Source organism: Mizuhopecten yessoensis, unplaced genomic scaffold (genome assembly GCF_002113885.1).
Source record: "Mizuhopecten yessoensis strain PY_sf001 unplaced genomic scaffold, ASM211388v2 scaffold10979, whole genome shotgun sequence".
Classification (NCBI taxonomy): Eukaryota; Metazoa; Mollusca; class Bivalvia; order Pectinida; family Pectinidae; genus Mizuhopecten; species Mizuhopecten yessoensis.
Window position 1 is genome coordinate 117,811 of NW_018408817.1, and position 72,089 is coordinate 189,899.

At 34.2% G+C, this 72,089-nt stretch overlaps 2 protein-coding genes across 2 annotated transcripts in view; one reads left to right on the plus strand and one right to left on the minus strand.

Annotated features, from left to right (window-relative positions):
* The first annotated feature begins 33,156 nt into the window (after positions 1-33,156).
* LOC110464273 (DNA-directed RNA polymerases I, II, and III subunit RPABC3-like) lies at positions 33,157-53,172 on the plus strand. Its single transcript, XM_021519387.1, has 4 exons — positions 33,157-33,446; positions 36,411-36,494; positions 40,665-40,839; positions 52,603-53,172. The coding sequence occupies exons 1-4, from the start codon at positions 33,374-33,376 to the stop codon at positions 52,718-52,720; spliced, it is 450 nt and encodes a 149-aa protein (XP_021375062.1). The 5' UTR covers positions 33,157-33,373; the 3' UTR covers positions 52,721-53,172.
* A 15,597-nt stretch (positions 53,173-68,769) lies between these two features.
* LOC110464281 (conserved oligomeric Golgi complex subunit 8-like) overlaps positions 68,770-72,089 on the minus strand; it is a 17,384-nt gene continuing 14,064 nt past the window's right edge. Inside the window, exons 12-13 of the mRNA XM_021519413.1 lie at positions 72,026-72,089; positions 68,770-70,943 (exon numbers count right to left, since the gene is read on the minus strand). The exon at positions 72,026-72,089 is cut by the window's right edge and continues 105 nt beyond it. Coding sequence (XP_021375088.1) covers positions 70,347-70,943; positions 72,026-72,089 — 661 coding nt within the window. The 3' untranslated portion in view covers positions 68,770-70,346. The remainder of the gene's footprint in view (positions 70,944-72,025) is intronic.

Here is a 72,089-nt window from a genome sequence, read left to right on the forward strand (position 1 = left end):
GCTTGTAATCCTTATCAATGTCATACGAATTGGTTTGTATTTAGAATAGTGCTCTTTCCTTTACTACTGATCTGTGTAATATTTAACGAGCACTTCTATTTAAGAGTCTAAACTCTTCAAAAACAATAAAATGCAAATATATTACGCATCTTTTAGGAATACCTCTTGTAATGATAATAACTTGCCAATTTGTCTATGTTGACATTCAATATTTCAATCATGTATTGTCTTTTAACGACAATTAAAATTGTATTCACCAAGTCGATAAATGTATATCCATTTGAACTTCTGATCAGAGACTATTGTCTTCTCCATCTTTGCCGCCGGCCTTTTTGAAGCGAACTTCATGTCAATCTATCATTTCCCTATTTCATCGATTTTGATAATGAATATATTTTTTTGTTCACACATTAGTAATCTCTTATTGTTATTTTTCTATAAAGATTGATAAATGCAATACACATGCTCAAAGGGCGTTTTAAAAGCTGTCTTCAATGTCAAATATATGACAGCAGTTTTCTACCTGAGACCAATCAAACAGCTATCTTCGTGCCTTAAATTTGGAAATGGGGCTTGGAATGTTACCGATATCCCTTGAAATTAGTGTGTCCGCGAGCCGATCATATCCCGTGCGCATGTCTCTACTTCAGACGTCGCGCTGAAACAATCTGTTATCCTATACCGCACCTGTTACATTAACTATCACAATTGTCAGTGCGTTAAACCAGAGCCTACCAACACAATATGTGCGCCTGAAGAAGAACGTTTTGTCAGTACTTCTAAAGACTATGCGAATTGTATAACAATCTTATCATTCAAAGGTTAGTATAGACTTCTTTTTTCAATTGGCATATCCATTATTTTTATAATATCATTTGGATATAGTTTGCGGGAAATTTCATGAAGATTTTAAACATTAATATTTAGAGAAAGTTCGATATTGCAGCAGACATTTCAACAAAAAATCTGGTGGTAAAACACAATTCCGTGCCTAACAGATCAATATTATCATAAACTGGTCACAGTGTAAATAATTTACATACAAAAACATATATGCGAAGTCACTAATAATTAGAGTTAATTTGGTCAATTATAGCCATGATAACTAGTGGGACTAATCCATAATGAGTCACGATTGAATAGAATATTAAACGTATACCCTGTCTTTCAATATAGTATCTGGATACAAAATTCCTCCTATCAAGTACAACTTGACGGTCGTTATAATTCAACAAAAAATAAAATTCATCTTCATCAATAAAATTAATCAGTTTGGATTTTTTTTATTAGATTTTAACTTTAACAATGTACGTATTAAATGTGTCGCAACGTTTCATGACCGACTCAAGCTATGACTGAGTGAGCAATTTGTATTGTGTACCTGTGCAACGATTTGACGATATTGTATGTGTTTATGTCACTCGATCCTGGACGTTTCGCCCTTCGACAGAGAGCGTTTAAATATATAAATACCGAATAGGTTAGTGGTTTGGTAGCTTCTTTGATTCGTCTCGTTTTTTTAATGTTGTTCCCTTTCACTATTTTTGCATTGTTCCAATCGACGATGTGATTTAGGGTGTTAGCGTGATCTGTTAATACCGTTTTATTGCACTGGGTACCGGATCGAGACGCAAAATTATACAATTTTGTCAAATCTTTTTTTTATGGAATATTTTCCCGTTGTTCAAGACGGTTTTATTCAGCATGTTAGTGTTTTTCTACTCTTTATCTACCAGGAACATTTTGATTAATAAACAAACATGATATTGATATTTGTACACAATTCCGTCTCATTATAAAATGTCTTTTAGTATTTTAGAAACAAAAAAGAAGAGGTTAAAGCAAAATACAATTACATGGCATTGTCACTAGGAAGCCTACTTGAAAGCTGTGTCGTTGATGAGACATTAAATGACATCCACCACGAGACACAATTCTCAGCCGATCAGCACGCGACAATACACTGTTACAGTTATTGAACAAATTTGTGCAGAGTTTCGGTAAAGCGGGAATTTTAAGTTTTAGATATAATTTGTAAGCAAAAAATATCCTGAAATGCGGAGAAAATGTAAATATAAGCATTGAATTGTTTCTGTATGACATTTATGATATATTTTAATGACACACCATCTCCATAAGGATTGTCACGAACTTTAACGAGTATCAGTCAACAGCAAGCAGGAATCCCGTTTCCGATAAAATGTAGTTGTTTTAGCTTTCTTAGCCCAGCATTCTAAAATCATTCCAGAATTATTTGAGGTTTTGTCAACTAATGTTTCGGCCATTAATTTTTATCACACTTTCCTGCTATGCCTAGTGTTGTATTGTCATCTGGCTTCTAATTATGCTTCGCTTTGAACATTTATGTCCCCGTCATTACAAGAAATAGTGATAGCATTGCAAAGTTCGTATATCATATTTGAAACTGGTCTTGTATTAGTAATGTCATGATATATATTTTGGACTTGTGAAATGGTTTACACCCATCGTGTATGCTGGCGTATATATAAAATAAAGATGCAATTAACAACTAAATTATGTCGGTTTTCATGTTATGTTCCTTTTTAAGTTACACGTAGAAATGACATCATGGCACTATCTTTACCCTAAGCCATTAAACCTACTGCAAAACTATCTTAAAACTAACAATACAATAATAAACTATCGCAACCACGTTAACCTTTTCAATAAATAGTGGTATAAAGAAAATCGGGGACATTAAGTATATTGAGTTTGACACAGGGTCGATACGATTAGCAATTATTCATCATTTCTTGGTATTGACTATCATCTTGAGCCATCTAGCATTAGACAGTGGCATGCTAGCACATTCATGGACGTAATGATGTTTTTCAACACAATTTAATTAAAATCGAAAGCAAGGCGAAACTTTCAAAAATACAAAAAAATGCTAGCAGAATGAATTAATAATATCTTTGTCATTTATCTAAATCTCCCTCTTCCCTCTGCATTCGATATTTAACAGCTGTGTTACTCAAACTATATAGTTTACCGTTGTCGTTCAGGGGAGATGGATTTGTTGTTCATAAGATAGAGATAAAGCTACCCTATATTAGTAATACGTCGGTGCCATCGTACCAATAGGTTATATACACAAGTGTATACACATGTGTACCCAATGGTATTGCGTTGCATTTCGCACGCCATATCTACTATACGACTCTCACAAAAAAAACTATCAAACTACAATACTGTTCTATAAAAGAATAATCCTTATACACAGTGTCTAACCACAACCCTACGTTTACATAACCTATGAATAGTGGTAGTATAATATACTATACCAATATTCTTGAATAGGCTCTTGCAGTGTCTACAAAGAATAATGAGCTACGCCCTTACCATATGCAATAATGATTACTCTCTAAAAATAGCATGTTGTCTGGAAGTATGACTGGCTGTTAGTATTTTCTTACTAGGTGTAGCAGAAAGTCCTATCCGAAGAGAAGGACAATTCTAAAATTCTCTCTCCTCAACATAAAAATATATCATTTAAAAACTTTTACGCGACAGCAAATCATCCAGATTTACGTTAAATGCACACAAAATATATAGGACTTGTCACTTGTACCGGCTTACTATACATTTATAACCAGACAGTTGCAACGAGTTAACTTTACCGACATAGACATTTGGTGTTCTCAGTTAATCATGTCTTGTTTCCAAAAGTAATCTTTAAGGTAAACTCTGTTGCTGACAAATATCTCAATGGATTCCCCTGCTTACACTATCTAACCTCGTAACAGCCTACATACAATTGACAAATTTCACGTTAAGCTTTAATAGGTTCACTATTAAATGCGTGTCATTAGTTCCATTTGATATTTTTTATCGATTTTTCCTTATAGGTCACATATTCCTGAAGAGACATCTTAGGATATGCCTGCTTGTGTTCATAAACGAATATGTCACAGCAAAGTTTGATTCACAATCCTATGACCTTACAATGTTATCACACATGAGTACTTGCCCCAGTTTAATAAAACCTTCACACAATTTTCCTTCGAAATATGGAAGTTAAACATCAATCCAGTTGTAACGTAAGCAGGTCAGTTTTATGTTTTATCTTCCCGTATAACTCATACATAAAATGAATAATACCTACAGTGGTGTAAATACCGATCCTGTTTTACAAACCTAATATGGCTGACTGAAGTATGACACAGGTTGCACTACGTCGCACATACGTGACATCAGATAGATATATGCTGTACTGTATACATTGGTATTACTTTTGGGACACGGAAACCAGTCATGTCTAATAGAAAATAATGTTATAAATAACAAACAGTAACAGATATATAGACACACATACTTGAGTATGTTTAAATATTATTTTATATAAAACCATAATATATATTGATATACGAAAACAAACATATGCAATTTTAATCCTGCTTTTTATTATCATTGCTGTACGGTTTTTGACTGCGTGATTCCATGGTGTTGACGCCGTGGTTGATGTTTATGTCTATTTTACTTTTAAATTGATCAACCTTATGATCTCGGACCACATAATCTTGTTTACACATTTTACATAGGTATATTCATGAATTGAAGAATATATAGACATATTCATATTCTTAAAGTTGGCTAAAGCACTAATCCCAAAAGAAAATGAAATAAAATTCGTCTTTAATTGAAATCGTCCCTTGCCACATTATTTAACTCTTTTAATGATAATCTTAAACAATGCATTGCAAAGCCTATAATGAATATTACCTATATAAACGTGTTGACCTGTTTTCTGTAGGTAACATGTTACCGGTACAGGTGAATGGACAGCCGGGCCCATATCAAGACCTGCGACAAAGGATCCCCTCAGACCTGTTTAAATGGCTTCAGCAAGACACAGGTATATGTGTAACACACTACCATAAAGACGCATAACTACCAGTTATCAAAACCTTACAAAAACGTCAGGCATTCAACACCTCCTGTGCATCAATTTATCGACATGAATTGATGCAAAACATGAAGATATTAAAACTCCATTATTGATTTTGTGAATATCATAATTCATTGATATACCTAGTTATTAGAAAACACATGTGAAGAATGGAGTTACACAAAACATGGTTAGGTAACTACCTGATTGATGTCATAACGCGTACATTGTAACTGAAATCACCGGATTTATATATCATAGTATTTTGACAAGTTGTGTAATGTATATTAGTACGGTCTGCTGGTAACAATTTATATGTCCGGCTAGTTTTATTGTAACATTTCGTTCTAACATACTCGTAAAGCTATTTTGTTTTATATTTATTGCTCGTAAGGATTCGACTCATATCTTATACTCAGTACGCTTTCGTTACAAATATATATAATTATTGGTAATGTAAATATAGAACTTTATCAAAACCTAACTAGTTGGAATAAAAATCAATCTATGCATATTTCAACAAGGTAACACAATTTGATAAAATGAATTTAAAAAAAACTTATCCATCACAATTATGATCAACTAAAAGAAATATTCACTTTAGTAGGACTAAGTCATACATTTTAACAAACTTGGTAGCCCTTCATGCGAGCATGTTTCTGGCCAAGTATCATCACCATTGACCTTTTGAGTTATTCAGAAGAAGTTGTTTAAATTTTCGTTCCACACAATTGACCCCTGTGACCTTGAACATGATTAAAAGTCATTTATTTGAACAAACTTGGTAGCATTCCATCCCAACATTCTAATGACCAAATACAATCATCCTGGTCCATTTTATTGTTCAAAAGAAGTTGTGTGAAGTTTTTAACGTATTTAACCTCTGTGACCTGGAATATAACTAAAGGTCATTCATCTATCAAAATTTAGAGTCCTTCATCCTAGCATACTACTGGCCATATAACATCATCCTGGTCCTTTTTGTTATTCAAAAGAAGTCGTTTAAATATTTTAACATATTTGACCCAATGACCGTTGATATGAGCGAAGGTAATTTATTTTAACAAACCTGGTAGCCCTTTCTCCCAGCATGGTACTGATCAAATATCAGCATCCTTGTCCTTTTGGTTATTCAGAACAAGTTGTTGAAAGGGTTTTAGTACATTTGACCTCTGTGACCTTGGATATGATTGAAGGTCATTCATTTGAAAACAATTGGTAGCCCTTTATTTCAGCATGCTACTTGGCAAATATCATAACCCTGGACATATTTATTATGAAGCAGAAGTTGTTTAAAATTTTTAACACATTGACCCATGTGTCCTTGAATATGGGTGAAGGTAATTTATTTGAACAAATTTGGTAGTTCTTCATTCTAGTTTGTTTATGGTCAAATATCATCACCCTAGACCTTTTGGTTATTAAGAAGAAGTTGTTTAAAGTCAAATCTTGATGCCAGACGACGGACGGACGGCGGACGCCGCGCCATGACATAAGCTCACCTGGCCCAAATGATATTTACCAATAATATTTCATTATTTAATACCCCCACCTGTCCCTTCAATAAAATCTATCGGGAAGATACATTTCATTATCTCATTCCTTGAAATATGTTACCAAATCAGATTCAAAAATATCTACCCTATATCCCTTTCCTATCTTGTTCTAACAGGTGAGATATCACGATGACACCTAATACAACCAGACTATACCAAATTACCGACCACTATCTGGTGTCGGAAATAGGGTATACATGGTAGTATCCGCTGGTGTGTTGTTTTCTCACCAGGTAGAACCAGGTAGTGGAAGGGAATATGGTATATACATAGAATGGATGACTAATGTTTTGAATGGGTATAATGTATGCATTCGGATGTATGAGCATTGTTCATTCTGATGTGGACGACCATGTGGGTATCCTGTAAATATGCACAGGTCTTTTCTGACAATATACACTGGTTAATTTTCATACTTGATAAGCCCGCAGGCGATCGGATGCCCGAAAGAATATATAAGTGTCGGTATGCTACGATGCTTTTATTTATAATGGATTATAGATTATTGATTGGCTAAAGGTAACAAAATCTTTTGATTTCTTATAAACAATTCAGATTTGATAAAATAACAATTTATATTCACCTTCATAATTGCTTGTTTATCATGAAATATTTGCTTAAAATAGTTGGCTTTGGTTTTATATCGGTTTTATGCTAAAAAAAAATGTATTCAGACTTATTTCATCTTCTTTATTATTTCAAGTCTGGTTCGATTATTCAATCATCAATAATTATTTATATTTGGAAATATTTATTTCATAACTGTTAACACATACTTATATTTTGCAGATGTATATCTTATAAAATAAGAAAATATTTGTTCATTGTTTGTTTACGATCCTTTCTATTTCAGTTATAGTAAAAATATACTCTAATTCTACCTAAATCATACCCATTCTCTTATGCTACCAACTATGTTGGGGGAATAGAGACCCAATTTGTAAGACGTTAACTCCCTGATTTATATGTCAGTAAGTTGGTGGCGGTATGAATTAACTTATTATTTTTACCCATTAATTAAATCATACTTTTTTGTTGTTGAAATAGTCCTATAATATCTAGTAAACGTCAGATACAACTTTCAAAATTGAAACTTGCCTAAAATCCAGACAGGGAATTCCCCTTTTAAAAATGTTTTGAATAGGTATAAACGCATGCGCATAGTACATTCGGATATGGACGACCAAGTGAGTGTTCTGTGAATATACACTGATTTTCATGGTTGATAAGCCCGCAGGCGCTCGGATGCCCGAAAGTATACATCAGTGTCGGTATGCTACGATGCTTTTATTTATAATGGATTATAGATTATTGATTGGCTAAAGGTAACAAAATCTTTTGATTTCTTATAAACAATTCAGATTTGATAAAATAACAATTTATATTCACCTTCATAATTGCTTGCTCATCATGAAATATTTGCTTAAAACAGTTGGCTTTGGGTTTTTTATCCGAGTTATGCTAAATAATTTCTTTTCAGACATATTTCATCTTCTTTATTATTTCAAGTCTGGTTCGATTATCTAATCATCAATAATTATTTGAATTTGGAAATATTTATTTCAGAATTGTTAACACATACTTTTATTTTGCAGATGTATATCTTATAAAATAAGAAAATATTTGTTCATGTTTTGTTTACGATCTTTTCTATTTCAGTTATAGTAAAAATATACTCTAATTCAACCTAAATCATACCCATTTTCTTACGCTACCAACAATGTTGGCGGAATAGAAATCCAATTTGTAAAACGTTAACTCCCTGGTCTATATGTCAGTAAGTTGGTGGATCTAGTAAACGTCAGATTTGACTTCCAAAATTGAAAACTTGATAAAAATCATGTCAGAGAGTGCCCCTTTTACTAATGTTATCAATAGGTATAAGCGCATGCGCATGGTGCATTCTGATGTCGACGACCAAGTGAGTTTTCTGACAATATACACTGGTTAATTTTCATACTTGATAAGCCCGCAGGCGCTCGGATGCCCGAAAGAATATATTAGTGTCGGTATGCTACGATGCTTTTATTTATAATGGATTATAGATTATTGATTGACTAAATGTAACAAAATCTTTTGATTTCTTATAAACAATTCAGATTTGATAAAATAAGAATTTGTATTCACCTTCATAATTGCTTGCTTATCATGAAATATTTGCTTAAAACAGTTGGCTTTGGTTTTTTATCCGAGTTATGCTAAATAATTTCTATTCAGACATATTTCATCTTCTTTATTATTTCAAGTCTGGTTCGATTATTTAATTATCAATAATTATTTATATTTGGAAATATTTATTTCAGAATTGTTAACACATTGTTTTATTTTGTAGATGTGTATAAAATAAGAAATGCACTGTGTTAGAATATTTTTTATGTTTTGTTAACGATCCTTTCTATTTCAGTTATAGTAAAAATATACTCTAATTCTACCTAAATTATGCCCATTCTCTTACGATATTTAAAATTTATCTTTAATCTGGACATTTTAAACATATATTTCACCTTCTACAACTTTATACATGATATTAGCGATACAATAATCTTTACCTTATTATAACGATATCCTTGCCAGATGATTAACTACTCTGCTCAAACTCTATGTGTACTATTGCAATAACTAGTGGTTTAATATTTGGCAAGTCCTATAACCATTTTGCTTTTTGCTTTTTTCTTGAACCTGTTGAACTGCCATTTTTCTGCATTCATGTCTCTAATTTTCCCTCTCATCCAAAATTAGACATAATACTGTAAGAGTTGTGTATAATTCAAGAGCCCTTGCATATAAATAGCGTGTTAACGTATACACAGATAACACGGATACACATATTATATGTAAATTGTACAGTGTACCTACCCTTGCGTAATGAGTCCTTCACACTATTTTACATCGAAACAGAGAGATAAAACTTCAATCCATTTGTCACGTAATCTGGTCAATTATACTACTTTGTACGTTTTACATCCTCCGACAGATGAACAAAATCATAAATATCACCTGGAGTGGTTACACTTCCTGAGTTCAACTTTGCAAACGTAAAATGGCTGATCGTCCACAACGAGTGTTGGCAATAGACGTAATACGTCATCAACACGTGACATCGGATTGATATTTCATTATCTCACTCCTTCAGTGAATAAGGTTAAGGTTCCGACGTCTTTACTTGTATTTTAGAATAAACAACAGCTTAATAAATTCCATGTTTTATCGCTGAAAGTAGCTATAACAAGCTAAAAAAAGGTTTATACTTCCTGATTGCTTGAATATCATAAAAAAATTGCTTAAAAATTTCGAAGAAAGTTCTAATTCCTCTATACGAGTCGTCTTTAATCAAGCGCTTTGCAAAATAATCTGTATTTGTTCATAATTGTTCTGGTTTTAGCGATTTCGGTAATATGATTTTGATCACATATCAGTATTGTCTGCTTGCTTTAAAGGGGCATCACGCTAAAGTAACTTTTTTTTGTGTCTTTTTTTCAAATACTACATAGACATATCAAGTGAGACACCTTATGGAAAATAACGATCGGATTTGGCTGAAATAGATTCATAAAAATGATTAAATCTAAGATATTCATCGGTATTTCTACCTGTCTGACCAACGTTTTGTTCAGGGATTTCCCTCTACTAGCGCATGCGCATAGCACACCATTTCTTTGTAAACAAAATGACTGGCCGTGTGAAGTAAGCGAAAGAAAAGTGTTGTACCGTGTCAGCTACGAAACGAAAAGTTGCCAAATGGTCAAAAGATAGCGCAAGGAGTACGTTACGGAATCATTATTGCAGGTGGGCAGTATTCAAAGGAGAAAATAACTGCCGTAGCAGTTAGTACGGTGCATGTATTCTTCCGGATAGCCGGTTAAGCTGAAATGGAATCGACAGAAATGCTAGCGCTGTTTATGTTATGAATAAATATCTAAAACTATTAAGCTCGCTAGTATCTTTGTCTGAGTTTGAACACAGATGAACTTAGTTTAATATGTTAATGGGCATGTATTGGAGAGAGTTTACTTTGTGTTTCTATAATTATACAGTGGTTTATGCGAAAGGAAGGGATAAGTGACTGGTTAGTTTGATTTTTCCATGAGGCCCTCCAAGGGATAACTGTTGTGATGGCCCACGGCGTATTTTCTGGGTCACCGAGATACGTGTTATCGAAGTCCGTGGATTTACATAATTTATAATATTACCGGGTTCAATAAAATGGTATGATTTAATTATATTGCTGAATTAAACGATTATTTTTGTTTTTACATGCAAGATTTAAATTAGTACTAATATGAATACCCGGCCTCCTCTGCCCCGGCAACATATAAAAAAAATCAGAAAGGTTTGTCCCTTGGTGTAGGGAAGGTGTTTAGACACGTACCATCTGTACCGGCCACATTCCGGTACTAAATTCAATATATATTTAAATATATCTACTTTATGTTTATGCCTATTATCATTGTTGACATTTAATTGTAAATGTATGACGGGAGAAGGCTGTGATAAATTGTAAAAACTTGTGCCCCATCCCTTGTTTAATTTTATTGGCAACAAATTTATGTTTAAAGCTAAATAAATTTAAATTCTGAATATTGGCAAGTGTGCAATTAACTTCTGATGATGAATAATTACTGTTCAATAAGTTTGAATACGGACTTAGAAATCATATAACTTGGTTTCATAGTGCGGCAAGAAGTTGCAGTTGCTTGACGGCCCCTCTCTGAGGGCCCCTTTGGAAACCGTTTCATCTCGCTCGCACCACTTCTGTTTACTGCCTAGTCAGGTGACGTTATCGGCGCTATTTTTAGCAGGGCTTTCCCGAACAATTCAAGTGGTCAAACTGGATATTTGGAACGGACTATGAATATGGGGATAGCGTGGTAACATAAGTGGAAGTGCATACAATACATACATTCATTAAAAAAAAAGCCTTTTCACGTGATGTCCCTTTAAGTTATTTAATAATTAAAACAACAATACTAGAAGTTAATTTATTCTACGAATGTCCTGAACTTTTTATGGTCACCATATAAACATCCAAAGCAAATTTATTTTGTACAATATTATCCAATGATTAAAAATAACAAATTTAAAAGCATTCTTGTACTTTTGCAAGGGTCTCTATGTAAATCTTTCTTTAGTTCATAATTTGCCCATGTATTATCGATTTTGAGTTCGAATAACGATTTGTTGAATTCTCTCGCTAGTTATTGTATTTTCTTTTACATTTTGCATTACAACCCGGTCTATGTTAGGCAACGCATGTGTGTCAATAAGTGTTCCATGTAACCAAGCGAAATATTGAATTTCAATTTTAGAGTTGTTTATTATTAACACTTGTCAGTCAAGTAAACAGCTTCATTTTCATGTCAACATGATTCCGTTCATGAATGGTCGTTGTGGTGATTCGATTTCGAAAACGATGACTGAATGTATCTGTCCTCTCTTGATGACGTTTAACACATTAAAAAGGATTCACCCTTTACCCAATATAACATAAAATCAGAGGGAAAAAAAATATAAAATAAAATAAAATTGTTTTTGTTTTTCATCTGTATACTTGTTTTGTAAGTCACTTGTGACAAACAGTATGATAAAATTGCCACGAAAATAACGGGTATTGAATTATATACATACACTTGTTTAATATTGAGATACGCCAAATGTCATCGAATCGGGTACTGCAGAGATCAGTATAGTACACACTACATACCATAGACCAAACAAAACAAAACTGTTTATCCCTGTTTATCGTAGTCCCTCGCTTATCAGTCTATTGCAAATTCATTTGCATCAAAGCTATTACTTATTCTTACAAAATCCTTGGTTCTTTTCGCAGATTTGTAAAACGTTCTTTGTGGAGTAAAAAGTACAGATTACACTGTCAATTGCAGAGCAATTAATCAACATGGCTGAAGGTAATTATGCTGCAATTTCACATAGTCACCTTTTTTTCTTGTTATTTGAAATACATATTTTTTGCATTTCGCTTAATATTTTCATTACATTAGTCTACCTAAACCGCGATTACGAAGTCTTTGCTTTAGTGAATCGAGAACGGAATTTACTGTGAAACGCTCGGAAATGACATCGACTATTGTCTATATATACTGAATGATCCCCATAACCCTAACTAATTTCAATGTTTTTTAAGTACAATAGACACAAAATGTCTACATGCAAAACGTTTTGATGGATTAATGTTGTCTGTTATAATATTGGTAAGGGTTTTTAGATTAATGGGAGAACATTTAAACACAACAATGAAAACACTAATGTAAGCCTATTGAAATGGTCATTCTGACGGGAAAAATTAATTCCCATTGCATAGTCCTCCCATATCTTTTTGGCGTATATACGCAAACTGCATTTTGTAAATACATGTAATTATGGAATAACAAGACCAAAAGGATTTGAAGATAATAATGAAATACGACAACTTTTATAATAATCATAATGAATTGATAATATCATTATGCATTGATTTAGACAAAAAATATATCATGCAGTATATTTATGAAAACGCTTTCCATGTAATTAGTTATACAAGCAATAATGATTTTTTGTACACGTTTATATATAATTACCTTGTTTTATACTCGATCAAGGAACCAGACCGCCTATACAGGAAACCAATGTCCCTGACCCGTTCCAACATATTCGCCATTTTCCACCTGACCTAGTGGAGGAATGGATTCAAATCCGCACTGGTACTTCATTAAGTTCCGTATATTACTGTTTCTTCTTATTGGTCCTGTTTCGTCGTCAACCTTATTTTATTGGCCAAACTTTCTCATGTGTTTGCTTTTGCTGTCATAACACATTCGGTAAAGTTAATTCATTATATTTCACATGTATATCATATGCATTTATCTAATTTAAGATGCATTGGCTATAAGATGGTTATTGTTCTAAGGGAGATAATCAAAGTAATTTGATCATATAAGTGGTCCAGCTGGTGTATTGTAATGGTCATAAGAAGATTTTACCTGTATAATCTTCCTCGGCATTTTTTGTAGGTAACATATTACCAATACAAGTGAGTGGACACCCGTGCCCTTATCAAGACTTGCGACAGAGAGTCCCAGCACATCTGATGTATGGCTGGCTTCAGCGGGAAAGAGGTATATATGTAATCCACTACCATAATGACGTATAATACCAGTAAACTAAAGCACTTGTCAACTGCATCAATTATACACCATGAATTGATGCAAAACATGATGACATTACAACTCCAATATTGATACTTTACACTAATGTTATTCAATATCATAATATATTGATACATCGAGGTATAAGAAAATAAGTAGGTAACTACCTAATGGATATTACAACATGCACTTTGTAACTTAAATATCACCGATATTATATCTTAGTAACTTTATAGGTTGTGTAAAGTACCTTATTACCGACTACTCGTAACAATCTATTTGTCCGGCTAGTTTCATTGTTAAATTACCTGCTAAAATACTCGTATTGCGTGGTTTGCTCAAATGTTATAGTCAGTTCGCTTTCATTACAAATTTATAATATATGATAATCATTGGTCGCAAAAATATTTGCCTTTATCTTACAACTATTTGGAATAAACATTTGTGGTTGTCATTTTGAAACAAGTCATCACATTTTGACAGAATTAATTAAAAAAAAAGCATCTATCATACATGTATGATCAACTGAAATAAATATTTATGTTTTTAGGAGCTGATGAATTTGTTCGCCTGAGCAGAACAGTGACTCCTGAATAGGAAGAAGAAAGTACTAGGATCTCATCTAAATATAGGACATGGTTTTCTTGCTACAAAAATAGCCCAGTGTTCGTACTGTTCCGTCCTATCACGGAAGTTAAAATTGTGAACTATTTCGTCGCACATATGATCGTCCGATAGTTACTCACCAACAACCTAGAATTTTTAAAACATTTCATTCCTCAGTATTTAACAGAATATCTCGAGCGCTAAGCCATTCGTCTACATTGTGTTACAAGTATACACATTTGAAAGTGATCAGCCCAGACAAATACACACCATGAACGCTAGTAAAGTATTGAAACACATGAGCTCAGCTACACAGAAAGGCGTGTGTAGATATATCCAAACATTGTAAGTATACCACTCACACTTGTTTATACACTGTGTCTATTACAGAAACCATTGTGTGGTATGTATTTGATAATAATCGCGGTTTACGTGTGTCGACAACGTTTTTCTAAATAATATAGACGTTTCCTGACAAGGTAAAACAGTAACGAACAGGATTATATCTTCCATTGCTTCCTTTTGGCATTAAATTTGATTGATATAAAAAAAGTCACTGTCTTAAGGAAAGGATTTCTCCAAAAGATGGATCAAATTTAAACGTGTTAAAATCTCGTGATGTTAATACCGGCCTGAATATCGATGATAATTATTTATATAGTGATGTTGATGCCGGGCTGGATATTAATGTTACCGACGTATATTGTGATGTTGATGTCGGGCTGGATATCAATATTACAAAAATGCATTATGATGTTGATGCCGGGCTGGATATAAGTGTTACAGACTTAGATTATTATTCTTGTAATGTATGTCAATGAGCGATAAAATGAAATTATTCAATTTATTTGTGAATCCCTTTCCTTGATAAAATTACACGATTTAGTCAAAATCTGTCCTCAAAGATCCCGTATCATTGTGTTGATTATCGGGGTAATTATATAACGAGTTGAAAGACCATTTTCACAATACATGTTTTTATTTTGTAAGTTAACTGTGTCTATACATTTTATCTGCAAAAGTATGTTGGTCAATGTTGAATATCAATTTTCAAAATAAATACTTTGCAATGTCAATCATTGTCGTCACCATCATTTTGTATTTTTAGTTTATTAATAATCGATGACGTCACATTGCCAATTTTACAAGATGTCAATAGATAGTTTATTTATTTTAAATAAAAGTTATCTACTATGAAAAACGTCGGTACATGCTCTATTTTGTGAAGTAACATTTGGATTTATAATACACTGTTCAGTTCCTGTACACGTGTTACAACTGTGATACATGATTGCCAATTGTAATGTTCTTATATTTGCATGTTGACAAATCTGACAATGTTATCTTTGTTATAATTCAAAACAAATGTATATTTTACCAAATAAACGATGTTTAAGCATTGATCTAGAGTGTTGTTTTGCTTATATAACAACTCGTTCGTTCTATTTCATGGCTTTTTTGTGATGGATGAATTAAAAAAAAAATACATTTATTCATTAAGTTGTGGGAAAGATCCAGTGAAATTTTGACAAAGACAGGAAAATAGTTCACCAGATCTATACTATACGCTGAGGACGTATAGTTGATTATCGCATAAAGGCCATGGCATAGCTATTTTACTTTCTAACTATATGTTACGATATGTCCTATTCAATCTTCTGCGAAAGATAAGGGGCACTCGAAAAAGACACTATCGCGCAGACATTGTCAAAGTGTGAGTCTTTCAGGTACTGATAACTAATGTTTTAGCATCCCCTCAGCATTTAACTAGTTTTGGTTGTCAAAAAGCAACTATTTACTCAATTCGGAATATAAATATATAGGTATTTTGATTTATATATATACAGTTATACTGTAAAATGATTAAAAGAATGCTCAGAATCTGTTTACATGCATTCCCATTAAATAACTTAATAGGTATATTACAAATCGGTTAATACACACCTTTATCATCTGTTGATGTCTATATAAGTTTTAAAACATTTTAGAAAAAGGATGTCCATTCCTGTATCACTGTCGGGTTTAAATTGGACGAAATTGGCGATGACATTGCGTAGGTTTTTTTAATCAGCTTTTACATTTTGAGTTTCTCTTGTTTTCTTTGTTTCGTTTTCTTTACCATTTATTGAATTACTTATTTAATATCCGTGCCTTATTACTGATTATTATACGTCATGTGTGACTGGCACTGATGATGAAGTATTTTTTTCTTGTCGATTGAATATTTTCTAACACGGTTAAAGAAACATTTTAGAAAAAATGTACTTTCTTTGTGAATCTGGTGACTATTCAACACTTAGTGAATTAAGATATCTTACATTACGGTGCTTTTTCATTCGCTTTATATGATGACGTTCGGCCCTTTATACATAGCTAATGAAAGTGATTTCACAACACCATACTAATCTTATACAAACAAGTGTCCTACTATCCTACTTCTTACAGTACAATAATGGTTACCCTTTACTTAAATTACACTTCATTAACCATACGAATACCCTCATCTTACCATCATTCCAACTTCTCGTCTCCTTTCAGTTATTGTTATCTTGATATCATCCTTACCCCTTACCTTTCATTAAGATCATATTAGAATAATTCTATCCTCTTTCTTTTACCAAATTGAAACCACCCTTACACTACTTTATTCCATTTAATACTTTCCCTCACCTTACTCTTGTCATAGTATCAATTTCACATTTGTTTGATTTGGTTTGGTATTGTGTAACGTCCTATCAACAGCTATAGTCATTTAAGGACGGTCTCCCCTGTGTGCAAGATGCATGAATGTAGTGTATGTGTGTGTGTTTTGGGAGGCTGCGATATGTTCGTGTTTGTCTACTTGTGATAGCTCGGAACTAATGCCGACTTTATAGTGCTCCCTCACTGAAACATACTGCCGAAGACACCCAACAGGACAACCATGACGTCTCTGATCCTTCCCTTGCATTCATTCTAAACTTAACTTATACACAATCAACCTCCGTTCATATTAAAGTACCTACCTGTTCCAATATCAATGGTTTGGTTTGGTTTGTTTTAGTATTGTTTAACGTCAAACCTTGCAGAAACGCCAGACATTCCACTTCTTATGTGCATCAATAATATAATATAAATTACGTTAGGGAAAATGATAATATTACAATTCCTATATTGATTTTATTGAATTCATTAATATGCAATATCATAGCTCAATGGTATTTTAATCCAAGTAGTTGAAAAGATGGATGAAAAAAAGAGTAACACACTCTGTAGGTGTTGGGAACTTCCTAAGACATATATTACTTTTCAAATTAGATGTCACTGATATAGGTATTTTGACAAGTTGAGTAATGTAAGTTGTTACTGTCTGCTCGTAACAATTTAATTGTCCGGCTAGTTTGATTGTAAAACTGCGTTATTAAATACTCGTAGAGTGTGATTTGCTAGTATATTATACGCTTGCATTACAAATTAATATAACAATAGGTTCCGAAATTAGTTGTCCTCTTCATAAAATGACTACTTGCAAAAAACACAGCTTGTTTGCATCCTTAAAAAGGGCATCACAAGAATGAGTGTTAAAGTAACGAATCCATCAACTAAAAAAATATATTTATATTTTAGGGAATGGTGAATTTGTTCGCCTGAGCGGAACAGTGGTTCCTGAACAGGAAGGAGAAATTACTGGGATCGCATGTCCACGATGTCCTTAAATGATGCATAGCGTAATTACGTTCCCTACACTACTATATGTTGATGTAATGCCAGACCGATAATCATTGTTACAAAATGATTTTGTGATGTTTATGCCGGGCCGGATATAATTGTTACAGACATATTATTATTTATATCTATCCCTATCACCAAAGGAGTCTATAAGCCAGTAGACCCCTCCTAACCCAGAGATAACGAATTTGTTACTCTGGCAATATTGTATTACTTTTGCTCCTGCAGAATTATAGGTCTCTTTGTGAGTTTGAGTTGTACTTGACTGTTTTCCCCTGCTTTTATAGACAAACAACGTTGTAGCCGCACAGGACATCCCTGTTAAAGACTTATATTGTGATGTTGATGCCAGGCATGAGTTCAGTGATACTGACTTATACTGTGTTTGATTCCAGACCGGACTGAAAATCAGTGTTATAAAGTTATACTGTGATGTTGATGTCGGACTGGATATCATTGTTACAGACTTGTGATGGTATGTATTGAAGGTTTGACTTCATTTTTACGGCGTAAACGGTAGTATGAACGTAGTTGGCAACGCACACATTCTGTTGTACGCGTTTTTATTTATATCAAAAAACTGTTTATATGCTACAATGAGCAGAAAACAAACCCAGTCAAAGCGGCTTGCTACGATGGAAACTACAGTAGCCGTGGTTGCTTGGATAATATAGTTCCAGTGGATTTACATCGATATATCAGTAAATTTAGAAAATCCACAGTAAACAGCACTAATTGTTCTTACTTTGATAGCTTTTAAATTTTATACTGAATAATTAGAGAAGCCCTTTGAACAATATCATTCATTTACAACTGTCGTCATGTACGCGTATTGACACACTGCTCATGGAGTGACGCTATGGAATGTTTCAGAATGAACCGCCATTGTCGACGGTACCGTCAAAGATATTTGACTGTGCAGGCTTGGAATAAGAATTGTTTTCTTTTATATGTGTATCTCCTTATTTAGATTTCACGTTTTAGTAAAAGAAAAATATATCAACAAAGATCTGATCACGTATAATTTGTGAATTTTTTGGGGAAATCTATAAAGGGTGGGAAGGCCATTTTGACAATATATGTTTATTTCTGGTTAGTTTCGGGAAAGTAATTAAACATGTATTTCTTCTTAAACATATTTGCTTTGTGACAGTCAATATAAAATAAGAACGTATTTGATATTAATGTAACTGTGTCTATAGATTTCACAAATGTTATTGTCGACGCCATCATTGTTTTTTTTTTCATTTCATCAATAAGCGATGACGTAACAATGCCAATTTTACACGACATTACCATCAATAGATATTTTACTCTGACTCAAGTAAAGTTATCTACCATTACAAACGTCGGTACATGCTCTATTTTACAAAGTAACATTGTGATGTATATGTGTTTAGATCCATTAAACGTGTTACAACTGTGATACATGAGTGCTATTTGTAGTGTTCTTTCATTTTGAAAACTCTTACAATGTTATCTTTGCTATAATTCAAATAAAAGATATCCATCGTCTATTTTATCACAAAGACGATGATTAGGCATTGATCTAGAGTGTTGTATTGTTTATATTACCATCCGTCCGTGTTATTTCATGGTTGTTTTGTTTTGTGACACATGAAAAAACTGCATTTATTGATCAGGTTGTAGGGGAGATCAAGAGAACTATTGACAAAGACTAAGAAAACAGTTCACGGATCTATATTATACACTGAGGGGATATTATACAATTATGTACTTCAGGTGAGGTCTATCCCTGATGAACGGAACTGGTCTGAACAGTATTTAACGAGGCCAAAGGAGCTATTTTGAAAAATATTAACTTTACTCCATTGACAATTCTAACGATAACATTTGATTATCATATCAGGACTCGGGAGTATACTTACCTTTTCTATTTAAGAGCAAAAGTTCATTGCATGATCTTCTACCTGTTAAACAAAACAATATTTAAAATTCGACAGGAAACGACAGAAACTTCATTTATTTTGAAATACGTTCTTCATTTATATAACTTATCAGTCAAAAAACGGATTAAACAAAATATCACGTGAGATTGTCTAAGATCATTTCTGTTGACTTCTCCATAGTGTAAACCACCGGTATAAATCACGTCCAAAAGTGCTTGTACCTATACAAACACAAAAATATTTGCAAATTATTATTTGCAAGAAAAACTGTAAAATGCATATAAAATCTAAGCACATAATAAAATAAGCTATGCAATTGTATAAGTTATACAATAAGACAAAACGTGCTATAACTGACAAAAATTCTAGTGTAAGAAAAATATCATTGTGCGAAACGAAAGCAACATTATAGGACAAAATATGTCCTAATAGACAAAAGTACAGGACATTTAGACAGAAACACAACAAATGTTAATATTATAAAGTCATAGGTAGGACATAGTTGTATAGACTATAATATTTAATGTCGCTTTTGTTCTGAATACAGCAATATATGTCATTACATGTTCGCTATGTTGTCTGTATCTGAGGTTGGTGATGTACTTTTGAAAACAACTTTGTATCTTATCTGAATAATCGCTTTGATGTCTTGTTATTGTAAAAATAATAATAGATGGGGCATAACTCCAGCAGTCATATGTACAACTCATTGACTTTGCTGTAATGCAAATCAGTTAAGGTACATAGTTTAATTTAGGATTTATCAATGCGTTAGTATCGCGATTGCTCTGTAAAAGACAATACAAAGTATTGATAATATTGATGATATTGACAAATATGATACAAAGTTTCCAAACTATTTATTACATAATTGTTATTTCCATAACTGGATAAAAAGAACATGAATCTTTTATTGTATCTATCAATATCAGAAATCGACACAAAGAAATGTATTTTCTCGATGGACTTTATTCTTTCATGATATCTGCGAAAATCATCAGCTCATTGTAGCTTCTGTCGATGCGTGGCTGGTGACTTGGACTTTTTTTTTTAATCGGACATTCAGCGTTATCATCCATTATGACAAGGGAAACAACTCCGTCAACCTTAATTCATCAATACTTATTTCACTTCTGAAATATACATATATGGCAAAAGGCAAACAAAACAGTTTCCTTAGCTCCTCCTCCTCCTCCTCCTCCTCCTAGTTAGCTCCTCCATGTAGTTAGATATTTAATTGGTCTCAGGTGAAAAAAACTGACCAATCTCGAGACGGATACATGTTCTTTGAAGAATACAGAACAGCGACAACCCAACTTCGAAGCCAGTCATTTTACCGTTAAGTACATCAAAGTATCAAATTAGTTTTCCTGTCTCCTCCACGAGGCGGTGCAGACCGAGCCTTCGATATTGCTATGACATATTTCAGGGTTACAGAGAGCGAAAGTTAGCGTAAAATCTGGATATCGAGGATGTTGTGGAAGTTTTCTGAAGGATATTTACCATCGGGCTCTTTTTGCTCTTTTTTATAGATCTCCTTCTCTATAATTGAAACAAAAGGAAGTTCAATAACAACAACTTGGGTATAAAAACGAACATCACATGAAATATTGTTCTAATAGATCGTATATTGGTAACGATAAAAGAAAAACAATAGAATGTTATAATATATGGCATAGCAATGCTCCCTTCTGTCCCCCTATATGTCGGTTATCTCAAATGATTTTAGAAATACTATTGATGAACTGCTTTTCTAACTGAGAATATTAAAACATTCAGTCAGCAAACATGCAAAAAGAATATATTATACGAGTTTTGTTCTCACCATATTCCATCAATTTCATAACTCTATTGATGAAAGTATTAAAACTGCCTCTAAATTAAGGCAACATTTCGTTGATGTGCCTAGAACTTTTATTGTTATGTAATTATAATCGTAATTTGATTTGACAAATACAATGTAGTATATTAATGTAACCTGATGTATGGGCACGAGTACATATAGAGGTACATCCTCGATTTCCAGGGGTTACGCTCACTTTCGCTCTCTGCACCACTGGAATATGTCATAGCAAAATTGAAGGCACGAACATAGCTGTTTGATTGGTCCCAGGTAAAAAAAACTGATTAATCCCTAGGCCGATACCGACTTCAAATTTAGTAAAAAAAAAAAAAAAAACGTTACGTGACCGTGGAATGTACATCAAAGGTCGAACTAGTCTTCTTGTCTCATCAAGAAGGTGGCGCACACTGAGACTTCAATTGTGCTATGACATATTCCAGGGGTGTAGAGAGCGAAAGTGAGCGTAATCCCTGAATATCGAGGATGATAGAAGTATGGCTGTAAAGTAAGCTAAGCATCTATTCCAGTCCACTGCATTGTAACAGTCTAAAAACGTGCATTCGGTGAATCCCAGTCTAAAATAGTACACATACGCTTAGTATCGTATACATTATAAGTGTTCATGATATTATGAACACACGGGGAAACATAAAACAGTAATCCAAAAACATCAATTCAATTGGTCAATTGGTGTTTATATAATGATGTAATGTTAAAAGTATTTTTCTTATATGTGAGGTAAATAATACAATTTTTGTATTTTCGGATAAAATTGATTCAATGTCTACTGATCAAATGTTGAAGAAATCGTGTGTTCATTATGTTATGTAAATACATAAAGGTAACACTTATTTATTGTCATTGCATGATCTATTTTAATACTAGAACAACTAGCTTGTCCATGAATAACATAAAGTAATATACTATTACATGTTTAATTATGCATGTTTATCAAAATGAGCATAAATACCAGATAAATCAGATAAATGTGACTAATAATATTCCATATATCGTAACATACAAGTTACACGTGGTAAGTTTACCTACGGACATTTACTAACATCACGGCGTATTATTGATGGGTATTTTTGTATGAAATGTAACATTCGTTATCCTTATCTCAAACGTATCCAAATTCAAAATATAAAAATCAACAATTCAACGTTCAAATATGATTAATTTGTTAAAGTAAATTTAAAACTGGGGAAAATTAGAACTGTATACTCCGAGACACGGACTTGAACATTCAATCTAGGGGTTACCAACCAACTCTGTCTCAGCTACGGATTCCGGCGACAGGACTATTAACGTTTCATCTTTGTTCGAGATGTAAAGCAATTGAGCGTTTTCATCGATTTGTGACAAGGGAAATAACTCCGTCAATCATAATTCGTAAAGGTCTTATCTCACTTCTAGAAACAGTTTTCCATCTAAATAAGCAAATTGCAAACATTGAAAGAACTTTTAATTGTGTGATATGACTTATGTTCGGCTTGCTGAAAAAATCGGGTTTATTTTTCTTCTCTCTTTCTTCTTCGTCTCCTCTTGTTTTCTCCTTTTCCGCCTCCTTTGACCTCGTAAGTAGAAATTTGAGAACCCCAATAGTATGTAACGAATGTCTGCACATTCCCTAGCAATTGAGACAGGCGGATATCAAAATGTTGTTCGATCGCAGAGATATTGTACCTCGTGTAATTCAGTTAATGAGGTTGAAGATGAATACCGTTTTAAAAATCTGCTGGAATCGATCGTTATACTCTTCAATCAAATACTGACAAAGGAGGAATACCCAGTACATTTATTAAAAAAAAGGCGTAGTTTCATCAATATTCAAAGGTGGCAATAAAGAAAAATTGAGTAAACAATTATAGAGACATCACGTTAACACCAGTTCTCTAAAAGCTATCCGAAAAAGTTCTCTCAGAGGTTAACAGTTCGATGTGCTGAAATACAGTTTCCGCATAGACTACCACAGGGTTTCAGAGCGGAATGTGGAAGCATCATGGCAGCGTTCACTGCCAAGGAATCGATAGTCATTACATCGAAAATAGGACAAAAATATTTGTTGCTTTCTACGACAATGCAAAGGCATTTAATAATGTATGGATAGACGGACTATTACATAAGGTGTACAGACTCGGTTTTAATGGTAAATTTTGGAGAATACTGCAAAATTCATCAATTCGGTATGAAGACAAAATGAGTAAAGACTACCCAGTTAACCAAGGGGTCGTTCAAGGGAGAACTTTATCAGCATGGTTAATCCTCGTTATGATAAACGATCTCGCACGCGCTCTGAATGAAGCGGAACTGAGTTTACAGATTCAAAAGCTACATATCCCATGCGTATTGTTAGCTGATGACACGCTCTTATTAGCTGGAAACATCACAAATTGCGTATGCTAATCTTTGGAGGCTAAATTACAACTCTGCTAAATCTTCGCTGATGGAATTTTCATATAAGAGACGAATCATCAATAATCCATAAGCTGTATGTTATCTCAAAAGTGCGTAGGTGATCATTAAAGCAGTTATCATACCGGGTGTTATATACGGATGTGAACTTTGGGCTTATGCTACACAGAAGTCCATTGATATGTTAAATAGAACCATGCGGGATGCTGCACAAAGATGCCAGGGTTTTGAGAAAACTTCGTCGTCGGCCATAACTACCAGAGCTATTGACTTACCTGAGGATTTATGGTCTGATATAGAAATCAGAAAACTGTATCTTTGGAACAAACTGTGTAATGCTAAATTATTTCTTGCCTGGAAATCTCTATTTATTATTTACTTATTATGTACATTCCTTCCCAAACATGAGCTTCATGGTAGACATTCACCATACAATGGTGAAATGTATCATCGAGATATTCTTTTTCGAGTTTGTTCTCTCTGGTGCGTGTTGTAGAGAGTTTCAGGGGAAATCGTTTGTTAAGAAAGTCTAGAAAAATTACTTTGATGTTTGGTGTAAAATGTGCAAAAGTCGTACCGATCTGTGATACTATAGGGCAGTTCATCAAAATATTGGACCCAATCCCTTATGGTCTCTAACGTTGAAGTTTCCTATAATCAAGCTTTACTACGGGACTGAATTCCAAAATGTGATGTGTAAGCTGTGCAAAAAGTTGTGAATAGTGACGTTAAACATTCAAAAGTAGAGATATCTTGCTAGACAAATAGTTAATCTTATAAGCGTTGAAAAATATGTACAATACGATATGCCGGAGGAAGACGAAAAATGTTCATATATTTGGACGATGGAGAATGGGACAATCTTATGGTTGCTATAAGTGACAAACTTGCTGGGATGGTCACATAAATGAACATATAGTACTTCTCCAGAGCAGCTTTTGAACATAGTTTGAAGAATATAGTTAGAATTGTAGTATTATGCACATATGTAGTGTTTATGCTGTAATTTGGTGAAGTTGTTAAAAAACGACAAGACCATGTAATCTCTTATATTTAAGAGGAAATAAAGAATGTCTGTCTGCCTGTCTGTCCAGGAAAAATCGTTTCATGACGGACTGTACTGTTACATTATATACATTATCTTCAGAAATATCAGATCATCATAACTTACGTCGATATATGGCAGATGACATGAAATAATTAAAAGTAAAGTTAATTAAAACATTGAGTGTTATCATCGATTTGTGACAAGGGAAATAACTCCGTCAATCATAATTCGTAAAGGCTTATCTCACTTCTGAAAACGGTTTTTCATGTCAATTAGCAAATTGCAAACACTGAAAGAACTTTTAATTATGTGATATGGCTTGTGTTCGGCTTGCTGAAAAATCGGGTTTGTTTTCCTTCTCTCTTTCTTCTTCGTCTCCCGTTTTTCTTCTCCTTCTTTGCCTCCTTTGACCTCGTAAGTAGAAATCTGAGAACCCCAATAGTGTGCTACGAATGTCTGCACATTCCCTAGCAATTGAGACAAGCGGATATCGAAATGTTGTTCGATCGCAGAGATAGTGTACCCCGTGTAATTCAGTCAATGAAGTTGAAGATGAATACCATTTTGTTTTAATGTAATACTTATCAAAATTTAAGAAGTCAATATATAAAGAAATATCACTAGAAAAAAAACATCTTTCATACAATTATTGTGCGTTGACAACACCTAGGAACTGCTATGTGTCAACTTTGTAAATACATTTTGGGAGCAAGTAAATTGAGAATTTAATTAAATATATATACATGTAGGAACTCCACTCTCCACTTTGCACTGTTTGTTGTGCTATCGGTTATTGTGTATTGTATAAACATATTTATTTACTGATGGGCCGCAAGGCCTAAAGTTAATAAAATGAATTGAGTTGTGTACTTGCTATGTCCTCTCATTGTGGTACTGTTGTGATTGCTGTAATCCAGTGATTGTTTTGTAATGCGACTATATATAAGTAGCTATCGCTGTAGTGGAGTTTTTATTTTGTATAAATACGAGTATCTCAGAGGCACCTTGACGCACACCATAGGAAGATTTCTGTTGGTTAGTTTGATCTTTTCTAAAATCAATGCATCATATTGTAATTTTGACCAGGACTCGTATAACTGTTGTGTTTGATATCGATTTATCAGTTGAGGTTGCCACCTGACCTATTAACTATTGTATTGATGTGTTCAAAGAACAGGTGATATTTCTGGAACTGGAAGAACCCTCTCATAAATTTTGACAAGGATCTGTATTTAGCTTTTTAAACTTTCTAACAGTAAAAATTTTTTTAACAAGGTTAAAATGATACATGTTCAAATAAGAACATGAAAACTTCAGAAATGTCCCTCGAGTTGAAAACTACACATATACAATGCATCAAGAACCCAAAATAATCTCTAGGAAGTTTTCCATGAAGACTTTTCAAGAAATATCGGTAGCAAACTTTAACTATCAAATTTAAGACCGCCTGTCAATTACAGATATACCACGGCTACAACAAACTGATAGAGGACGTGCTTTCTCGATTTTTATGACCCATAGCACTTAACGTATTCATTTTTATCTCCATAATTGAAGAGTTACATACGCATACATAACAAGTAGTGAATTAGAAAAAAAGGCCAGTAAAGAAATTAATATGACAAAATAACAAAAATAAATGTGCTGCTTATAAAGTTAATCGAGGAAATCAAAATGAATATAATATATATATATGATGTAAAAACGATGCTATATTACACAGCACTATAGCTTCTTAACAGCGTAGAATTATAATATATGTTTAGGACTGTAGCGAACATTATTGAAATGTTAAGTCTGACACTTTGATCATTAACGAAAAACAGTCCAATCTAAACGATAGTAGGTCTTTTACGCCCGTTAACAACTCTTGCAGCTCTAAATGAACATCTCCTAGCAGATAAGTGATAAAACAATCACGTAATAAGTGTCTATTGTGAGTCCACATATCCACTGTAAGTCGGTTAGTTTCACGTCGCAAAGCCAAGGGGCGAGTTGATGACCAGCCGAGATCAGAACCACGTGTAACGTCACGACGTCTCGACCGGGTTAATAGGCTTGCGTAGTTAGGGGGGGGGGGGGGGGGGGGGGGGGGGGGGGGTTACCGTCGCTGAAACAGTACGTAATACCATTGGTAATTAAAGCGTTTAATTGAATTGAACCCAAAACTGTGGGAAACAGACTGGTAAGATAACACGCACATCGAAAGTACGTTGGTCTTCCACTAACACGTCAACACCGAGCACGTCGTATGAGGTGTTTGACGGTTGACGTTTTCCTCTTAATTGCCGGAGGTCGATGCTCTTCAAAAATGAATCTCGGTTCACATTATTTCGAGCAGGTGGTCGTCAACGTGAGCACCGGCGTCGAGGCGAAAGTTTTGTATTGAATCATGACTGATAAAACTCACCGTTGTCGACGTCATACCATTAGTCTACGACTCATATTGACGCATCTACTGGTGTAATTGGTACATACTCCCGATCTGAGATCTAGGAGTGGATTGGTTTGTGAAGGTTTTCCTCATGATTTAAAGACACTTTTAGTGGTCGTTAATTTGAGGAAGAATTCCCCATGGTCTGGAAAAACATTTAGTGGTCGTTGATTTGTGGAAGAATTCCCCGTGGTCTGGAAAAACATTTAGTGGTCGTTAATTTGAGGAAGAATTCCCCATGGTCTGGAAAAACATTTAGTGGTCGTTGATTTGTGGAAGAATTCCCCGTGGTCTGGAAAAACATTTAGTGGTCGTTAATTTGAGGAAGAATTCCCCATGGTCTGGAAAAACATTTAGTGGTCGTTGATTTGTGGAAGAATTCCCCGTGGTCTGGAAAAACATTTAGTGGTCGTTAATTTGAGGAAGAATTCCCCATGGTCTGGAAAAACATTTAGTGGTCGTTGATTTGTGGAAGAATTCCCCGTGGTCTGGAAAAACATTTAGTGGTCGTTAATTTGAGGAAGAATTCCCCATGGTCTGGAAAAACATTTAGTGGTCGTTGATTTGTGGAAGAATTCCCCGTGGTCTGGAAAAACATTTAGTGGTCGTTAATTTGAGGAAGAATTCCCCATGGTCTGGAAAAACATTTAGTGGTCGTTGATTTGTGGAAGAATTCCCCGTGGTCTGGAAAAACATTTAGTGGTCGTTAATTTGAGGAAGAATTCCCCATGGTCTGGAAAAACATTTAGTGGTCGTTGATTTGTGGAAGAATTCCCCGTGGTCTGGAAAAACATTTAGTGGTCGTTAATTTGAGGAAGAATTCCCCATGGTCTGGAAAAACATTTAGTGGTCGTTGATTTGTGGAAGAATTCCCCGTGGTCTTAAGACACCTATAGTGGTCGTTAATTTGTGGAGGAATTCACAATTGGTTGAAAACTCCTTTAGCAGTCTTCAGGTCGAATTTTACGGCTGCCTGCCATCAAGGTGATATGATGTGCCTTTAGGTAGGAGCCATCGTCTAACTCTTTAACAAGATAATGCAACGGCATTCGTTGCAAGAGACTGAAGAGACTTCCTTGCAATACATAGCATCGTCATTGTTGACCGGCATCCATAGACCCCAGATTCGTGGGATGAACTGGACAGGAGAGGTTGAAATCGCCATAACACAATCTCCACAACGCACTTGTCGAGGAATGGAATTACATTTCAATACGAACAAGCAATTCCATTATGAACTATGTGCAATGCAGGATTACAGATTGTATAGTTGTTCGTGGAGGACGCACGCTATATTAGGGAACTGCTTCACAATTGCCACCATTTTAACTTAAATAACGTTAACTTAGATTACTTCATTTCATGACGGTGTAATCAAGGCCCTTTTTATATAAAAATATATATATATACAGAAGACAGTAAGACCAATAGTCAAAGAAAACTATTATATCTAAAACTAAGACCTAGGGGCACATTCGCGTATCCGGTTGAAACGGTTGAACCGATTGAACCTGTAAAGAAAACGACAGGCACAGATCTGGACCGAGGCTGACCTCAGGAAAAGTTGGCACGTGTAGATTGAGGGGTCCAGACGTACCTGACCGAAACTAAACTGATGACTATTGCCATTTTTTGTTATTTCTTTCTAAAACAATGTCAAGTCACATGAACCCCGATAGTTTTTAAGATACGTTATGTAATTCAGTGGACGGATGAAAGTCGGGCATATTATTCGTGGTGCATTGTTTTTTATTCTCCGAAACTGTGCGTTTTTAGCTCTGCTTATCGCGGAATATTTCTGCACCACACATACCGTTTCAACCGGATACGCGAATGTTCCCATATTGATAAAAAAAAAATATGTTATTAGCCGTTAAATTTGAATTCACGTTTTTTTCCCGTTTGAGTATAAATTGTATATATATGCAGACAAATACACTAGGTCGTTTTCAACAGTGACCTCCCCTTGGTTTCGTTTTGGATATAATATGCATTGTAATTGAGTCCTGACATTTCTGAGGTTCGGGGTTCGAATTTCTTTCTCGCTTTTTTTTTGCACCCCGAACACAATTGTTGATTATATTTTGTTTATTTTATTTCCATTCTTTTTTCAAAAATAAATGTCCCGTAATGTATGCCTTTCTTTTCAAAATGACTTATCAAAGCTAAAGTCTTGAAAAACAGTTTCCAATGCATATATGAGAAGTGTTTTGCTTTGGTATTTTTTTTTATTATTTAAACATATTTTATTGCATAAATGAAGCAAGCGGATTAGGCACAAGTTATATCAACATTATAAAGGCCCTCTCCACAATAAATTTTACATACATTGAGAAATAGCATAATTTGATCACAATGAATACCATTTTTCATACAATAAATGAAATAATACAACAGATATAAATATGATGAGTTAATGTCATATCACATTACCTAAATCTTTGGCTGGATTTTATGTACTTTTGCACATTTCTAAAAATTGAAGTGTTTACTTCTACCGACAGATTTTCATTTCCTATGATCAATAAATGTATATCAATGACAACATCCAGATTTAAATCATCTATATTTGAAAGAAGAGTACGTCTTTGTATATTATAACGAGGACATATGAAAAAGAAGTGGTAGGCATTCTCACAGGGGTTTCCACAAATACATTAAATTCAGAGTTCTCAGTCCGATTTACTCTAAAAAGGTCATAATTTAACGGACTGCATTTATACCTTCAGTATGTATGCAATATCTTAAATTTTCTTTCTCCAAAACTGTAGAAGGATGGTGCTTTTTTATTAACTGGATGTGAAATAGCAGATTTAAAAGTAAAAGGCGAAGGAGAAGATCTTGTTTCCACGTCTAACCCGTTCCAAGAAAGTAACGTTGATGGTAAAAAAGAAGAGCGTGTACAAGAAAGTCTATGATTTGGAACGATCAAAATAATCTCTGTTTCTAAGTGGATAGGGATGATTAAAAGCAACCGTAGGTGGTAAGAGATCGTTGCTTTGGTACAGGGATCGTTAAAATGCTACCGGGATATAACCAGCTAAAAGTAAGTTACTGTTTTAAATGTTTATATTTCATTCCATAGAATTCAGTAACTATGCCATCATGTCTTAATTTAACGAGATAAATTCTCGGAAACGGATTTATATAAGTTATTTCCACTTGTTTCCGGATCCCATTCCTCTGTACTTTGTGTGTTATGTGGTGTCATGCAACTTAATGTGGAATGAAACAAAGTTTATTTAACCAGCTAATTGAGGTTTGAGTCTAAAGCGTTGCCATAGGGACGCACAAATATGTTTCCAATGCCAGCTCCTTTCATTATGGCCGATCAGTATACTAATTGTGGTTGAAAGAAAGAATCCATGACCCAAACGACCAGTGCGTGATAACACTGTGAGGAGAGGGGCCCGGTCTAACTTGGGCTTGATATAAAGATTGTTTTCAGATTCAGATTCTTTATTTCCTTATGTTTACAACACATCGGAGAGTAGACATACATATGTACAAGATAACACAATGTATAACACAAATTACAGTTGATGCAATAGTGTACAATGCATAACATAGATTATTAAAACACAATATACATGTATGTGGGTATAACATACAGAACATGCAGTATTATATTAAGTTAAACAATATTATTTCGTCGTTTTGTACTTAAATGCAAAAATTTGCCTAGGTTATTTAGATCTTTAACGATTTTGTTTTACATGTACCTGTATCACATTTGACGTATCTTATATAAATAAGACCAGGTGAGCTATTAATAAAGGTTAGTCTTGTTCCTGCACCTCTTGTATGTGATGTCATATAGAGAGAGAGTATAAATGATGAAAAAAATGCATTTTTTCTATACATCTTTAATTATTTATTTTAATGATCCCATTGATATGAAACCATATGTAAGCAATATCGTTAATACATATATATATTTAACGGTGGGGGCTATAAGTTTGCGTTTAACATACAATAGTCTTTTTTTAAAGATTGCATTCTTTGTGAGATTTCTGTGGATAGCGCTTATCTCAGCAGTATTAGATCGCAGTTGTGTATCCGCTCATGTGTGTTCAGTGGTAGATCGCGCTTATACAGAGCGTCGTTAAATATGGCTAAAACGACCATTTAGAGTTTTGATTGTTATCTTGGTACACGTAGTTTAATTCGGTAGTATGCATACAATTTTAGTCGCCTTTTATCGGTGCTGTAAACCAGATATTTTGTTTTACCATTAAGCCGACATACACGAAGGTTACATTAACTCGCGCTAAGGTCATGCTCATGGACTACGTGTCCCTAGATATTATCGTGATCAATCGGGAAAAATTTTCATTGCAATATTAAATATATAATTTAAACAAATACCTTAATTTATAATCTGCATCATAAATGTAGAAATTGTCATAGTAAATTGAGTAAGTATGTACAATAGTATACTCCGTCACAGCATTGTGAAAGCTGTAATCCACAATCAAAGATGTAATACTTACTGTAAATGAGACTCAATCCTGTAATTGATATTTTCCCTGTGTCATAATTATAAACCAGAGAATCTAAAACAGTTTACATATAAAAAAAATAAGTGTCACCTTCATCTAGCCGGAGATGTGGGTAAGAAGGCATTTTAAATGTTAGGGAATAAATGAATTTAAAGAGAGAGAAAATATTTCAAGAGAAGGAGTAGTGCATGAGCTCGAAAAGCGTCGGATTTCCTTAAATTGTGACAGAAATTTCCCGAAAGACATGGTACAAGGGGACATTCCAAAAACCTTTATCCACAACAGTCAAACATTGAAATAAGGAAGATCTTGTTTTCCTTACGGTTAGAAAAAAATATGGAACAGCCTTCCAGAAGATGTGATATCAACCCCACTCAAAACAAACATTTAAAAACAGACTCGATAAACATTGGTTTGTTTAGGAACTAAAATATAATCATAGTACAGAGCTAACATACTTTGTTAAACACGTGATGTCCATACCCGAACTTCCATACGTCTATATACATGTATGTATTTTTAAACATGTTGGAGTCCGGTGTAGATGATCATACAGATCCTGTATCGGAAACTATAAATTAAACAATTGAAATGATACTGTAATACAAATGGGCCTATTGAGGTCTGGAAGGCTGTAATTGAGGAGTTTGATGTGATATCCGACAGCAAATTGGTTAATATAACTTAGTATGAACCATATTTTATTTCGTAAATTTGCAATTACAATTTACAGAACATTCAATTATCACATACATGAAATAGGATCCAGAAACAAGTTAATATAACTTAAAGAGGATACAAGATATCATACAAATGAATTCGATACAATTCAATAAATGCGGCATACATCCGTTGTCGCCCATGCTGAATCCATGCCAAATACATTATTAAGCATGCCTTATTTTATATCTACAATATATATTGATCCCAAATAGACTTGTATATAATTGTAAATATATGTATATGCTCTGGAAGTCTTTATTTCAACATTCGTATAACATGGTACGCAACAAGTTGGAACCTGCGCACTCGATCGAGTTACTTCCCCTACATAGACTCTCTGACACGTAAAACCACATTTAGTATACATAAAATCACTTCCTGTCAGGAGTGATTTGATTGCTAATAAAAGTTTGTCCTCGTTATATTTGTTAAGCTATTTCTGTTGAACCACTTAGATTAAGCTGTGACTATTAAAGATACATTAAGTGATATCTGCTTATCAAGGCTGATATTTTAGGTTTACTTGTTCCAAGTAAGTGACAAAAACTTGTGAGGTCACGCCGGATTTCAAGAAAAAATGGCGGGTGTACTATTCGAAGATATATTCGACGTAAAAGATATTGACCCTGACGGGAAAAAGTTTGACAGAGGTGAGTTAAAGTAAACTGTGATAATTTAAAATTTCAGCTTGTGATACAGTAGAATATATTTGATTTTGAAATCAGTCGATCAGCAGTTCATCAACGCCAGAACTACAAGAACCGGGGAACATGTGGTTACTTGAACTACACGACATCTAAAATTAAAACGGTGCATGCCTCTATTTTATATTAATTAAGATCTTAACTTAATGATATCTTCTCATGATAAATTAAATTGACAATCTTTTTACACAAAAAACAGTAGTAATACGATCAATACGGTTTTGCACTGTTGAGTGAGTACCCGGTACTTTTCGGACTTGTCAAAACTTGTCAACACTGAAGTTGTCTGATTGGTCCCGGACTTCAAAAGCCCTACAAAACCCCCCGTGGATCGTGACGTTTCTGACAGACCAAGGCGTAACACTGACCGAGTCATACATCTTGTCGGGACGGGAGAGCTGGTATGTCTTCAAAGATTTTTACAACCGGCAACATGGCAGAGCCGAAAATGGAGACTTCTGACATGAATGCAAATCTAGAAATAATCGAAGGACGAGAACAACTTTCCAGCGTGGACTGACGATCGGTTTTGAAGAAATGAAAGCTACAGAAAAAAATACCTGGTAAATCATGTGTGAGCCTGTCTTGTCATTTTGAATGTTATCAAGTAACTGATAAATATGCTTTAACAGTGATTAGGAATTGGCACCTTTCTAGATATATTTGAGTAATTATCAACTGTTTCATTTGTGACTTGAATTTGAATTATTTTGTAAATATCTAAAATGTCTACCTGCCAGATATTATTCAGCACTGTATTTAATGGCAGGCTGGGACATGCAAAAGAATGGAATCTTGTAAGTCGACAAATTAAACATGGTGAAATTTTAAAGTTTCAATAATCAAACTGCACACAGAACATATGTTGATGCTCTCCTATGTTACTACTTTACTTTGTTTCTTTTTTTTGCTCTTTCCAAGAAGTTATTAACATTTTTTTCTGTGTACAAATTTCACATGTTGGGTCTTGCAGCATGGGTTGCCTAGGTATGGAATACACATACAAACCAGGTACCGGCCAGTCTATCTTATGGAGTCGAAACATGTTCAGTAAAAGATATTTCTATAAGGTTTAGCTAGGGATAATAATAAATTGTTCAGGTTATGCCACATTTTCTGTTTATTTATTTTTTTCATTGATTTTTTAAAATTATTTTGCAAAGAAAGTAGTTATTTTTTTTTATTAGTACACTATTGTTATTAGTACAGCTCGAGCTCGTTTCAAATGTTGAATGTAATTAAACAAAAATCAAATAGATTATTGTTCAATACATTACCTTAGTTTCTCATTAATGTGTTTGTATATTCATTGGTTAGTTACCAGTACATGTATTAAATCTATTTGTTTTGCATCATTATTCAGAAGATATTGAATTTCTAATGAAAAGTTGTTTGTGTAGGTAAATGTTTTAATAACTAAAATTCTTAAATAAATAACATCACTCTGAACACAAGTACATTACTTTAGCTAAGTTCCAAAATGTAGCAAAAAATAAAAAAAAAAGTTCCAAAATGTAGCAAGCACGGTGAAAGTTAAGTTTCTTGTGCTATATCTTAAGATAAAATACATAACTGAGGTTTTCCCCTACCAACATACTGGAAGTTTTTACAAGGGTAAATCCAAAAACACACAATAATGTTTAGGTTAAATTATTGAAAAAGCTGCTTAAGTATAATTTCTGGTCTACAAGAGGTTTAATCCGAGCTTGTACAACAACTGTCTATTATTAAATTAAGGACGTGCATGTATAAATGTAATGATTTGCAAAAAGTAAAATCAACCTCAAATAAGATACAGAAATACACATATTTTTGACATTACAGTATTATTTTTGTAACTGTAACTTATTTTTATTCTTAATAATAATTGATCTAGAAGGATGTTTTCACAATTATTGTTATGTGCAGAATGATAAATATTAAGTATAAACCAGGTCGGACACTCCAATAGTTAGTGATTTGTGTATGCTGTGACCTATATCTATATACAGGTGTGTAAACAGACTGTGACCATGTATTACATGTGCACACATACAGTTCACTGAAAGGTGTGACCTGACCTGTGTAAATAGAATTATCTAGGTAATATAAAACTATCACACCTGGCCAAAGAGTAAATCTCGGTTATTTGAGACATATATGTGAGTGAACTTTGACTTTCAGATGTACCAGCTTTATGACTTAATTAGTAGAGTGAGGTAGATAGCCCAGCCTATGGTGACTGAACATGTCAATACAGATCACCAATAATCACATATGCGAGGCAAACTTAGAAAAAATTGAAACACTTTCGATAAACATGCTCACTTGTTGAAATAAAAGTCCAGAGACATTTTCATGTTCTATGTTTTTTGTCTTACTTTTTTATGTTGTGTCCCAAGTTTCTTGTTTGTCTGTGTTTAACTCTTTTTCATGTATTGTCAGTCATAGTGTTGGACTTAATTCAATGTGGTAATGCTGACAGAGAGATATTTTTTCGTAAAAGGACATGTTTGTTTGAAGGGTAATCATTGTGCATCATTTTCCCGGTAACATGTTGTCAATGGAGCACATTTGTCAACAATTGACAAATCTGTTTATGTTGAAGTAAAAAATTACGGAAGTTTGGTCGATCATTTTTATCTTTAGACTTGATAGTGTGAGACTTTTGGCCTGTGTAACATGGTAACTATAGGCCCTGGTTGTACATTCCTTAGCTGTAGATTTGTCCTTACAGTAAGCAATGATTTCCCTAAGGGGAAAAACAAGAATGTTTAATGACATTCTAGCCTAATTCAATACTTGGAATGTATACAAGTTTTGGTACTGATCACTGATTTATGCATGTTTCACTGTTTAAGTCTTTGCAGTATCCAGGTGTGCCTATAAGTCGGTTGTATTTTCACAATTTCTTTTTTTCTGTCTTTGCAGTCTCCAGACTGTTCTGCGAGTCCGAGTCTTTCAAGATGGACCTGATCCTAGACGTGAACACACAGCAGTACCCTGTTGATTTAGGTATGTAATCTCAAGTAATTATTTCCTAATTCTCTTCATTTGCATACAGGTATTTTTTTTTTTATTTTTTTAATTTTTTTTACAATTTTCAAACAATTACAAAAGATTTCCTGGAGCACAATATACATTAGTGTACAGGTATTCATAAAAACATAATACATGACTCAAAATTCTGCTTTGCAGGAATCGGTGCATATATAACAGGTATCTACATCATATACAATTAGTGTACTACCAAACTCAGATTTAACATAACATGTCTTATGATAACTTTCTGAGTCACATATTCCGTCTTTGCGTATTGCAGAGTTATCTTCTCTTGGGAGCAGGTATTGATTGTTACGTCACTTGTTTGTGAGAGTAACGTCATCAATTTTTGAGAAAACGACGTAATTTTCTCACACAAACCAATGACGTAACAATCAACACCTGCTCCCAAGAGAAGATAACTCTGCAATACGCAAAGACGGAATATGGTAAACTTTGATACTACTGTAGAAGAAGATATTCATTGATTGATAAGGTTTTTATTTTCTTACCCCTTTAAACTGATTGGAATGCTATTTTTTCATGCTTACACAATGTTGTTAATGGCGGAAAAATGTTGTACAAGAAGTTAGAGGTCATGTCTCAAAGTCCAAGTTGAAAAGTGTTAATTCGATCACAAGTGAGAAGTTCATTTAAACAAAAAATCTTGTGATAAACTTTAAAAAAGTAACTGAAAAGAAAAACATTCCCAGGAAACTATCTGAAGCAAAATGCGAGTAATTCAGCTCAGTAGTTTAAAATACAAATTTAATCAAATTTTCTGATCTGTTCTGCAGACTTGTTAATGAAATATCAAGGCAGGCATCATCATATTTCCACATTTATTTGTTATGATTATTCTTTTTCAAAATGATAAGGAATAAATAGGTTTAATTTCTGACGATTAATCCGTAGCTATCAAATAATCTAGATATGGACAGCCTGTTGTGTCTCCTGTCATTCAGGTTAAATCAGCTATAACAGATCTCGCCATACCAGACAAAGGCATGTCCATTTAGTGTGCTATCAGATCCCCATCTAAATTATAATTGATAAGGTTTAATAGATATCTATTGTCATCAGGAATCGCCGCATGTGGTACCCTAAAACAATGCAGAACATTAAAATGATCTTAAACAAAAGATCTATGCAGTTTATTTCTAATATATATACACATACAAGCTCATGATCTGTGACTACACAGGTAAGGTTATCAACTTAGCCGGGTCTGCTGACACAGGGCTATTGTTATCCATTCCAAATGTCCATTTAAAGATACCATGGAGACTGTTTAATCGGCCGCAAACCTTTTCTTGTATGCTTCTAGCCACCCGAATATCAGGAAACAATGGCTAGGTTATTCTATTATAAAGTACTGGTACAAGATTGAAGTGCAGTTTTCTTGTCGGCAGGATCTATGAATTAAAATCCAGCAAATTTTGAGGAAAATTTGTCTCAACTTGTTGAAAGATTGTACATTGGTTAAAAAACAATGACATTGCATAGTAATTGAAGACTGGTATATTTGAAGTGTAAACTCAGTGAATAGAGGCTTTTAAATTCCAAATGGAGCATTACACATTTTCAAAAGAAATATATATGTCCATGCTTGTCCTGGGCCCAGGCAGTTAGTACACAGTTATGTCCTGGTTGTATGAGTACAAACTTGTAGATGGATACATACAAATGTAGTACAAAACATAAAACAGCTACCACAAACACCCGAGGAGCAATTCCATTCAATTGCACTTTGTTTGTTTTTCTTTACATTCTAAAATAACATTGAATTTTGAATCTATTGCAAAATTGTTCCATTTCTATTCAAAGTGTAATAATAGAAAATACATTCAACTTAAAAAAATCTTGATGTATTTAAAATGCACAGAAATAAATATTTTCATTTATTGATTGTCAAAGCAAGTAAGTACTTGTTACATCATTGAGAAGCCAATTCTGAGTTTACAAATATTTTTTATAAAATTACCAATCTTTCAATCTAGATTTTTATTACAGTTAGTTATTTTATACATAAATGGAGCAGTTACTTAATATTCGTGAAAATAAGTTGAGATTGATCTAATAAACTTCTATTGACTTGAGGCCAACTAACCAGTATCCCATGTGTACATATCACATTGTACAGTGTCAAATGTACAAACAGTACTCACGAGGGCAGTAACAATGTATCGTATCCTATAGTGATCATCTCTCATGTACATGTATCACATCAAATTGATTTGTTTGTCAGTATCACTAAGGCTACCAAAATTTTTTATTTTTTTTATTTAACTCTGAGTTTACTTATTGTTTTAGAGTATTTCAGTAAGGGTGTGGCCCACTGTGCAAAAGTAATAAAAATCATACAAAAATATATTCTGACAGCATTTACTATACACATATAATTAAGTCTATGACGAAACTGCACTCAATCAATGTAGTTGACCTTTTGACCAGATACGTATACCGTGGTACGTATTAATTGAATCTTAAGCATCACGCCGTTATACGTATCATACCACGAGGTATGCGTACTGTTCCAGACCTAGTACTTACAGCACTGTACAGTGCCTTGTGGATGTAATATATGCAATTCCTATTGTTACCTAGTTAATCACAACAGTTCTGTTTCCTTGAAATTTATCTGGATAACTTCTCCAGCAGTGTTTTGACTCGTTTGAAAGGTTGTAGCTGAAAATTAGATTTGTATCACCACATACAGACGTTTTCAGTGATAAAGCACACATAGTTATATGAAATAACTCACATTTCAACACACAACACCATTTGTTGTCTTGGTTATTGATTTTCATTTAAATCCTTTATGTATACATAGAAGTAAATTCTTTTTAAAGAAAAATGCATGTAGGTCACTTTTTGAATGTATAGATCACCTGCTACCGTTTAATATATTACACATGTGATAAAAATTGATTTGATGGGAATAAAAAATAGTTTTCACCGAAGGTAACTCGGAGATAAACAATATCTATACAATTATGTGAACACCTTGTGTAAAGTTAAAGGCCTGACTCGTTGCCATCGACGCCAGGAGTCAAAGATACGCCTACACGCACAATAGGGTTCAAAATCTGTCAGAGAATCCTACACCTCACGGCTGACTGTTTAAAATATTACCAAAGTTCTTATAAAAATTTAATTCAAGGTCAAACAAAAAACATATTTGTTTACTATTATTTTTACATGTTCGAAAAAAATTAAGGTAGGTAGGTAATTAAAAAAGTTATTTTTCTGTTTTGTATAGGTTTATGTAGGAAGTTATAGTATCTTTAACTTGAAAATTGCAAAAAAGTATCAACTATAATTGTAACGTGGAAACACATTTTTTTTTATTTGGCCTAAGCAGTAGTCTGCTGTAAACATTTTATGTGTACATTTGTACTATCAGCATTATCAGTGGTACTAAAGTATATAATGACCCTTCCCTCAAATACCTAACATTATGCACATTGAGAATTACATGTACAGAAAATATGTGTCCTAACTTGCTCAATATTTGTGCAAATGAAACACCCACGTTTAAATACCAGAGACGTTCCACAAACATTTTATCTCCTGTAGCTCTAGAATTTCTCTTGAACTATATGACTCATAAAAAACTCAGATAACTGTATTGAATGTTAAGGTATTTGTAACAAATCTTCGTATATTTTTACTGCAATGTATCCTTTATTGTCGTGATAAATAACTCATCTGGATTCAATAATTTAGAAATTTCTAAAAAGGCATTCTGACTATTTAAAAAAAAAATGGTTAAAGAAAACATTTTAGAAAAAAATTTGCAAAAACAGATGCTCACTTGCACTCTGTTCCCTTATTTAATTAAGGCCCCATCCCATTTCCACCAAACAAAAGAGATGCACCCCCTACCACCACCAACAAGAATGTATATTTCACCCCCATCCTATCCACCAGAAAGCAATAATCATTCAATAGGCACTGAATTTATCAAGTGTAGAATCACCTATTAATAAAACTATTATTATTTGGTTTCTGTCCCAATTGACTGTTACCATGGCTAATCTGTATTAGAATTCTGTACATCGTCAATTTTATTTCTAATTCTGCTACTGTGAATGTTCTGGCATTCTAATGATTCAGCAATGTCCATTCTTTGTTCTGTAGGTGACAAGTTCCGTATGGTGCTGGCCACAACATTAAGAGAAGACGGATCCCCAGACGATGGAGAGTTCAACCCCCTTGACACCGGACCGTCCCGGGCCGACAGCTTTGAATACGTCATGTATGGCAAAGTGTACAAAATTGAAGGAGACGAAACTGGTCCAGATTCCTCCCGATTGTAAGTCGTCGTTTGCACTGCAAATTTCATTTTCTAAGCCAGGATTTCCCCCATGTGTTTAACTCTCAGATACAGCTATTTCTCGTCTGGTCAACTTAATCTTGTGCCACAAAAATAAATAATTTGTCCCATAATTACATTGAAATGTTTAAAACAATCATTTTGAAATATTACTCAAGTCATTAACATTTAGGTATAAACTGTGTTGTCCAATACACATTTTGAAATCACTGTTTCGTTATCGGTTGTTTTGATTATCAGTTGTGATCAAGGTTCTATTTTTGTCGGGCACTATTAGATTGACCAGTAATGAATAGCTATATCATGTTTATATATGTAGGATGGGGCATATCACATAATGACTGCATCAATGAATCAGTTTTCTATAATGTGGAGTCATAAACATGTCCTTAAATATCCTTAAGTTTATAAACTGCAGTAAAAGTGATTTTGCCGCCTCTTATGTTAATTGACCATTAGTTAGCAATGTCCATTACTTATCTGTTTCCATGGTGATTATGTTCTGGACCTGAAACAAAATGGTTTTAAAATTTAAAGATAGGTATTGATGAAATAATTGCAATGAGAATTAAACCTGTTTATGGTGCATTTAATCTCTTGATTCTGATCCAGATTGTGCACAGGTTTTTTTGTGCAAAGTTGGCGAAATGTATCAAAATAAAAAGTATGACAATATTTTTAAAAAAAATAATGAAAAACTTCCTTATTATTTTTGTTTGTGCAATTTAGAAACAAATAAGTCATGGACATTTTTGTTGTAAAAGTTCTTCCTTGTAATGTTGGGGTTATCTACCCCATGTATCTAGTACACTAATAACGTACGGTATACCCAGGCAGTCAGGCCACCATGTCTATGAGTACATGTAGTTCTATCAACAAGGAACCAGACGTTTTTTCATGTTCATTAAATTCTCTATTGTTATCAATTAGATATGAGTTAAACTGGTTATTACGACCAATATTCTAACTAAAACAATGTTCCTTGTTGTTTGATTAACCTAGTTGATGTTGTATGTATAACTTGCATGTAACCTCACTGTATGTTAGTTAGATAACTTCAGCAAATTTATTGTATGAGTGCATGAATGAATGGCATCCATTTATCCTTTGTGTTAGTAAAAGTTGGTTTTTCTTTTTTTATGATTTTTCATAGAAAATTCTGCTTAAACCAAACAAAAACAATATTTATTTCCTGTTTCATGTCTAAACAAATTACGGTAGGTAGGTAGTAAATCATATTTTACTTTTTTTTCATATTATAAGGTTTACATAAGAGAGAACGTTTGACATTGCTCCCTTGAATATTGCCAAAAACAGTTAAGTTTATGGTAGGCACAAAAAATCAGATCAGGTACAATAGCTGGAAACAAACAAACTAATTTGTTCGGCCTTATGCATAAAGGACATAGATAAACGAAGGGTTGTCATATCAGTTAAAAAAGGTCAAACTAAACAAAAATAACAGTTTGCTAACTCAATACATGACAAAACTCACTGCAAGTAATATGTATCTGGAAAAACAGTAGAAAACTGCTGAATAAATTTAAGTTAAACATATTCTAGATCATTGATATTCAAATGATATGATGATCACCACCATGAAAACTGAATAACAAGTAGGAATAAACTAGATTAACCTTTAATATTATATACCTTCAAACCAGGCTTTCCAGTTCGATTTTGAACTTTGATCACATGACTGATCACATGACGTGTGCTATCAGTACCCAGAAGTTATCACATGAATGCCCTCATTTCCTTGATAAATGTTATGTAGATGTATATTGTATAAACATTACTATGAGTTAAGTGTTGATAACAGTTTTTAAAAAGTCTTAAACTGAAAATAATATTGTAAATTGCATTTGAGAGAAATTCTTTCAGTTTGAAAATTTGGAAATGAAATTTTGTAAAAAATGCAAATATGTAGATTTATTGCTAAATCGCGATTATGAAGACAATCTTATCTTTATAAACTAACAAGCAATGCTATAAATGTTTATAACTTAAAATATATATAGAAGTATAGTTCAATTTATAAAATATCAGCCGAAAATGATCGTATAATGAATACTTAGGTAGTTTGTTTTTCTGATTTAAGTAAGAATTATAGGATCTTATTTACGAGACCTCGTTGGTTTTATGTGTAGGTGCATACAGTGATCTACATAATATGAGCTTGGTCCTTACATCTGTAACACATACAGGGGTTATATATACTGTTTAAGTAGGCGTACTTAACTAGTCTTGCGTCAGCTCTATTTAGAGGGCGGTATAGGGAAACTACGGCCGTGAGTATGAATTAGATAGGACAATTATATCAAAAACATTTTAACCAGACGAATAGTGAATTTCATTTTTCCGGAGGAAAACATGTCAGAAGTATTATTATTTCCTTGTCAAAAGAACTTTTTTATGGGAACAACAATAAGGTACGTTCTACTGTTTTTTGATAGTGTAAAAATATCACTGATTTTTTTACCTTGTGCATTGAAAAATTGAAATAAGACGAATAACATCAGTAAGGTATCAAACAGTTTGAGAAATACAGTGAGAGTTTTATAATGTTGTCGTGTATATATTATCTTCTTGGTAAGTTGTATACACCTATTTAACTATTTATAAAGTAATTCCTCGAGACTGACAGAACATCGCAACGCATACATTTTGTGTATTTATCCGTGATGATTGTTTGGCATACAGATGACAGCATTTTAGTTTCTATTTTCATAACATCGGTTTGAATTAAAATAAAATTGTCAAGAATCGAAAATACTAATGGGAATTTTCACCAAACTTACAACATGTAAACGAATGTTAAAACTTAGTGTTTTTTCTTATCATATTACATTTTTTATACAGTCTGTATCACTGGCGCAAGGTGTATTCATTACGTTACTTTTCGTGTCCTGGTAAAACCATATATTACACATAGTCTTTATATACATACCAGTCATACATTAAACTTCTCATTGTGGTCAAGTCGTGAAATGTTTAAGCTACGTGTTACTGTCGATGCTGAAGGGGACATAGCCTGTTTTGTATGTGTTTGCCACCACCCAACATTTGTTGTGTGGGACACTGATTCTTGAGCATCGTATGTATTCCCTCAAGGCACAGGTATATTTGTTGTCACCGGGTTTCTGATGTGGAGACACTTCATTTGTTAAATGCGAGGTAAGGTAAAAACCCAAGTCAGCTGATCAAAAACAGTTGGACATCACAATCATTTAAATGTATTTATCGTTATTAACTGTTCATTGGGAAAATGGAAACAACAACAAAAATTATCACAACGAGTTAACTTAATTATCTATATTTCGTTTGGTGTAAATATATGATTACAAATGTAGTGAACAAATCGAAGGAAATCAAAGACACCATCTTATCATTTGGGCTTATCACAACAAAATCATTTAATCATCACATCATCACATCATCACCAGTCACCAATCATCTTAAGCTAAGTGTTCATGATTCGTTACAGATATTATCAGTCACTGATCAAATCACAAACTTCTTTAAGTCCCTTACCCTGCTGCCCATACCACGTTTGTGTCGATACTTCACCAAGTCGAAGTCCCAGACACCTTTGCAGAAGTCGAAATCCCTGACATCTGGCAACTGATCCTGTGCAGGAGAAGATACCATTGTGTGCTCGCATGGGTAACAATTCTGTGAACACAGCTGGTGGTATCTTTTCCTTTGCAGCGAATTGCTTCACGAAGAGGAGACACTCCAGCAAGCCAATAAATGGATATGGATAATACCTTGATAGATTCAGTGGATACTGTGTAGATTTGAAAGTAAGATAATATCATTTGAAAGACGAACGCCAGTCTTTGCAAATCATTTTTATTTCTCTTAAGAGTTGGGTATATGAATATGCTCTATAAAAAGCTATAGTCTTCCTTTTACTCGTACACGGTCTAGGTTTATTGAAAATTACAGACATCTATTTATAAATTCAAATTAAATGCAAAAGTTTCGTAACTTTTATTCCTGTAAGGACAATAAATCCTGTTAAATGTATTCACCACGTCATGGGAATCCCTTCTTCTTAGAAGTGGACACCGGACACACCTTTTTGCTAACTTTGCATGGGTCGTCTTTTGACATGTAGCCAAATTTTTGCAAGGCATAAATCTATTTTCTCAATGAATGCACCAGGGTTCAGTCACTCGTTGTTATTGACGTTTCAAATATTATGTCATATTGAGTTTATTGTCCAATCAAATATGTCGGCCATAGTGGGGACGGTGTTGTGCTGGTCACCATAGCAGTGTACGGGGAAGTTCAACATATGGGCACGCTATTGCCTGGGACCTATTTCAAGATTAACGTTTTTGAGTTCAACCACGACCAAGTAACTGTCATAAATACCTTCCCAACGATTAACATTACCTGTCCGTACACGTTTTCTCTCTGCAAGGCTCTTACCTGTGAACATGTAAAAGAATGTGCCCATATATTCCATAGTTATCTGAGCTCACCCTATTTTGTAGACAGTGTCGTTTGTTTGGATTGTGCTATATTTCTAAAACAACCAGGAATGTAATCATAGGCATTTCTTATTTGAATATAAAATCAAAATCTCATCTGTAAGGGGACTGGAGAAATACCCACTTCCTTCCTATTTTGTCACTTTAACTCTTCTTTCCTATCAACTCCATATCTCATCCTGATGAATATTGTTACCGTTTCCAATTACTTACTAATTACATAAATGCTGAAATAGGAACAATTCTATCATTTGTTTGAAGTTTAATTGGAGCCGATGTCACCACCTTTATGTAATGTCTTGACCAAATATAGAGTACGCTAGTATTGAGAGAGTGTATATATATATTTGGTTATGGCAGTTCGCGGCAAACGTGACGAAGACAAGATGTTTTACAATGTAGGGTATTAACAAGTATTTTAACATGTTTTGAATGTTGCTGTGGTTCATACCGTAGAGTAGTATATCAATAAATTTCCCTTCACACGAAATCTCGTTTTTATTTGTATATTCGTAACATTGTAAAACCAATAAAATTCGTCAATGTTCATAGAATTTTTTCAACATTTCTGCTTGTTTAAATGCAATGAACACGCAGGTAGTTTTAACGGGGTATACATGTACGTATATGTTTACAATTCAGAACCGCATTTTTCCTTATTTTTGTATAGGTATTCATAATTTTCTCACTGTATTCGTTGTACAATTTAAAGTTGACATGAATACCTGTCATTAACTGACGTATTCGTTCCTGACTAATAGGACCGTAATTAGGTGTATCTACGGCCAGTGGTTTTATGTCGAGTTTGTCAAGGACCTTACTCACTCGATAAATGCGTGGGTATGCAATACAAGTTTTAACGCGTACGACCGTTCACCAGGTCACAGCGCTAGCTAGTATGACAGGACGTTATGATCTGTTCCTAACGGGGTGTATACTCAGTGGTTACGTGCAGTCTATCAGAGATTGGCTTTTGTAAACATATCAATAGTAGACTAAAGGAAGAATGAAGGTGCAATCGAATTGCTAATTCTAGATTTATTGGTTGGCAAGTACACCCAGCTACATGTAACCATATGACACGTGTAATTGATGGATTTTGACATAAAATATGTAAATTCAATGCAGTCAAATTCTATGCACATGAAAAATGGTGATCTTGAACAGTTCCGTTACGTTTTGAAGATTAAATTCAAAATGGTTCCAAAAACTCCCTTTGTTTATACCAAGTATCTCTAAAGTTGTCGCGCAAATATATTAAACTGTCTATCCTTACAAAGGCAATATTCGTTCGATACGTTTCGCTTCGCCGGCGTGTACAGGTAACTGTATAGATTTGTATAGATCTCTCCGTCACATACACGGCAAAGTTTGTCGTTCATATAATTACCTATTGTACCCTGGCTAACCTGAATGAACCTGTCCTGGTAATTCATATAAATAGGCTCGACAAGGTGTATGTATATATACCTACACGTACGTACACCCACCTCCTGATCTGGGTATATACACATGAGGTCTGTCTCATTGAGATCAGCTACGTATATAAACCTGTTCTTACCTGGTATCTAGATCGTGTGGATTTCCAGGTAGATGATTCAGCAGTCACAGAGGTATATAGCCGTGAACATTACCTCGGGGAATACATAAGGCCCGGTAGGGATCTCGCCCGTACGTATTGTCGGTATAGGAAACAACCATTGGTACGACTTGTAACAGGTAAAACAGCGCCAGACAAATGTCTGATGTTTAAATATCGATCTAGGAAAGGTAATAAATACATTTTAATCTTCTTTAGAACTGTTCATCTATTAGTTATTATTTTAAAATTGTTACTTTTTGTAAAGTTGATTAACATAAATTTATCTTTCGTTTTTTCTTTGGAAATCAATTTGTTTAAAAAGCCATAACACAAATATTGAAGGATCCTTTACTTCAATTGCTGTCTTACATATTACCATATTCTTATACAATTTATCATCAAAATCAATACGCTAATTTATTTGCCCTTCATTTGAAATTTTTGACTTATCTTGATGATTTTAATGTTACACTTCATTAACTCTGATATAAGCCGAAACTATGTTTGCTTCATTTTGTTTAGGTGCTTTAATTGAATTAAAATATATGTGAATGAGCTTGTTATGCAGCTTAAATCAATACTCATTTCCATCGATGTTCCGCCTCCTTTTAAAAGACAACGAAGGCCTGTCGTTAATTACACATCGTATAAATGTATATACTGTTCTATATATTTGAACTGGTTTCTTTCATCAGCTGATATGAAATTGCTTCCATATATCATCAATTCACTTAAACATATATTCCTATACATCATATCAAAGTATATAAAATCAATCGGATTGATTTAATAAAATATATTTTGAAATTAAATCATATCATAAATTCACTTGAATATTATAAAAACATTTTTACCTCGATGAAAATAGGATTTAATCACAATGTCTAAATTTACTAATGTAGCATATGTAAGCAGGGACATTTTCTACGTCACTACTTCATCAAACTTTTTGACATACACTACCTAATTATGCGTAATTATATTAATAATGAGCATAATAAGAAAATATGTACTTTGATCTTAGATAATTCATTTTCACCTGAAATAGCTGTTGACATCACGTGTATTCGTTACTGTCTTCGTACTTTGGACTTCAATTTGCAATTTATTTAACTCGTGTACCTATGTGTAACTTCAAATATTATATACTTATACACAGGGGACACGCAATGATAACGAAACTCACTCGGGGTGAGATATCATTTGGAGAGGTGCCAATATGCTGACGATCTTTTTTGTCGTGAAGTGAATTATCTTCACTGTCAGAACTTCATATATGAGGTCAGATCAATTTGACTTTACCTATCAAATTTCTCGGCTATAAGCATGTCATCTCACTATTGTCGTCCTATAACGCAACTGAACATTTGCAGCTATTCTATTTCAAATGCTGTTGAAATGGGAACTAAATTGAAAGTAAATGTCAGTTCCGATTTGATATTAAATAGATCATCAACTAACCTTTATTATTCTGATTATTACGATAAAGAAGAATGACAAACTGATAAACCAATAGTATGAGAATACCGAAGTGTCGACATGAACAAAGGAAATAGTTTACATGGAGATCCATGTAAAATGAAAATAAAATAAAAAGGAATTAGACATACGATGGATGCAAACAAATTAGGGAACATTTCTTAATCAGACCTTCATCAGACGAGCCAGAAACTGGACAATGTGGTTAAACGACATGTGCTATCGAGCGATTGTTGATTAACATTCTAAAATAAGTAAAATGGAAAAATTGCCAACTTTTATGCTAACGTAAGACAAAGCAGGCTAAATAAAATTGAAAAGTATATTGTGTACTATTTATTGGACAAAGATAATTTAAATGCGTTACGACTCGTATTCCCTATTTTTCGATTTCAAAGATATTTTATTTCATTGCTCTCGACTGACTACGCTTTTAAAAAGAAGTATCTTTTAAAAATCCAGTGCCTTGTGTACCAAACATATGTTCGAATATTCTTTCACGTTGCGGACTTGTTAGCTCTCCGCTAACTTGCAGCAAGCCACGTAAAACCACTGCTTGTGAAACACGTCTTAACCGGGAAACTTTTCATTAAAGAATCAATATATCTATACCATGATCAAGAAAAAACTTGACATTGCCGGGCGCGGTAATTACTTGTTTTACCTCGTGAGGTGGATTTAAAGACCACATGCGGCTATTGGTTAAAGGATATTTGACGTAATCATACTTTGTAGAAGTTAGTTTTATTCACATTGAAAAACCTTCATCGACATGAGTGTACCACTGTTTGCTTTATGTAATCCTGTGTTAGGAGGATTTTCTTTAAATAGTTGAGCATGGGTCTTTGACATTCTTTTAAGTATTAAATGGATTAATACACGCGGTTATTGATCGGTTGTGTAATACAATATTGAACCTATTGTAATACAATGTTGGATCTTTTTTATTTGAATCAAGCATAGGCATTTAACTGTTTGTTCATCATGTTTAAGCTACGATACAATCCGACTATAGTTTTGTCGATTGTCTTAGTATAATAGAGGATTGATCTTCGGTTGACGTGCTTAGTTTGTATTGGCAAGGATAGGTTTGGCGGCATTTTCATGTCGAAGCGTGATCATTGTACGGCTTTGTTTTACCGCCTTAACATGAATGAAAATTTAATTTATGTACACAACATGGATATAATTACAAGCTCTGGTAGACTAGTCAATCTTTTTCTTTTGTCAATCAATACCTCTCCTATTCAGTTTCAGTTAGGACTATTATTTATGAGATGCATGCTTGTCAGCTCTTCGGTCTAACGTATTATTATACTGTTAACAAAAAATACTTAATTGTAATTAATTTATTTGAGTTATTCTTATTTCAATTCAGATTTGTTTTTTCATCTGTCTGATACATCAAAGAAACTTAACAACTCATAGGTTTATTTGTGGAGAACATGTATTATTTAAAACTTTTATGACAGTTTTTGTTGTCAATAAATGTGTGTTGAGTATTGCATGACATTGTATGTGTGGCTAGTATTTTATACACATTAATTGTTTTAGCAAATTAACATTAAGTGTGTGTCTGCATATTTGTACTAGCCTCTAATATAAAACGTCACACACCCACGAATGTATATTTAATTTAGTATTACAGAGACAAAGTATTTCCCCCAATATCATCGAAAGCTCTGTCACAAAAGTATATACTCACTGATGTATTGTTTTCCTTTATGTAGTGAAACGATGATAATGGGAATGATACTTTGTCGTCTGACGTCGAAACACTCCAATAATCTGCATGTAACTAACTTATAATATTTGTTTCATTAAAAGCGAAACGGCAACCGGTAAATGGGAATATTTGTGAACTGTTAGATAAACAAAAAAAAATACGACTAATATACTACTTACTCATAATTAAATTTGTTAATTTAAAGATGAATATATAGATGGAGAAAAAAACCTTTTTGACGCGAAATTCATTGGCTATTCTTTTCTTTAAGAAATAAATCCTATTCGTTTACCTACAAAACTTCTAACAGTTCAGATTCATTTGCTTTTACTTGCATTTTTGATGTTTATGTTGTTGTGTGAATATATTGCATGTGTGTAAGATATAACTTTTAACAATTTTGGCATACTGGAGTTGGCGCTAAAATTAGAGGTTTATAGTATGAAAAAAGTTCGATCTCGCGTGAAACATTTTCGAAGCATACATACTCACGGGACAATCAACCTATGCCAAAATTGTAATTGAGAGAAGAGGTCAAATTATTCTAAAACTGTTTTAAGTCGCTTTCATTGAAAATTCTGCACACCATATTCTCGCACTTGTCGCATTCATTTTGGCTCTCCGCTTCATAATGCAACATTTATATCTTGAAAAACAATTCTCTACCATTTGATGTAAAAGTGAACGAAGACAACAAATCGGGCTTGACGAGTTTAGTAATTCGTAGAATCTGTGTACAATTACTACCAGCTGTGCATTCTACAATCTAAATAGTAACTGTAAATGCATAATCTGGTATGTGATTGGACCAGGCCAGTCACCTGACCTCTGTCGTCACGTGGATACCGCGCACACTCACCTTCACCTGTGACCTCTGACCCAACTGTTAACAGTGCATGATGGGTAAATTAACAACTACTGGACTCTAATACTGTTTTAGTGCATGCTTACCCATGTTTCGTAACTGAATTTATAATGCTTCAATCAATTAACATACTGTTTCTGTGACAGAATTCAGTTTCAATTTTATTATCACAGAAAAAAAGTGTTTTGATTGATGGATTTTGTATACGTGTATATATGTAACTAACACTGATATAGTCTTGTATTGTTGTTGTCACTTGTGTTTTACTATTATAATGTATTATATAAATTTAGAATAAAACCAATACCGTTAATCAAATTACATTCGTTATTAAACAAGTCTCTTTCATAATATATAGATTTAATAGTGCAGTTTATTCGCGAGTAATTCATGTTTTGTGGAGATACAGATTAATTTTACACATATTGAATGACCGCATATAAAAGTTAACAAACTCATCCATCCATCCATTATCTATCAATCAGTTTCCATTCGACCATCCATCCAGGCATTCAAACTATCTTTTATTATTTCTATTGGTCAATATTCTGCCAATCATCAAATCTCATGCAAGTTTCCTTGGATGTTTTTCTTCCAAAGATACTGATTGGTGTGTTTTTGTGGCAGTGTGGTTAGCTGGTTGTCATGGTAACAATGGAACAACCACTATTCGCACTCCCGTGAAACCATGCTGTAATTCGGCCAATTTCGGTCATTTTTTATTCAAACTTTCTCATTAACTTTTCATATTTGATCATGGTATTCAGCCAAGTAAAATGGATGTATGGATGAAGTCGATGGATGTGTAATGGGAATATAAATATTTTGTTATTTTATGACACATCTCTCTAAATCATTCATACATTCATCGCATCATTCATTAAACGTTTCAGTCATGTCACTCAGGAAGGAAGAATGAACAGTCGGGATATCATTTCATTATCACCACATTTTGTCATTTCATAATACTCATGAAACATCATCACATCATAGGACAAATACACGAACAGTTTCTAAAACGATTACGTTTTCAAAATAGGAAATCATGTCTTCAGTTTAATTCCAAATATCATTAATTGGACAATCATTTTCAATAATATTAGGGATCATTGTGTGTATTTGTCATCATTCATATAAGCCTGTCATACATATAAATAAAGCAGAAGTCTTCTTTACAGAAATATGTATTTCCACATCATTAACAAGTTTTCACTATTACGTGCTTGAGATGTCAATACCTCAGATCACTATCAGATATACGTCATTTCAGTAAGCAATCAACAGATCTGTTAGCCGTATAGGGGTTCCTACGTATCTAATTGGTTAAAATATCGGTTCATTATCTTAAAGATTTGATTTACATCCAATAAATATTTAAACAACAATAATTCAACAGAATGTACACACAAATTAGGTAAAAAACAGATTGCCTCTTATACTAACATGGTCTGTTTGTGTTAGGGATACTAAAACTAATATTGAATCAAACATTTTCCCAATTTGATATAACAATATGAAAAAAAATCTGTTTGGAATAATTTTCCCAGAATGTTAATTCTCACGAAAATGTTCTCTTTTTTCGTTACAGAGCTGCCTACGTATCCTATGGTGGTCTACTAATGAGGTTACAAGGAGACGCTAACAACCTGCACGGATTCGAGATGGATTCCCATGTGTACCTGTTGGTGAAGAAGTTAGCATTTTAATCCGTGTGAATGTATTGCGAGTATAGATGTGAGAGTGATGAAACAAAAGAATTTGCTTTTCAATTTACAGATCATACAAGTATTGTTTGATAATCGTTTGATTCACACCAGTCAGAAGACGGCCCCAGTGCATGTTTGCTCTCGACAAATATTGCATTGTTTGTATAACAGTTTAAAAGTCAAATCTATTTTGTTAACTTCAAACGTATTCATGATGAGTGATCAATAAATGCAAAACCAGAATTGAAAAAAAATGTACATTTTTACAGTTCTTTCGACCTGTTGATTGTTAAGTGAGGAACAGAAGTCAAGACAAGAATGAGAATGAAAGAGTGAGCGGAAGATTGAGAAAAGGGAAAATATCGGGGTGTGAAATATCGCCCAACCACCATTTCACATGTGTTCATCTTTCTCGAGACTTCATTTTTTATAATAAAATCAGTATGAATATATTCTTGTATATTTGTTGTTTATTGTTTGATGTGAAAGATGATGCTTTCGTGATAAGTATATGTAACAAAAATCACTAGAAACAGGAAGAAGGAAGTACCATTTAAAAAAATAGTATGTCGATGCAGAGAGACACACAAATTAAACCAATAGTAACAGCCATTTGGCAATTCATTAGTGGTTCTAGAGGTGAAAGGAAATAGTCTTGTTTTTTAGAATTTGTGTTTGTAAAAGTGACTTCATTATAATAGAAAATTATCAGCATTTTCAATGCGAATAATTGAGCATATATGAATACGGTAAAACATCCACTTTTATGTTCGAGTTCTTTCACAATAAGCTATATCTAGGACTCCCAAAGTAAGAAACTATCAATGTTGAGGAAAAGCTGGTCGAGTATTGTAATACATGAAAAACCTTATTCAAAGGCTTCAACAAAGTGTGATTGATGAAATATTTTGAGACAACATTATCCAAACAAAAGTTGACATGGAATTTCGTCATTCAAGTCGAAAGCGCCAATGGAGTTTCCAGGAAGTCTAACTTGCTACTTTCTACTTCCTGTTTTTACATGTTGTGATAAGATATCCAAATACAATGATGCGCAAAAGTATATAAATAGCCCCTTTATCAAATTGTGGCCATCCGTGTACCGAGGGTATGTTAACTGATATATATATACACACTTTTGTATGTCGATTACTGTGTTATCTTGGAATGCGTTCTTGGTATTGCAAAAACTTCGTCAAAATATGTAACTAATCTACATGAACCTGTATTACAGAAAAGATATGTACAGGCAGATAATGATCATGGGACAACAATAGATGTGAACATGGTCAGCTCCTATCTCAACGAATCACTTTGTATACGGTAAAATCAAATGGGTAAATCCCACGGGAACATTGTCTCCTGGTACACATTAATACTACCAACAGATGTAAACATAAATCTGTATTTGTTTACTGCATCCACAACCTCGGAACTCACTAGATATTGTAGTTGTATTACGCATTTAACTGCAATTACAGCCTTTTCTAATATGCCTCGTTAAATAATTGCTAAAACCGGTCTTTATTAACTCGATTTAAAACGATATGATTATACAATTTGCTGTTTACACAGTACTATCTCCTTGTTCCTGGTGTTTTATCGATGTGAATTCCATTTTTGTCGTGTTTTGAAGTTGTATTATATTTGACGCTGTGGTATACTAGGTCCCTGTGTGTTGACGCTGTAGTATATTTCGTCCTCGTTTATTAAAAACCGTTTTATATTTTTTCCTGGTGTGTTGACGCTATGCTATATATATATAGAAAAAATAAGATTAAAGACCGACTAAAAAACTAGCTGCTTTCACCCTTCACAGGGCTCGACAGGTTTATTCAAAAGAACAATACAGTATCTAACTTATCGAAATATGAAAACCGAACAGACACAAAGGAGCTCGCTAGATAAAATCAATTTATTGTTTGAACTCTTATTCAATTGTGTTCTAAGTATTAAATGCAAACAATAGTATGGATCGTACTATAATATAAACTAACTTATATTCATAAATATGTACGTTATAGCACGTTGCAAGCCTAATTTCCTCAGTTCAAATGACCCATATTGCACATGAGGTGATGTCTTTTGTTGAGTTTGCATACAAGTTAATTTTGCATTTGTCTTTTATCGTTCCAAAATCAATTTTCTTTGCTACGACATTTAACAAATTAGTTTCGAGAAATCGTTAAGCACTGCTCCAGGTTCCATTTTCTAGAATATGATTATTCATTTTAAATTATGGTAGTAGTAAGATATGATCAATATTCAATAAAGCTGTTTTCTCTTTATTCATTCACAATTTTACTGTAAAATGTATTCGTTTATCAATAGTGATGTACATACAATCAAAAATGTGGTATTTCTGTTAAGCACGTTTTGTATCAGAGAGTTCATTTTACTTTTGTTTCAGTTCAAAGAGATATTTGTTATTTAAACATAGATTTTTATTTTCAAATACAAACAATGATATGCCTTCATCTAAACCCGTTATGTTTTTGTTTCATTCGTACCTTCACCAAACGACAGACACATCATCATAAGCACCAACAGGTACATAAAAACAAAACCAAAACGAGACATCAGCTCCCACCATTATGAATTACCATCTTAAGTTAAACATTAGAACTATTAAGTATTTTTTTCCGCATTTGTTTGACGCAATTATTTCAATGTATGGGATTTTAATGTAAGGTGGCCACGACTTTGAATATTTTGACTCAAATTTCTTTACAAAACGCAAAAATAACTCCTGAAACTCTATAATTGGAATGTCTAATCATTCAGCCGGATATGTTAAAGTATTACATGATGATTATATCCTGCGTTTTGATACGTGTGTTAAATCCAGATTTGAATATAGTCTATTTAAACAGTATAGAATAACAACATTAAACATTGTTACACACACATATATAGGTGCAGTCACCTTTGTGTTCTACGTTCACTTTACACAGTTAGAACATTATACAGAATTTGTAACTTGCATATTATTAATTTTAAAACAAATAATGATGGTAATAGGAACTTCAAAGCGAATGAGCTTGATTTTTTTTATTAAAACAAAATCATTATTGTAATAAAATAGATATAGATGACATTGATTTATGGTATAGCGGTTGTTGAATGGCTTTACTCATGGTGTAATATTTACCTTGTTTGGCATTCTGTGTCAATAATCTACTTTTTATAAATATATGCTTCTTTAGTTCACATTTCTGAAGATTATGTTTCCATGAAAAATATTTTATCAACCATTTAATATAATATGTAGTTGTGTGATGATTGTTTCTTGGTGAGGGAGCGGATTGTTCAAAATTCACTGTTCCTACAGTCATGATTACTTCTCCTTATATCATTTTTTCTATAAACACAACCAAATATTATTTTGTGTTAACAGGCAGTAAACCAGTTTTTGTCAAATTTTTGCCAAAACCAATATGCTGTAAGACAAAATAATATTTGTCTATAGACTTCAGGACTTGATACCATTCTTTTGTTGCACATAAATAATTAAACGGGAACATAGGTCCAAAGTACAATAAGTCCATGCGTACTTATATAATGAAATATGTAAGTATTGTGGCCTATGACTTTGATATACATTGTTTAGCCTTACCCCACGGTACTCCCAGTGTAATATATACCATTGATTTGGTAATCAATGGTCTAATCGTATTTCTACCTTTTCAATGTTGAACACATTTGAAATATCTATACAGTCTAATTGATGTACATGGAGCTTTTCTGGTCCCTGTCCTTTATTATACAGAATACCAGTCAATAACATGTAAAAATGTTTTCTTTGAAAGTAAAACCTGCGTAATTAGTGATATCCCATTTATCTCTACCAGGAAAAAACATATGTGAAAACCATATATATTTTGACAGATGCACATGTAAAACTTCTTAATTTAACTGTGATCAATGTAATGAAACGTGGTACGACTGTATCGGAATCATCTATTAAATCATTATATCATAACCAATAAGTTAATTAAGTATGCTGTAATAGCTGTTGATACACATTACTTACTACATGACTAAGTATAAGGTCTTACATTGCCCAGATCACGTTTGTCATTGCGATAGTTGAGAGTTTAGATTCTAATTTAAAAATTGAAATCATTATCATGTTTTTTCTTCTTCTTCTTTTAATATATAACGTATTATGGTGACCATGTTGTGATGAATATACACTTAATCTTCCTTCCGTTCCCTGTGTATTATATGTAAGCTATTCTGACTCAAAATGCAATGTTTGCCACCCTCGTTGTAAGCTACATCTCCATAGCCCAAGCCGCTATCTGCATTTACTCGCGCGATGGATATATATAATGAATATGAATCATAGAGAGGCCAGCCCAAGAAGAGTGTACGTTTAAGTAGAGGGATAACTCTTTAAATTACACAGTTCTGTTGACCAATAAATTACGTCTTCATTGTTTTATACCACAGATACGCAAATCTACGCTGGGAAAAGACGTGATCATTACCCGATTCCCAACTTTGTGAATTCTCTGCCTTTAAGGAGTAAAGGCATATCCGCTGAATCGTGTATCGCTTGGTGACCGACATATTTCCTTGATGTTATCAGTGACACGATGACATATTATATAAAACGAAAAAATACCTTTCGAAGTACTCAATCTCAGCCCAATGTTTATGTTAGGTTCTATAAGGTACCACTGTATATACATTCATTATTATTCATAACACTCATATAAATCTTATAGAATTTCACTATGTACTGATTATGTTGATTTTATATGATTTGTTTATACTTAACTCTTATTTTGAGTGTGGCTGTGCGCCCGTGTATAATCGAGGGCTTTCCTGTCTAACATCTGCTAAAGGTTATTGTAATACAAAATAAATGTACTTAATATGTTTTCCCCTTTTTTTTCTTTTGACATCCTGCTATCGGAGGTGTTTATAAAACCAGTATCTCCATTTGACATCAGTGGTGCTAATCAAATTAGTTTGACATACATTATGTACATCTTTTTTTGTTTTACTTTTTCTGCATTATATATGCAAAAATTCTCAGCAAAGAAAATTCAATACAGTGTATGCTATACATCCTCACTTATAACTGTAGTGTTTTAGTAACCTGTCTGTTTTCAAATATAGGGAATTTGCACGTGAACATAAACTCATTTGTATTATGTAATATCAGTTACCTCAACTTAATATGTTTGTATGCGTGGCTGGTATCTAGCCACGAGAACCATATCAAATAACGGATTTTGATATATTATAGATTGTATACTGCTGTGTGATAAATGAGTTATTTATTAAAAATTGGGGTATCCACTGCACTGCGACCAAACTATGCACATGATAAAACCTAGATAATTCCCAGCATATTTGTATGTAAGGATAAATATGCATCACCCAAATATGACAGTGTGTTCTATATCCATCTGTCAATGGAGAAGAATCGTGATCGTGTCAAATTCTATCTAAGGGTTTTGGTTCTCTCTAACCAGTTTTATAAAGATAAAGGTCGTTGTTCTGCCTACTTGTATACTAACTTATTGTATAGAGGGAGAGGTCGTGGTTCTGTCTAGCTACTTGTACAGAGGGAGAGGTCGTGGTTCTGTCCAACTACCTGTACAGGGGGAGAGGTCGTGGTTCTGTCTAACTACTTGTACAGAGAGAGAGGACGTTGTTCTGTCTAACTACTTGTACAGAGTGAGAGGTCGTTGTTCTGTCCACCTACTTGTACAGAGGGAGAGGTCGTGGTTATGTCCAACTACCTGTACAGGGGGAGAGGTCGTGGTTCTGGCTAACTACTTGTACAGAGGGAGAGGTCGTTGTACTGTCTAACTACTTGTACAGAGGGATATGTCGTTGTACTGTCTAACTACTTGTACAGAGGGAGAGGTCGTTGTACTGTCTAACTACTTGTACAGAGGGAGAGGTCGTTGTNCTGACCTTTAATAAGTAGGCCCTCTGTCATAATCTAGTAAACTAGATAAAGAGGGTCCGCTGTCATAATCTAATTAACTAGATAAAGAGGGCCCTCTGTCATAATCTGGTAAACCAGATCAAGAGGGCCCTCTGTCATAATCTAGTTAACCAGATAAAGAGGGCCCTCTGTCATAATCTAGTAATTTTAACCAGACAAAGAGGGTCCTCTGTCATAATCTGGTAAACCAGATAAAGAGGGCCCTCTGTCATAATCTAGTAAACTAGATAAAGAGGGCCCTCTGTCATGATCTAGTAAACCAGATAAAGAGGGCCCTCTGTCATAATCTAGTAAACTAGATAAAGAGGGCCCTCTGTCATGATCTAGTAAACCAGATAAAGGGGGCCCTCTGTCATAATCTAGCAAATCAGATAAAGAGGGTCCTCTGTCATAATCTAGTAAACTAGATAAAGAGGGCCCTCTGTCATGTTCTAGTAAACCAGATAAAGAGGGCCCTCTGTCATAATCTAGTAAACTAGATAAAGAGGGTCCTCTGTCATAATCTAGTAAACCAGATAAAGAGGGCCCTCTGTCATTTTTCTAGTAAACAAGATAAAGAGGGCCCTCTGTCATAATCTAGTAAACTAGATAAAGAGGGTCCTCTGTCATAATCTAGTAAACCAAGTAAAGAGGGCCCTCTGTCATAATCTAGTAAACCAGATAAAGAGGGCCCTCTGTCATAATCTAGTATACCAGATAAAGAGGGTCCTCTGTCATAATCTAGTATACCAGATAAAGAGGGCCCTCTGTCATTATCTAGTAAACCAGATAAAGAGGGCCCTATGTCATTATCTAGTAAACCAGATAAAGAGGGCCCTCTGTCATTATCTAGTTAACCAGATAAAGAGAGTCCTCTGTCATAATCAAGTAAACCAGGTAAAGAGGGCCCTCTGTCATAATCTAGTAAACCTGCTAAAGAGGGCCCACTGTCATCATCTATTAAACCAGATAAAGAGGGCCCTCTGTAATAATCTAGTAAACCAGACGAAGAGGGTCCTCTGTCATAATCTAGTACACCAGATAAAGAGGACCCTCTGTCATAATCTAGTACACCAGATAAAGAGGGTCCTCTGTCATAATCTAGTAAACCAGATAAAGAGGGCCCTCTGTCATAATCTAGTAAACCAGATAAAGAGGGTCCTCTGTCATAATCTACTAAACCAGATAGAGATGGTCCTTTGTCATGATCTAGTTAACCAGATAAAGAGGGCCCTCTGTCATGATCTAGTAAACCTGATAAAGAGGGCCCTCTGTCATAATCTAGTAAACCAGACAAAGAGGGTCCTCTATCATAATCTAGTAAACTAGATAAAGAGGGCCCGCTGTCATAATCTAGTTAACTAAATAAAGAGGGCCCTCTGTCATAATCTGGTAAACCAGATCAAGAGGGCCCTCTGTCATAATCTAGTTAACTACATAAAGAGGACCCTCTGTCATGATCTAGTAAACCAGATAAAGAGGGCCCTCTGTGATAATCTAGTAAACCAGATAAAGAGGGTCCTCTGTCATAATCTACTAAACCAGATAAAGAGGGTCCTCTGTCATAATCTACTAAACCAGATAAAGAGGGTCCTCTGTCATAATCTAGTAAACTAGATAAAGAGGGTCCGCTGTCATAATCTAGTTAACTAAATAAAGAGGGCCCTCTGTCATAATCTGGTAAACTAGATAAAGAGGGTCCGCTGTCATAATCTAGTTAACTAGATAAAGAGGGCCCTCTGTCATAATCTGGTAAACCAGATCAAGAGGGCCCTCTGTCATAATCTAGTTAACTACATAAAGAGGACCCTCTGTCATGATCTAGTAAACCAGATAAAGAGGGCCCTCTGTCATAATCTAGTAAACCAGATAAAGAGGACCCTCTGTCATGATCTAGTAAACCAGATACAGAGGGCCCTCTGTCATGATCTATTAAACCAGATAAAGAGGGTCCTCTGTCATAATCTAGTAAACCAGGTAAAGAGGGCCCTCTGTCATAATCTAGTAAACCTGCTAAAGAGGGCCCACTGTCATTATCTAGTACACCAGATAAAGAGGGCCCTCTGTCATAGTCTAGTACACTAGATAAGGAGGACCCTCTGTCATGCTGATGATACGAATCCCAGTCATTCAAGGCTTTGACACGTTTCAACTGGTTAAATTTCCTAAACAGGGAATTTTCAACGGCGAATTATTTACCCTTCTGTAATTTAAATCTCCCTCGTCAACTAGCTTATGTTAAAGTGCTGCTCAATACATTAATCACCAGAAATTGTTTCCTAAAGATATAACAAAATGTGTAACTCATCATCGTGTACTGATACTAGCATAGCAATTACATTGTATACCTCAGCGATAAGTTTCGGTGAAATTCACGGAAGAGTGCTAACTAAGACGAGGTGACGCTGAAATACCGAAACTGTTGGAGGAGCCTGATGTTTGTAGCACTTTTAACACTAGCGCAAGATTGTAAATAGACATTATGATCGGTAAGAATGCAAATCGATTTTCCTAGTAGGCTTCATGCAACAAGGATGTAACTGCTTTGCGTTCATACCTGCATGGATGTTAAAGATAATTCGTGTTTGCCCCATATGGAGATTTCATGCATATGCATATAAGTGGTAGAAGGAAAAGGACTAAATATCAAATTGAAGAGAGTTGGGTTAATGTATCTGATATTTTGATCATCAAACAAGCTATAACAGAAACGTCCTGTATTAATGAGGCACTTACTATATTAGTATTAGTGCTCTGCACACGATGGTCCTAGATTTCTCTGTATTGATTGACAACCGTTTATGTCGTCGTTAGCATTTTAAATATTCGTCTTACGTGTACCAACTTGTATTATTGATTTAAATCATCAAACATTAAATTAATCCCCGACACTCAATAAACTTTAGCCTTACATTTGGTCAATATCGACATGGGTTTGTAATTATAACAATTGGTTTGATATTGATAACAATACATATGATATGCTGTTCTGATGCATTATAAGTAAAACAATAGGCTTGCCATTCGGTCCCTGTCGCCCATGTGATTTAAATGTTCTTGATCTGTAACCTGAGCTAGATACTATATGATCTTCCTGTGCCAGTTGTAGCCTACCTCAGGGTCAATTTCGTCGTAAGATTAACGATTACCTTTGAATATACACGGACTGCGGGAGGGACAGTGTACATCTGGGAGGGAAACAATATTGCAATAAAATATATCAGTGATCAATGTGTTTCAAGATCCTTTTACTTTGAATATTTTTTAGAATTAATATCACTGATTTCTACTTAATGAATTTCATTTGACTTTGCTTTATATCTAGACACGTGTAACAAGGTTACGATTATCTTTGTCTAAACTTCATGCATGAATTAACTGGATAAGAATCGGCCATGTAGCGAAGATATTGAAACGGTGTTATAATGAATTTATAAAAGCACGTGATAAACTGAAAGATTTGTTTACCATAAACTGGTTTTACCTTACATTACTTTGAATGTTTTGTCAAACTTGTGTATACATGTAAGATCTGTTTATGTGAAGCATTCTTTCTGCAATTGCATAGGGTGTCTATACACATTTTGTTTATATTATTATTGATAATAATAGAATGGTTACTTCTATTAGTATTTGAACTTATTTTGTGTTTATGTGCATGAATAAAATTGAACGCATGTAGTTGATCTTTTATAAGACGGATTTTCATTGCATTTCTATTCCACCAAGATGTACGAAACTACCTTAGAAGTAAAATATAGATATTAATACCACAACGACAAACATATTGAATTCAATGCGATACGCAGCAGGAACCAACACAACTCCAAGACCCGTGGAAAGACACTCGGAACATCCCACAAAACCATGAAGGATAAACGTGTATCCTACCCTGGTAAGGTGTTTCCACACTTTCCCCCTGTGTGAGATTAAAAGAATCCCTACCTTGAGGATGTGACAGAGAAATCTCCAACCCGAGGGTTGATGCTTTTTGGTTGTCTAACCTAGGGCTCTGTGACAGAGAAATCTCCAACCCGAGGGGTGATGCTTTTTGGTTGTCTAACCCAAGGCTAGGATTTGCCGAGGGTTAGACAACCAAAAGCATCACCCCGAGGGTTGAAGATTTCTCTGTTACACCCTCAAGGTAGGGGATGATTATTTTTCTCCTATCCTATTATTTTAGTCACAACTCCACCGACAGTTATCTGTCATGTTTGCAAACAAAACCACGTGGGGTATGCATATCGTCTTTCACTTTTAACGTCACAATTACCGATGACGCATTTTAATGACGACAAATTTGAACACGTGCTAATCGGCACGAGGCTATCTCTTCCTAGGGGGTGACAAGCTGATCTGTCTTGGCTAAAACGGGAGACACTTGTGAAGGGTGGGAGAAATCCATGTCTCATCCTAGGGTTAAGACGGGAGGATTCTCTATTCAAAAACTCAATGACGTCATGTTAAGCCTGTAAAGTCAACATTACATAATGTATATGATAGGGTGAACAGAGTAAGAGAAAAAGAATCACTATGAGGTGAGATTGGAAATTTCAGCCCTCGGGGTGAAATGCCTAAGTTGCCAAACTAAGCAAAGCCTCGTATTTGGCAACTAAGGAATCTCTCCCTTGGGTTTAGATTAATAGAATCTCTCACCCCCTTGGGGGTGAGATAGGGGAATCTCAACCTGAGGGGGAAGATTCTGATGTTGCCAAACTCGAGGCTTTGCCGAGTGTTTGGCAACTTAAGAATCTTTCCCCGAGGGTTGAGATTCCCCTATCTCACCAACAAGGGGGTGAATGATTCTTTTTCTCTTACCCTGTTCTCCTATTGTGTATCATATTCACAATTTAATGATAATGCTAAATTTAGGGTTGACGTGACGTTGATGGATTGTTGAAGTGACGTCATTGTATGGTTGAAGTGACGTCATACCATTGTTATGAATAGGGGAATTCCCCCGTCTCAACCCTAGGGTGAGACAAGGAAACCTCCCACCGGTAAAAGTGCGGATACACCTGTCCAGGGTAAGAGAATCCCCTATCTCAACCGATTCCCCTGTCTGAACCTCAAGAGGGTGAAATATTTTATTATTCCCGCATTGTAAGTGGCACTCGTTATGTTGTCCTTAGGACGGATGCATGTCACCAACGCCCTTGGACAAAGTGGTCAGTATGTAATAATCATAGAAAAACTAAATACACTTCAGGTCATGTTGGCGATTGTTAAACTTCCTCAACAGATTGGCCTATATTTGTGTATGCATTCAACTAGAAGGGACGACTTCCATTAATCTCAGCTGATTGCTATATACGAATATGGCAGAAAGTTACTACTTTTCAAGACATCCAAATTCATTATTTTGAAATTGGCGTCGTCACGAAAACGTCGTATTTCCCTATTATACTAACCGATAACATTATCATGATGTCACTGATTTCCCTATTATACTAACCGATAACATTATCATGTTGTCACTGACTTCCCTATTTACTAACCGATAACATTATCATGATGTCACTGATTTCCCTATTATACTAACCGATAACATTATCATGATGTCACTGACTTCCCTATTATACTAACCGATAACATTATCATGATGTCACTGATTTCCCTATTAGACTAACCGATAACATTATCATATTGTCACTGATTTCCTACGACAAACTTTTACATGAAATTAATATATTATAACAAAATAATATATACAACTCAACACGGTTAAGTGAAATTTCACCGTATATCAGGACGTTCGTGATGTATATACTTCTTAGGGCAGGACACCATGATGGCCGCCACATACAGTACAGAAAACGCTTATATTTCTGAAGATTTTGATTCCGCGATTGTTAATTTACGTTCTTTGTCTTTACCTGTTGATGTTGTATTCGATTTTAACATTTCCTGACTTCTGACTCTCATATTTCATTATCAGCCACTAAAAGACATGTTCAAAAACAAGAATAAAGATATGCCCACTTTGTCTAAGACCATTGCTAACGTATATCTGACATCCCTCCTTGTTACAAATGCATTTACATATGCAATTTATTTTTTATATATAACACCTGTTTTCGCCTCCGGTTTTTGTAAGTGGGTCATGATGTCTTTCGTTTTGTTTTGGTGTCTCATTGGTTCGTGTTGTATCCATTTTATCCACTTTGGGTTCTGCATTTGTCCTTGTGAATTGACTTTGTGGTATACATATTTGATAATATATTTCATAAACACATAGTATTTTATGTTTGATGAACAAACAAAAGACGTGCTTTAGAGTTGCACAACATGACCTTCCTTAATAAACACAAAAATAAAAAATAAATTGATCTTGAGATTTCGACCAAGTATAATCACGAGTATTTGGTCCGTATTTCTTAAACTATATGTGGTAAATCTAACATTCATTTTTTTTTTTTTTTTTTCTGAGATATTAACAACAATATTCTTTCGTCAATTTAATGAACAGACCATATGCCTGCATTAGAGAATAGGCAAGGTCGACAGAATTTTCTTTCTTCTTTTACAGGGCGTGACGTTAGCGGTAGACAGCCTTATTAACACCCCGAACAGACATTGTGACCCAAATACCAACAACAACAAAACACCGCAAACATCATCTAAAACACTACAACAAAGACTTGTCACAAAAATTGATTTTTGAAATCCTTATACGATTTCGATTTTAGGGATTTTTTCATGATGCATTTTCTTATCGAAAATATTAATGTCTTTCATTACATCAGTGAGAAAATTCAACAAGCTACAATTACCGTTTTTCAATCCAAATTACCTCAGGGTTTTTTCTGTACTTAGCCGAGTTTTGTAAATTTCAACATTTCCCTGTTGAGTGTTTATTATAAATTTCATCGCACAATCTCTGTGAGCTACACAAGAAATTAACATGATTGAAATATTTAATGAAAGGGGTTTTAAACTCATTATTTATGAGACTTAACATTGTCTGAAATTCTTTATTTAACCGTACCTAGCATTCAAGGACATTTCCACACACAAATATGGGACCAACAATATCGAACACTAAAGTTTCCGAACACACATCTCAATTATGCTTAATTTTTACCGTTTTGAAAGCCACTAGCAATGGCAATGATTGAACAGTTTAGTCACGAGGGTTAACTCGGCATACTCCTGGCCATTAACGTCAAAATCAAAGGTAGACAGCTCCTTTTGTCTCCACATTGTTCACGAATCAATTGGAATGCTTCCAATCGGCCGGTACCATTCCAGCTGTGGAGCAGATAATGGCAGTGATATGTTTGAGGAACCACATTACACCAATGTAGTATGCACATTGTGTCTCCCAACAAGTATACCAATGGATACATTATCAATTAAGAGCTATTGTATATATGTGATACTTGACTGGACAATTAGAAACACAGATAAGAATATACATGAGTTGTGCTTAACGCTGTATAACCATAGAGGACTTCAAAAATCTTCCTGGTCTGACGATTCACAACCGTACCTCATGATTTTGTTCGAGATTGTACCTCTACTTAGAAGTCACATGCAAAGTTGTCAATGTCATTCTTAAAAGTACAAAATACTGATGTAACGATTCTATGTGTTTGCTGCACAGTTCACAAATTCAATTAATTTTCATTACATATTACAACCAAAAGATATATGTACAATGAATCGAACTGCAAATAACAGATATAAATGGGTTTTTCATGCAGTACTATGTTAGCACGTTGCGAACCTGTCGTTCTTCGTTCAAAAGAGTTTTTAATGAAAAGGCCCATATCGCGTAGCGGTCAATTAATGATGCATATTAGTAGATTTTTCATGTCAGTTATTTCTGCAATTGTTTTAATTCCTTCAAAAAATGTTTTTCCAAGGAGAGTTACTATTGAGGTGATCCCACCCCTGTAGCCACACAGACCTCGGGTAAACTCTTGGCGATAAAATGGTTATTGAGTAGGTACTGCCCCTATCCATATTGAGCCCGTTTAACTATAGTTAAGGTGGGTTATTGAATGGGTATTGTCACTATCCCTATGGACCTAAATCAACTCTAGGATTCAGATGGGTTATTGAGTACATGCTTGTACTATCCCTATGAACCTAAGTTTAACAATATAATTAAAGTAGGTTATTGAATTAGTACCGCCATTAACCCTATTGACCAAGGTTAAACTCTATAAATAAGATGGGTTATTGAGTAGGTACTGCCATTAGCCCTATGGACCTTAGTTTAACTCTATAAATAAGATGGGTTATTGAGTAGGTACTGTCATTAGCCCTATGGACCTTAGTTTAACTCTATAAATAAAATGGGTTATTGAGTAGATACTGTGACTATCAACATGAATCCCACTTAGTTTTATTAATAAGATGGGTTATTGAGTAGGTGCTGTCACTATCCATATTGACACAGATACCCAACATCCACCCCAGACCAATGTATACTCCACCTGTGTAGGAGTAGATAATATTAGCTTATAACATATCATCTGTTGTAGCCATTTTTTGTAATACTGTAATGTTATAAAGGTTAATAGACACCTCCACGTTTTCCTGTATTTCTATAGAGATTTTGAGATGAACGTAAAATGCACACATACGATTGCACATATATATATGTACGGAGTTACAGTGGTCTAGTGGTAGGATGCCGGGCTCGTGACAGAAGGGTTGTGGGTTCGAGTCGCGGCACAGCGCTGTGTTGTATCTTTGAGCTAGATACTTAACTCCACTTGTTCCAGTCTACTCAGCTGTAAATAAGTATGTGGTTTGGCAGCGCTAGAATTGTTGAATGGTAGCTGTGAGCGCTGAAATGGCAGCATGGGCTGTATGCTCCCCGGGGAGTTTAGACAGATATTGGCTGGTTGCAAAGGCCCTATAACCATGGATAATACTTTGAGAACTGCTTTGAGACGACCTATGAACTAGGATATGATAAAGCGGTATATAAGAACCACAAATTATTATTATATCATTATTATAAAATTTGATCGTAGATACTAAAACTGAGTTCCGCACACCATACGGTTGTTTAGCCCTTTCAGGACTCAAAGGTAATGGATCTTGAATCTTTTGTCTGTTAGTACCAATGGTGAGGCCTAAATAGTTGAAATGGCCTTACATTGCAGTAAATATTAACTTTATTAGGCTTTTTGAATCAACTTACTTAACTCATTCGCCCCTAAAGACACATTTGAACTCTTCCAATTCAAAGCTTTGAGTAGTTCATTATGAAATTTCAGGGGTGAATGAGTTAATCATTAAACTTGTGCATTCTTACCAAGAATTTCAAGTGATTTTTTAAAGAATTGAAAAAAGATCCTATGAATTTCAAAAGTAGGGTTAGATTTGTTTTAAATACAATGTAGTCAAATTAGTGATTCTGGTTACATTTTGCTGCTTTTATTCAAAGCATATACCACTAATTACAAATCCAGAAATTTTCAGAAAAGTAATGGGAAAATTTGCTAACATTGACAATTTGTGATGTATTGACAATTTCCTTGAAAACAGGAACATTTGCAAACACACTGGGTATGGCAAAACCATAAAAACTTTTTTTGTACATTTTGTTCAAAGGTAAGCATGGAACCACATATTAAATAGAATGATTTTACAACAAATATTTCAGAAAAATGCTGTTGAAGTTTTCTGAACACTTTGGATTTGTGTTATATATAAACACATGTATGAACTATTATTTATTAAGTTATGGTAATTTAGCTGAAATTTTCAGTTGGTAATTATATATAATATTTCTGCGACTTTCTATTACCATGTAGAACATCTCACTTGTCAATGGGTTCATAACTTAATTTTTGCTATTTCTATCCTTCACTATGAGGGAACATTACATGCATTTTTTTACAGCTAATATTATTACACAGCATACCAGTTAACTCATTCACCCTTGACGACACATTTGAACTCTTCCAATTCAAAGGTTGGTATAGTTCATTATAAAGTTTCAGGGGTGAATGAGTTAATAGGCAAAATTAACACCACAGATAGGAGATTCTGTTTAGAGGGAGATTTCTCAAAGTGAAAATAGTATGACATTAAACATACGACAATGTGTAATGCTATGATAGGACAAACAATGTAACAAGGTTCCTTATATTTTTATTCACCATCATTCATGCATAAATCAACCATACATATATCTAAATTGTTGGTGGATCAACTATATTAAATCTCTTCTAGATCAACATTGATCAGAAACAGAAATCGGGTAAATAACATAATGTTTCCCAGCCAACATCCAACAAAAGGATCCTACCTAATATTGGAACGGCGTTGGCTCTTCTCCCCCTTTATCATGTTTCCCTGACATAAATTTTTCTAACCCTGAAAATCTTCAGGATTCCATTTTTAACTGAGTTCTATATCACAGTGGTGTAGTCCATACCCAACGCACAGAGCACAACTGGATCTAAAGAATCTGGAATGTCATCAGCCGCATTAAATCACCATAGCACTTGATTCTACAAAGATCGTTGCCCATGCCTCACACTAACAAGTGCGCCAGACAGGAAATGTCGACACTAAGAAGCAGAGAGGGGTGAAACATAAAAGTTTGATACTTAACTTCAGTTTCACAAAACATTTTCCTATTTTTTTTCTGATATGAAAAAAATCCTCACAGAAAGAAACATTGCTTACCTAGCCAAAAAGAAAATCTTAACTTATGCTAAAAGTACATTTGAGAAACCAGGACTTTAAAACATTATGCTATTACTGCAGCAGACAGACTTTCCCGGAGACTACACATAATCGACCACGTATTCCGCAACAATACTGGTGGAATTCAATGCAAATTAACGAGACTTTTTTGAAACCATATAAATACATAACATGCCTTGGTACCTGAAAATGGTTACCAGGACTCTGATTTTATACCATATAAATAATCTGTGGTTATAAGCTGTTGTTTGAAAGTTGCTCAAAGAACTCCCATTTTTTGCATAATTATTGTCCTGATAAATGAAAAGGGCTCTCAAGACTCCATTTTAACACCATACACATAAGCTGTGGTCGTGGTCAAAATATAAAAGTGGTTCGAAGGATCCCAGGACTATCGGCATCATTAAAACAAGTTACACCAGTAGTTACTGCTTGGTGTATAAATGTGGCTCTCAATACCCAGCTTTTACACTGCCAAAAGTACGTAAAGAGCAGCAATTTTTGCCAAGCATGAACTATTGTGAAATCTGCCGTGAAATATCTACTTTAGTATAATATCAAAAGATTAGTAGTGAACATTGCGGTAACCTAAGAAAAATTAATATAAAACTTTGACTTCAAAATTACATTTTCTGAAATAAAAACTTATTTCAGCCTGTAAGCTTCACCCTGTATATCATATAATGGCCCTTTCATACACCAAAGAATTAAATATTTGTAAGCCCGAAATATAACCATATTAATAATATCTTCAATAAGATTTATCGCTTTGGAAATACATATGTGATATCAAAGTTTTACTTTCTATACAAACAATGTATGTATAAAATGTGTTACAACAATTCAAGACCGACTGGTCCCTTTGACAAGCTGTAACTGACTGCAAGTCAAAGATTGACAATGGGACCAGTCGGTCTTGAAACATTGCGACACGTTGAATACATACATTGTTTGTGTAGAAAGTAAAACTTTGGTATCACATATTAATAATAATTCCTCTCAGTCATCCTTTTTATCTAGGTGATCCTGCGTGTTTGATACAGAGCCTGTTGAGCTGTCCTGGCTGTGTGTAGGAGCTGTGACTGTTGAGCTGTCCTGACTGTCTGTAGGAGCTGTGACTGTTGAGCTGTCCTGACTGTCTGTAGGAGCTGTGAGAGACACGTCCTCATTGTCATCACTCTCCCCCTCCCCAGTGGTAAAGGTTATCTTGGGCTTAGTTTCCTCAAGGCTCAAGTCTTTTATCTCACCAAGTAATACAGAATCTGATTGGTCAACTGGGTCTTTTGTAACTTCTAACACTGGTTTTGCTTCATCCGTAAGATTTTGAGTAGTATCCACCTCCAATTTGGCTTGGTCATGTGGTTTTGTAGAAGAATCTGATTGGTCACTTTTTGAAATACCCACTGGCTCTGATTGGTCAATATTTGTGAGGCTGATTGAATCTAATTGGTTGCTTTTTGTAACACTTCCTACATCTGTTTGGGTTGTTGCACCGTTGCCGATATCCAATTGGACGGAATTTATATCTTCCTTCTGAGGCAGTAAGTGGGAGATGGGGTCGAGGACTGCCAAAATATCCACCAATCCCAGGCTTCCCTGTAACCATGGAAATAGTGATGTCACGAAAGCCTCACACTGACAGTTTTAATGAAATGCAACTGTACAGTAAATTATTAATGGTGTACAAAAGACATACGGGTAATGTCAAATATAATTGTAATAAATTGATAAAAAGTACATTTTAAAACCTTCCTGTTCGTTTTGTCATGCACAATAATATGGGATATGACCATTTAAAAACAATTACATTCTTAATATAGGAATTTTTTTTTATGTAATTTTCGTGAGTCTCACACTCAAATCATTAAATATGGTATGTATGGTAAAGTTACACTCAATCTCAATATATGTATTTTCTAACATATTCAGTATTGAAATGTTTGCTATTGTAGTCAGCGTAGATGATATTTCTTTGAATGCAATTTCCTCTACTATTGTATATATACCAAAACTTGCACCGAAAAAGTATTTAAGGAAATGCTTTTGATATAAAATCAATGCCAATAATGATGTGACCATGTTAATTTTGGCAATTTGGAGGACAAAACTGTTGATCTCTAAATCTAAAATCTAAATAGGTAAAATTTAACATACAATGTAAGTAAAGTTTAACATGAGTAAAATTATTATCATGCAGTGAACAGTTTCTGGCTTTACTCCTAAAAAGGCAGAAAAGGCAGTTATTCTACATAAAGGAGTATTCCCCTACTTCCATACCGGTGTGTGAATCCCAGCAGAGCAGGGGAAATAACTCCAGTAAACATTAAATTAAAGTCCTGGTAGAAACGGTACTGGTGGCACTAAAATACATTTAGACTAGAGGGGAAAGTGCTGCTTAATAGGCAGAGCTCAAAATTGAGAGTTTTGGAGTTTGGTGACAAATAAATAACATTAAATCTAGAATTATATAAGCTCCTTCACCCGTGTAGTAAAACTTATGACATATGTCTAACTTTGGCCAGGCATATTTAGACCCCTTGACACATGCCAAATTTTCTGAAGATCAGCTTCAGTTTTGATGCATGCCTCTTGTTTTCTTTCAGGTTCAGACCGTTGGAACAAATGAACTATATATACAAGAGCGACCCGAGTCAATTGTAAACTACAACACAACTTACCATCTTATTAAGGTCTGTCAGGGTCACACCGAGAATCTGAGCCAGTGTAGCAGGGGGGAATAAC

Bases quoted from the DNA above. Each gene is read 5' to 3' on its own strand.
- LOC110464273 (XM_021519387.1), top strand. From the start codon at position 33,374: ATGGCGGGTGTACTATTCGAAGATATATTCGACGTAAAAGATATTGAC. The intron at 36,495-40,664 runs GTATGTAATCTC...TTTGTTCTGTAG, and splicing joins GCAGTACCCTGTTGATTTAG to GTGACAAGTTCCGTATGGTG. The intron at 40,840-52,602 runs GTAAGTCGTCGT...TTTTCGTTACAG, and splicing joins GGTCCAGATTCCTCCCGATT to AGCTGCCTACGTATCCTATG.